The sequence below is a fragment of the Raphanus sativus genome, chromosome 6 (genome assembly GCF_000801105.2).
Source record: "Raphanus sativus cultivar WK10039 chromosome 6, ASM80110v3, whole genome shotgun sequence".
NCBI classification, from domain to species: Eukaryota; Viridiplantae; Streptophyta; class Magnoliopsida; order Brassicales; family Brassicaceae; genus Raphanus; species Raphanus sativus.
This window is the reverse complement of record NC_079516.1, coordinates 44,015,649-44,076,596: the sequence shown is the minus strand read 5'-3', so window position 1 is coordinate 44,076,596 and position 60,948 is coordinate 44,015,649. Positions and strand designations below refer to the sequence as shown.

At 36.7% G+C, this 60,948-nt stretch overlaps 10 protein-coding genes and 1 non-coding gene across 24 annotated transcripts in view; 9 read left to right on the top strand and 2 right to left on the bottom strand.

Moving 5' to 3' along the window:
* The first annotated feature begins 2,531 nt into the window (after positions 1 to 2,531).
* Positions 2,532 to 4,474, top strand: LOC108834423 (B-box zinc finger protein 18). 8 transcript variants are annotated; one of them, XM_056989363.1, is made up of 6 exons: positions 2,532 to 2,854; positions 3,224 to 3,320; positions 3,413 to 3,528; positions 3,614 to 3,790; positions 3,884 to 3,985; positions 4,200 to 4,474. In XM_056989363.1, the coding sequence occupies exons 1-5, from the start codon at positions 2,762 to 2,764 to the stop codon at positions 3,959 to 3,961; spliced, it is 561 nt and encodes a 186-aa protein (XP_056845343.1). In that variant the 5' UTR covers positions 2,532 to 2,761; the 3' UTR covers positions 3,962 to 3,985; positions 4,200 to 4,474. The 8 variants fall into 8 exon arrangements, with proteins under 8 accessions (XP_056845343.1, XP_056845342.1, XP_056845341.1 ...); XM_056989362.1 differs by having other exon boundaries at positions 4,173 to 4,474; XM_056989361.1 differs by having other exon boundaries at positions 2,533 to 2,854; positions 4,220 to 4,474.
* A 143-nt stretch (positions 4,475 to 4,617) lies between these two features.
* LOC108811784 (fructose-bisphosphate aldolase 1, chloroplastic) lies at positions 4,618 to 11,233 on the bottom strand. 2 transcript variants are annotated; one of them, XM_056989357.1, is made up of 7 exons: positions 6,699 to 7,344; positions 6,173 to 6,517; positions 5,741 to 5,850; positions 5,561 to 5,651; positions 5,328 to 5,466; positions 5,097 to 5,227; positions 4,618 to 4,998 (listed from the first exon to the last, which is right to left on the bottom strand). In XM_056989357.1, the coding sequence occupies exons 2-7, from the start codon at positions 6,404 to 6,406 to the stop codon at positions 4,720 to 4,722; spliced, it is 984 nt and encodes a 327-aa protein (XP_056845337.1). In that variant the 5' UTR covers positions 6,407 to 6,517; positions 6,699 to 7,344; the 3' UTR covers positions 4,618 to 4,719. The 2 variants fall into 2 exon arrangements, with proteins under 2 accessions (XP_056845337.1, XP_056845338.1); XM_056989358.1 differs by lacking the exons at positions 6,173 to 6,517; positions 6,699 to 7,344 and adding an exon at positions 11,002 to 11,233.
* A 1,068-nt stretch (positions 11,234 to 12,301) lies between these two features.
* On the top strand, positions 12,302 to 15,480 carry LOC108811782 (protein DETOXIFICATION 46, chloroplastic). Its single transcript, XM_018583872.2, has 14 exons — positions 12,302 to 12,902; positions 13,069 to 13,163; positions 13,269 to 13,377; positions 13,476 to 13,531; positions 13,613 to 13,668; positions 13,749 to 13,887; positions 13,952 to 14,089; positions 14,176 to 14,244; positions 14,316 to 14,426; positions 14,510 to 14,638; positions 14,740 to 14,817; positions 14,891 to 14,962; positions 15,065 to 15,127; positions 15,231 to 15,480. The coding sequence occupies exons 1-14, from the start codon at positions 12,455 to 12,457 to the stop codon at positions 15,327 to 15,329; spliced, it is 1,662 nt and encodes a 553-aa protein (XP_018439374.2). The 5' UTR covers positions 12,302 to 12,454; the 3' UTR covers positions 15,330 to 15,480.
* A 172-nt stretch (positions 15,481 to 15,652) lies between these two features.
* TRNAP-CGG (transfer RNA proline (anticodon CGG)) lies at positions 15,653 to 15,724 on the top strand. The gene has a single exon. It is a non-coding gene; the product is annotated as a tRNA-Pro (tRNA).
* A 224-nt stretch (positions 15,725 to 15,948) lies between these two features.
* LOC108811783 (D-ribulose kinase) lies at positions 15,949 to 18,483 on the bottom strand. 2 transcript variants are annotated; one of them, XM_056986944.1, is made up of 9 exons: positions 18,327 to 18,483; positions 18,056 to 18,261; positions 17,737 to 17,880; positions 17,390 to 17,638; positions 17,160 to 17,292; positions 17,008 to 17,096; positions 16,631 to 16,908; positions 16,435 to 16,504; positions 15,949 to 16,281 (listed from the first exon to the last, which is right to left on the bottom strand). In XM_056986944.1, exons 1-9 carry the CDS (start codon positions 18,388 to 18,390, stop codon positions 16,084 to 16,086), a joined length of 1,431 nt encoding a protein of 476 aa, XP_056842924.1. In that variant the 5' UTR covers positions 18,391 to 18,483; the 3' UTR covers positions 15,949 to 16,083. The 2 variants fall into 2 exon arrangements, with proteins under 2 accessions (XP_056842924.1, XP_056842925.1); XM_056986945.1 differs by lacking the exon at positions 18,327 to 18,483 and having other exon boundaries at positions 17,737 to 17,884; positions 18,056 to 18,197.
* A 2,207-nt stretch (positions 18,484 to 20,690) lies between these two features.
* On the top strand, positions 20,691 to 27,861 carry LOC108811781 (kinesin-like protein KIN-7M, chloroplastic). 2 transcript variants are annotated; one of them, XM_018583871.2, is made up of 25 exons: positions 20,691 to 21,328; positions 21,427 to 21,524; positions 21,650 to 21,739; positions 21,845 to 21,897; positions 22,091 to 22,156; positions 22,261 to 22,314; positions 22,542 to 22,601; positions 22,740 to 22,818; positions 22,912 to 22,979; positions 23,087 to 23,143; positions 23,223 to 23,327; positions 23,625 to 23,729; positions 23,951 to 24,058; positions 24,158 to 24,289; positions 24,380 to 24,562; positions 24,688 to 24,843; positions 25,063 to 25,200; positions 25,361 to 25,480; positions 25,580 to 25,630; positions 25,734 to 25,781; positions 25,896 to 26,036; positions 26,204 to 26,926; positions 27,131 to 27,272; positions 27,377 to 27,501; positions 27,590 to 27,861. In XM_018583871.2, exons 1-24 carry the CDS (start codon positions 20,979 to 20,981, stop codon positions 27,460 to 27,462), a joined length of 3,213 nt encoding a protein of 1,070 aa, XP_018439373.2. In that variant the 5' UTR covers positions 20,691 to 20,978; the 3' UTR covers positions 27,463 to 27,501; positions 27,590 to 27,861. The 2 variants fall into 2 exon arrangements, with proteins under 2 accessions (XP_018439373.2, XP_018439372.2); XM_018583870.2 differs by having other exon boundaries at positions 20,692 to 21,328; positions 24,685 to 24,843.
* Positions 27,862 to 29,349: 1,488 nt separating this feature from the next.
* LOC108806657 (uncharacterized) lies at positions 29,350 to 31,756 on the top strand. Its single transcript, XM_018578826.2, has 11 exons — positions 29,350 to 29,511; positions 29,590 to 29,681; positions 29,798 to 29,906; positions 29,985 to 30,083; positions 30,207 to 30,272; positions 30,348 to 30,464; positions 30,562 to 30,636; positions 30,785 to 30,887; positions 30,962 to 31,009; positions 31,087 to 31,208; positions 31,516 to 31,756. Exons 1-11 carry the CDS (start codon positions 29,437 to 29,439, stop codon positions 31,606 to 31,608), a joined length of 999 nt encoding a protein of 332 aa, XP_018434328.1. The 5' UTR covers positions 29,350 to 29,436; the 3' UTR covers positions 31,609 to 31,756.
* A 1,914-nt stretch (positions 31,757 to 33,670) lies between these two features.
* LOC108810764 (protein SHI RELATED SEQUENCE 3) lies at positions 33,671 to 35,164 on the top strand. The gene is made up of 2 exons (XM_018582852.2): positions 33,671 to 34,010; positions 34,614 to 35,164. The coding sequence occupies exons 1-2, from the start codon at positions 33,755 to 33,757 to the stop codon at positions 34,967 to 34,969; spliced, it is 612 nt and encodes a 203-aa protein (XP_018438354.1). The 5' UTR covers positions 33,671 to 33,754; the 3' UTR covers positions 34,970 to 35,164.
* A 3,222-nt stretch (positions 35,165 to 38,386) lies between these two features.
* LOC108841194 (uncharacterized) lies at positions 38,387 to 41,394 on the top strand. Of its 2 annotated transcripts, XM_056987886.1 has the most exons (11): positions 38,387 to 38,483; positions 38,709 to 38,790; positions 39,243 to 39,516; positions 39,599 to 39,689; positions 39,802 to 39,926; positions 40,007 to 40,088; positions 40,162 to 40,279; positions 40,373 to 40,530; positions 40,630 to 40,744; positions 40,825 to 41,010; positions 41,088 to 41,394. In XM_056987886.1, the coding sequence occupies exons 2-11, from the start codon at positions 38,758 to 38,760 to the stop codon at positions 41,265 to 41,267; spliced, it is 1,362 nt and encodes a 453-aa protein (XP_056843866.1). In that variant the 5' UTR covers positions 38,387 to 38,483; positions 38,709 to 38,757; the 3' UTR covers positions 41,268 to 41,394. The 2 variants fall into 2 exon arrangements, with proteins under 2 accessions (XP_056843866.1, XP_018469475.2); XM_018613973.2 differs by having other exon boundaries at positions 38,391 to 38,790.
* Positions 41,395 to 46,350: 4,956 nt separating this feature from the next.
* On the top strand, positions 46,351 to 52,326 carry LOC108839530 (uncharacterized). Its single transcript, XM_056987389.1, has 4 exons — positions 46,351 to 46,459; positions 47,091 to 47,120; positions 47,203 to 48,561; positions 49,361 to 52,326. Exons 1-4 carry the CDS (start codon positions 46,351 to 46,353, stop codon positions 52,324 to 52,326), a joined length of 4,464 nt encoding a protein of 1,487 aa, XP_056843369.1.
* Positions 52,327 to 54,878: 2,552 nt separating this feature from the next.
* LOC108834925 (V-type proton ATPase subunit a2) overlaps positions 54,879 to 60,948 on the top strand; it is an 8,057-nt gene continuing 1,987 nt past the window's right edge. Inside the window, exons 1-16 of one of the 3 annotated variants that reach the window (XR_008935397.1) lie at positions 54,879 to 55,367; positions 55,645 to 55,812; positions 56,528 to 56,801; positions 56,910 to 56,954; positions 57,055 to 57,177; positions 57,275 to 57,382; positions 57,641 to 57,748; positions 57,829 to 58,002; positions 58,274 to 58,411; positions 58,992 to 59,099; positions 59,209 to 59,316; positions 59,396 to 59,544; positions 59,852 to 60,005; positions 60,273 to 60,433; positions 60,513 to 60,719; positions 60,828 to 60,948. The exon at positions 60,828 to 60,948 is cut by the window's right edge and continues 63 nt beyond it. Coding sequence is in view for 2 of the 3 variants with exons in the window: in XM_056988249.1 (XP_056844229.1) it covers positions 56,643 to 56,801; positions 56,910 to 56,954; positions 57,055 to 57,177; positions 57,275 to 57,382; positions 57,641 to 57,748; positions 57,829 to 58,002; positions 58,274 to 58,411; positions 58,992 to 59,099; positions 59,209 to 59,316; positions 59,396 to 59,544; positions 59,852 to 60,005; positions 60,273 to 60,433; positions 60,513 to 60,719; positions 60,828 to 60,948 (1,863 nt within the window). In the remaining variant the exon portion in view is untranslated. Of the gene's footprint in view, positions 55,368 to 55,644; positions 55,967 to 56,527; positions 56,802 to 56,909; positions 56,955 to 57,054; positions 57,178 to 57,274; positions 57,383 to 57,640; positions 57,749 to 57,828; positions 58,003 to 58,273; positions 58,412 to 58,991; positions 59,100 to 59,208; positions 59,317 to 59,395; positions 59,545 to 59,851; positions 60,006 to 60,272; positions 60,434 to 60,512; positions 60,720 to 60,827 lie in introns of all 3 variants that reach the window. The other 2 variants (XM_056988249.1, XM_056988250.1) reach the window with 2 other exon arrangements.

The window sequence follows — 60,948 nt, the reverse complement described above, 5'->3', positions numbered from 1 at the left end:
GCAAACAGGAAAAATCTTTCCAGTAGATTGTTTTTTAGAATTTAGTCAAAATCGAATATATGGGATATAATAGGAAAACTGGAAAAAATCAAAAGCCTACTAACTTGGAAACGACAATTACTTCTTCACCACCAATGATTTCAATGGCTGTCGACAGTTTTGGCCCTACCTTACTTCTTCAGTTTCCAATATCTCGTGTGGTCCTTATTTTTCCTCCTACTAATATTTTTCACTGTAATTACCTAAAGCTAACCAATCGTACAACACTCTACTTCTGTTCATATAATTAAAAAAACAAATTGAAATTGACATAGAGACATTTCCATGGACGAGAAGAGACGAACTCGAACATTCTAATTCTACAAAACAAAGGAGACAGCACTTGCAAGTCTTTTGTCTACTGAAGTTTCTCATTTACCATTGGGTCCCTAGTCTCTGACCCTAAGCTTAGATTCATTTTTCTTTTTGTCCTTACGTCTGACCTTTCAATTATTTATCAAATTGTATTGTTATGCACTTGAATCAGATTTATATAGTATACCGTAAAACATAAGTTTTGGGTTAGACTAGCTTTGACTGTATAGAATTGTGCACAAGCTGTAATGGTTAAAAACATTCTACTCTTAGTTACTCTACAGATTTGTCAATCAGGGACAACTATATTTCTTCTCATTTATTTTCATTATATGTTGTGTAAATAGTGAAAAACATTCGCATTTTTTTAATTGATAATCTGAAGATTTATGTTTGACCGAGATCTAGCTGACTACTTATCTGAGGTCTATTTACCGGCGTCAAACATATCCGGTTGTTGAAAATAGAAAATAAATACACATATCGCATAACCATACAAACAGATAAATCTGAGTTTGGTAAATTACTAGATTTCGAAATCGGTCTAAAGAAAGCAATTCTATTTATTATTTGTACCTCTTTTTCACTTATTTTTTCATCTCATATAAGCTTTTTATTTTTATCCATTTTACTTCGCAAACTACCAATCGTAACAGTAACATATCCGACTATCGTTACTAATATAACTAGGTGTTTTGCCCGCAGTTGCGGGCTTAATAATTTTACAAATTACTAAATAAATATATTATTAATTCAAGAACCCTTAAAATAAATTATTTTCATGCCTTTGATATATTTAATAATTAGTTAAATATTAATTTTATATACAATAAAGTTTATTTTAATAAAAAATATTTATTATGTAAAAAAATTGAAAATATTCATGTATTCATAAAACTATATACATGGATTTATATTTATTTTAAAAATATTTTGATGTAAATATTATTGGATCACATAATATATAATTTTGTAGATAATGATGAGAATCAAATTAATGAAATTCGTTTTAAATTTGTGAGTAATTCTATATTAACAAATCTAATTTAATTATGTATTAAGGATAATGAAGATTTTAAACGCTATAACTTTTAACGTGAGAGAAAGAAAATCGCTTTGAATATAGTATTATAAACTAAATGTTCTCTTTTCAGTTATATAAATTGATAATTTTTCTTGATTAATCTTTAGTTATGTGTTTTCTGTTTTATTTTAGTTAATTTATTATTAAAATATAATTTCAGATAACAACACAATATATATGTGTTTATATCATTTTTAATATATATTAGGTTTCAGATAATTCTTCTTATTATTGTTATTATTATTTTTAATCATTTAAATTCGTTTTTATTTTGGAGTTCATTTATATATTTTATTCATTAAGGATATAAACGATATTAATCACTCTAACTTTTAACGTGAGAGCTCGAATCCAAAATTTTACTTCGCAAATAATAGTATAGATATAGCCTCTTTAAATTAATACTCGATAAATTAATATATATTAAAAATCTCTAGTAACTAATATAAATTTATAGTCCCAAACTGAATGGATCAATTAATATATCAATAAATTAATAATCTCTATAAATTAATAAAAATTATAATTTTGGTGTAATTTCAATATTATTAATTTATAGAGGTTTCAGCTTAGATTTTTTTACGTCTGTCTATATGGTCCATGGTTTCACTATGTTCAATGATGGGTGCTTTTGTTTTGAAAAATTAGAAAAACTTGTCATAATCTTATAATTACTACATGATATTTTTACGTGATGTAGTGACCGGCTTTTACTTATCATTCGAAAGAATTTCAATAATATAAAAAAAATTCAATAATATTGCAATTCAACATAATTCAAAAGCAATAGCAAATAAAAATACAAAATGTTTGGACGATTTGTGTTGACTATGTTATATGATTTGCTTTTTTTGAATAGTTGTCTATTTAGAAAATAATCAAATATTTAATTTTTTGTCAATCTAAAATAATTAATTATTGTCCGAAAAGATTACACAGTAATAAATAAATATATGATTTACTGTTAAAAAGGAAAAATATCAACCACAGAAAAAAATGACGACAAAAGAAAAAAAAAATCAACCACAGAAAAAATGAAGTAAACGGGGGAGAGAGCGAGTAATACACAAAATATCTACTTTCAGCGCGTCTGGAGATTACATCATAATTTAAAGACAGCTGCTCTCTGTCTCTCTTCAATATTTTAAAAGATGGAAAGAGATTGATTCATAAACTAAAATCTTCATTCATCCTCTAATCTTTATTTCTTCTTCCTCGGTCAACACTACGAATCTGGGTTTTGCTAAACGATGCAAACTTTCAAAGTGTTCTTCGCAGTTCAAAGTTAGCCAGAATCTTTAGTTCTAAAAAGAAAATCAAAACATGCGTATTTTGTGCGATGCCTGTGAGAGCGCCGCCGCAATAGTCTTCTGCGCCGCCGACGAAGCTGCCCTCTGTTGTTCCTGCGACGAAAAAGTAAACTCTTAGCTTTACATTTTATTTTTTTCTCGACTAATGCAATTTTTTTTTCTATTATAGGCATGTATTCTGTTTTAAGAATCTAGGAGGGATGAAAGTTGTTTTTAGTTGTCTTTTTACATTGTTATCGAGTAATTTTTCATCTTGTTATGTTACTATGTATGTCTTCAGAATTTGCATTTTTCTTTTGAGTTTTTTTTTTGGATATAATGTTAAAATTGATTCAAAAGAAAAATGTTAAATGTTAAATTTTCTTTGAGCATTATCTGTGGTGGAAACACTCTGTTGCAACAGTAAGAGCTTGACGGATCATATACATCTATAACTTATAAAAAAGAGAGAAAACATTATGTTACTTGTCTTCAGGTTCATATGTGCAACAAGCTAGCTAGTCGACATGTCCGTGTAGGTTTGGCTGATCCCAGCAACGCGCCAAGCTGTGACATATGTGAAAATGCACCTGGTATATGCTTCCCTTTCTTCTCTCACTTTAGTGTTTAGTAAAATAAAGTTTCTCTTTTTTTTTTTTGATGATATGTTTTATCTGGTGAACAGCCTTCTTTTACTGTGAGATAGACGGTACTTCTCTTTGTCTACAATGTGACATGGTTGTTCATGTTGGCGGCAAGAGAACTCACAGGCGCTTTCTGTTGCTTAGACAGAGAATTGAGGTTCGGATTCCGCTTCTTACACTCTTTGCTATGTGATTTTTTTTTGAAGTGTTTTTTTAACAATGTGTGTCATCATCTTTTGTAGTTTCCAGGTGATAAGCCTAACCACGCAGATGATCTAGGACTAAGGTGTCAGGAAGCAAACCGCCAAAAGGTCTCTTCATCAGGTCGAGGTCAAGAGTCAAATGGGAATGGTGATCATGATATGATCGATCTTAACTCAAACCCTCAAAGAGTACACGAGCCTGGATCAAATCACCAAGTACGTGTCTCTCTAATCTTTGGCTCAACTATTCTAGGGTGTCCTAGTCTAAACTGTTTTCCTTTTTTTTTTTCTTTTTACTTTAAGGAGCAGGGTATCGATGTAAATAGCACAAACAACCACGAGCCTGTAGGCGTTGTACCTGTGGGAGCGTTTAAAAGAGAGTCTTAGTGATCAGTGATACACAAAGATCAAGTAAGAACTATGTAGGCATGTAAGGACACTATCGTTATTGTGCATTATGTTTTTGTTTTTGAAGAAATTAGCTTAAATGGCTCAAAGGAAACGATAAAGATGTCTGAAACAAAATAACCTTTTTGTTTTTTTTAAATAGATTGCTTCTCTGTTTTCCTTTCTTTTGTGGATTGGATGTCACATTCAGACACCACTTTGATTGAGAAAGTACTAGAATCTTTGGTTGGCTCGTAGGTGTAGCACATGCGTTGGTGGCTCTGAGTTAAGAGATCATCGTGAGAGCCATTTATATCTGATCTCACTCTACAGGTATAGCCATTAAAAGCACATGGCTTTTGGCTGAAAAATATAGCGCCATTAAAGCACATGGCTTTTGGCTGCAATCTCCCATCCTTGTTTTTTTTAGCTTCACTTTCTTGTAATAGCTGTTGTGGTTCATGGGCTTGACACAGAGAATAAAAGATATAAAGCATAAGGTCGTTATCCTTATACTGTACAATAGTTTCATAAAGCCAGTGATTTTGAGTGTCTTTACAATTTGAGCAAACGTAACTCCCTTATTAGTAGTAGTAGTATTAACGAGTTTGTACAAAGAGTACAAAGCGATCATATTAACGACAAGACAAAACTAGTCTCATAAGAAGAGTATTATAATTATAGTAACTCAGACACCAGATTCAAGCTCAAGTTTTGAGTTTTTGATCTAGGGAACGAACCATTCATACAAAAACAGTTTAGTAGGTGTATCCTTTTACAAACATACCCTCCTTGGCATCCTCGGACTCACCTTCTCCTGTGTATTTCCCGAGCTGAGCCAGCGAATTGGCTTTGGCTCGGGTCAAGAGTGTCTCCTGAGCCGCCTTCACGTTCTCTTCTCTGCCTCCCCATGTCTTCAAGAAAGTGTTCTGCAATGCACGTGCGTAGGAGAAGGACACGTGCCATGGGTTCGGTCCTTGGTTCATTGCGTTTAGGTTCAAGGTCGCCTCCAACTCGGATTGTCCACCAGACAGGAACTATATACATAAATAAGATCATATAATATCAAATCGCTGGTTCAAGTCTTGTTTACTAAATAGTTTCTTGAGCTGCAAGAAAGGAAAAAAAAACATACCATGATTCCGGGAACAGCAGGAGGGATTCTGTTGCGAAGGAGCTCGAGAGTGTAGGAAGCAACTTGCTCGGGAGTGGCTCTGTGTTTGGACTCAGCACCAGGAGTAACCATGCTCGGCTTTAGGAGGATACCTGTCACCAAAAAACCTTGGATTGTTAGTTTATACATGAAAAACCACAACCTTGATCATCAATTTATAGTAGTAACAAACTTCAACTTTTAAGTGTTTACCTTCGAACATGACGTTGTTCTGAGCGAGGTAGAAGAAGACCTCAGCCCAAACCTTCTCTGCAACTTCGTATGTCCTGTCAATGTTATGTTCTCCGTCCAACAGAATCTCCGGCTCCACAATGGGTACCAGACCACTGTCCTGCAGAACGCAAAACGCAAAAAAAAAAAAACTTTATAAAATATATACAAAAACGTAGTTGATGATATACAGCTGTTTTAGAAATGTATTCTACTTGAGAGATAGCAGCGTAGCGGGCAAGTCCCCAAGCTGCTTCTTGAACAGCCAAGGCAGAGGGTCCATTTGGAATGCTCACAACAGTACGCCTAATAACAATAATTAATACATGAGTACTACTTCCAAATATGGCAAAAAATGTAACCAAGTCTATGTGTAATCAGAATATGAAGGGTACCATTTGGCGAAACGAGCACCTTGTTGGTAGTAAGCAGCGGTACGAGAGGCCAAACCGTCAAGTCCTTGGCACCATGACTCGTCGTTAGACCCAACAAGTGGCACCAAACCCTGTTTGTGTTACAAAACTCATTACCCACTTTTATTATCATCACACTTCCATTCAAACTTCAACATTTTTTCATTCTACTTAGCAGCCTTAAGGCTAATACATATCTCTCTGTAAATTAATCTGAACAAACAAACAAAAGCCAACCAAAACAAATTCATTTCAATACCAGATTATACGGACGAGACCAAACCTAAACCGAAATTTATTAGTAAATGTCATTCCAACTCGGTAAGGTTATACCGAACCAAAATTTTAAAATTATCCAAACGAGAGCAAACCTAAACCGAAATGCTTAAACCTAAGGTTCATCATAGAAAGTACCTTGTCGACTTTGATGCCAGGGACGATGTTCTGGTCGACGAGAACATCGACCATTTTCTTGCCGTCCACGGTGGACTGGTAGAGAGTTTCCTCGAAGAGGATAGCCCCAGAGATGTACTGTCCCAATCCTGGAGCTAACACAAGCAGCGTCCGGTAAGCCTGACGGTTAGCCTCCGTGTTCTCTAGCCCAATCGATGCCAAACGCTTCCCGCAAGTCGCGTTTGACTCGTCCATCGCCAATATTCCGCGTCCCGGAGACGCGATTGTTTTTTTTTAATAATCAGGAGGTGATCTGGCTGCCGTGACCAACTGACTAATCCCTCTGAACCCGGAACCAACCTGCGTCTGTACCTTCAAGGGGTATAAGTTGTAAAGTAGAATAGAATATGATATTATTGTGTTGTGATCAATATGAGAATACAAGATCCATATATATAGTGCTAACATTAACATAATGTTGATACTAGATAATGTTAACTTTCCTAAACACGTAATGGAAATATGCTAAGAATATATTGAGGTTGACCTGCTCTTCAAGTCTTTCCTTTTAGTCTTCACGGTCTTCATGGGTTTCACGGACTTCACAATCTTGGTCCGTAAGATACACATCTTCCGGCCCGACATATCTCTAATACTTCCCCGCACGACAAACGTGGGATGCAACACGCAAATCTGCAACCACAAAGTAGACCACGTATGTCGTGGACACTATATCGAGGAAAACAAATCAGTAGATTCCTTCGGGAATGAACTTCAACTTAGACAAGGAGGATGAAAACTTCAACTCTTTTTTTTTGGGTCTTGACAATGGGAATACATCCCGTGGGCGCAACTGCAGCTCCAAAAAAACAATCGTCCATGACTTGGACAGTCCATACACCGGACTAAAAAAAACTTGACCTAAGAATTTGAGCGTTCAACTAGAACTCCCCCGTAATGGTTAAACTATAACCAATAAATCCCAAACTACGGGAAAACAACTGACTCTGAGAAATTCTAAACTATAGAAAATCTCTAACAAAAATAATCCATGTGAAACCACAACCCTTTAATATTACTGAAAACCTCATATTCTCTTGCACTCACAAAAAACAAACCAATATAGGAAAAAAAAAACCCCAGAAAAAAAAATCTTTGACTTGAAGCCAATCTAACGTACTAGAGAAACCCTAATAATATTATTAACTAAAAAGAAAAACCAAACCTAGCGGCTCATGACCACGTCACAACGTCTTCATCGTCACTATTCTCACCATCTTCTTCAGCATCGCCAACACCAACGATGAGCACCATCAAAGCGCGGAAGTTTTAATTTCGATCCCAAAGAATCGTCTGCTCTGATACCATGTAAAGTAGAATAGAATATGATATTATTGTGTTGTGATCAATATGAGAATACAAGATCCATATATATAGTGCTAACATTAACATAATGTTGATACTAGATAATGTTAACTTTCCTAAACACGTAATGGAAATATGCTAAGAATATATTGAGGTTGACTTGCTCTTCAAGTCTTTCCTTTTAATCTTCAGGGTCTTCATGGGTTTCACGGACTTCACAATCTTGGTCCGTAAGATACACATCTTCCGGCCCGACATATTTCTAATATAAGTCATTCCGTGATCTGCGCAGTATCGAACCGGGTCCGTATTGGAGTCTTTGACTTCCTCAAGACCACTAGGCCAACTTGCGCTGGTTAGACGCGATTGTTTTCTGCCACCAAATATCATAACCGTTAATTTATTATTACTAGTTGCATAGCCCCCGCGCAGGCGCGGGGCCGGTGACGTTGTTGATGTATCGGGTGATTTTGTGTATGTGATTTTATCCATTAATTATACCCTTTAATATTTACTGAATGTTGTTTGATGATTATACCAAGAATAGTAAGAAATGAGACAATGAATTTTGAGTTTGAAACATGAAATTATTTTTTATTATTAGCTTGTTTTGGCTCATAAATTGCTTTCCCGACATTGGAAAACTTATATTTGTATGTAGCCAATGATTAATGTAAAGACAATGAAATTTATGGACGCAGTTGAATGTCGAAATATTGGTTACATTGGTGTAATTCTCAAAGCATATGATGCATAGATGGTTTTCCTCTTCGGTTGTCGGGTTACTTCTAGGTCCGTGATGATTAGATCAACGTCAAGTCTTGCGGTTGCATTTAGATTGTAGTCTCTAATGGCGAGAGTAACTTGAAGATGTTGGGATATAATATTATGGTTTTCCCTCATTAAATTTATCACATATTGGTTAGTCTCCTCAATAAGGAATGTAGAGTCGGGATGATGAATGTCATGATATGATAACATGAAATCTAATGATTCAGCGATTGAGTCATTGTAATTACCTTGATTGTCAAAAATTGATGGTACCTGGAAATCGATGACCGATTTATGTGTGTTTGGTCTTTGTATATAGACATGGAGTAATTGTATAGGATTTGCTCCTGTTGATGTTGTTTGGTGTGAGAGTCGATGGATAAGAAGTGAATTGTTATTCATGTTTGTTTTTGGTTGTGAAAGCTTATCACATTGTAGATATGTTTATAGGTTGTTAGAAATTGATGTTATTTTTGCCTATTTATTTTTACGTTTGTTTATATAGTGTATTTATTATGATGTTGAATATTGAAATTAATGTTGTAGTATTTAATTACGGTGATTTATTGAATTCTTCTTGTTATGAAGACTAATTTTCTCTTTGTTTATTATGATATTTAAAATGGCCAAATAAGAAGAATTGTAAATTCTTCTCATAACATTAATCTTCCATAAAAAATATTAATATTTTTATTTGCAAAAAATGTTGACCTTCACAATTGCTTAATGTATAGCTTTACTTTCAAATTTATCGAAGAAATATCTTGAATACAAAATGAGGATTCTATTCATATTGTTATATAAATGTTTATTTTAGTGGTTTATTTGAGCTGCGGAGTTTTTTTTTGTTGTCTTTCTAATTATTTGAATTGTTGATCATAAAATTGAAGCTGTTTTCCCTAATGTTTTATTGTAAAGTTTAGTAATCGTGGTTTAAAACGTTGGGCTCAAATACAATGAGCCTTTTCTGAACTATTGTATTGGAAAAAATAAAATATGGTCTTTGTTGTTTCTTCCGTCTTCGGGAGAGCTTCACATCTGCGATTTTTTTTCCTGATATGCATAAGTGTGTGAGTTTGGAGGGCGCAAGCGCGGGGTTATGAACAGAGTTTCATCTCAATATTTGCTAGAGTTATTGTAGTGTGAGTTTTGCGTTTTCGGTCGATCATTGTTTTTCAAGTTTTTTTTAATTGTTATAGGGTTAGAGTTATGATACAGATTGTTCTCCCTTTATGAAGGACTACTCTTTCTTAGTAATATGATATATATAGTTCGTAGTGTTGCTTGCTGTGTCACTGATAATTATTGTTTGTTTGTCTTTTCTATTTGGTCCTTGTACTGTTGAAAGTACATAAATTAAATTAAAGTTGTTGAGAGTACATTTGTTTCTGGATTTTTTTCTTCATATTAATTGTGTACGTTGTATGTATAAAATAATAATTTTTATTCTCTTTATTATGTTTGTTATATTTTTTTATTTTATTTTTAAATTTGTTGCTTTTACAGAACCTTTAAAACAAATACATGAAGACTTGTAGAAATAACTATAAATTGAGTGATAATTCTGAGTGTTTGGACCTTAATAGATTTGCAACAAATTTATGTATTTCTCATAAGAAGACAATAGCATTGGTATGTTGATATTGAACATGTAAGCTATTTTCACAAGACAAAGGAGTGAGCATGTGAAGATGTTGTTGTCGCATTTGTGTATGTCTGGATTTTCTCTTGTATCTCTTGGTGTGCATGTGTTTGTTTCTCTTTAATTTGATGGGTAATATGTAAACAAAAATCGTTGTTTGTTATATTTATTAGAGTTCATAATTTACTCAGCTTTTTTCGTTTATGTGATTTCACTGATCTTGGTTGTCTTCTTCGTCTTCTTCATAAGCATCTGCAAAATTATGTTTATAAATTGTTAAACAACTGGTTGTGTAGTTTGTATTTGTTTACCTGACTCGATTATATGTCGTTGAGTTTTAGTTAATGTGTTTGGTTTGGTATATTTGGTTTGAAGTTTATTTGTAAAATTAGACAAAAGAGGTGATCATTAATGATTCGTTTTTTTGGACTCTAGTTTTTGGATTCTAGTTTTTGTTGTTTTGATTATTTGGGTTGTTGTGGTTTCTTTTAAGCTGTAAATTAAAGGTTCGTGTGAAATTAGTTTGATAAATAAGGGAAATAAATAGACAACCACAGATCTTGGGTAGGAAATATTTTTGATCATTGACGTTAGTATAATATAGACAGTAATTGTGTGTTGATTTTTTCTGACTGGTCATAGAGGATACAGATAATGACTCGAGTTGTTTCGTATGTGAGGTCTGAGTCCTGGATAGAACAAATTTGCCCAACCACATGTGAGTTTAAATATCATTTATAATATCAAAATATAATATAAATCCATAATACATTTATAGGCCCGCCTTCAGAGAAAGCCCAAGAAGTAATGGTTTCCAACCTTCATAAATATATATTAGTTTCGGTCATCAATGTACAAATTATTCATTAGTTCAGTGGTATAAATGGTAGAAGTTATATCTTAGTAACCTGGGTTCAAACCATGGATTTAACACTTTTTAACATTTTTTTAAAGTGGACCCCACGAAAACGCTGACGTGTCACTTCAGGAATGATTCAAGTGCCTCATTATAGTATAGATTGAACGAAACGAATGTTACGAAATATTATTTTTGATATGCTTAATTATTTACAGCTGTTTTGACGAGCTCGTCGGCGTAAGCAGAGGCGGCGCGAACGGTGAGAGCAGAAGGCTGTGCATGGCTTCGGATAGCTGCGACGGAGTAAGAAGGTTGACGGAGGAGGAGACTCTGTCCCTTAACCCAATCGGATTTCACCGGTGAGGCTTTGAGAAGAGACGCTGAGCTTGTTGAAGCCATTTGTTTGCTATAATCTTATTTTGGTTAAGACTACTTGAGACTGACAAAACATTCGTTTCAGTTGTCTTAAATATATAGAGGACACAAAGATTGGGAAATTGAGGTTCTCGTGAGCCGGCTGACAAGGATTGCCACGTGGACGATAATATTTTGTTCAATGCTAATTACCCCCAAAGACTCTCTTAAAAGTTAAACATACAATAAAAACAAGAATTATAATCATACATTAACATTTTTTTCTATCTGATAAAACGTCTCAGAAAGTCAGAATTATTATTATCACAATTTTTTTTATGTTTTCCCTAATAAGAGGAAGGAATATATATTTATATATATATATATATATTTTTTTTTATGTTTTCTCTAAATTTTTATAAAACTAATTAAATTTGCAGTGAAAATAATCCCTCTAACATGAAAATTTTTCTTAGCTTAAATGAGACTGCGGTCCACATGTTTAGTGGAATGGAATCGAAAAATTTCCCACAAAAAAAGTTCAACCAAAAATAATGTTATTTACAAACTACAAATGGGTGTTATTAATTTTTAAAGGCTGAGGTTAAGTTTTGAGATTTTCATCAGATATCGTGAAGTCTACATCAACGATCCATAGGCTGCCATATCAACTCCCACGTGGCAAAGAGTGGGGAGCAGGTTCACTTGTGGACTGTTAACCCTCGGGCCTGGAAAAGGGTTTCCGAAAATATGCAGAAGTTAAGAAAATTTATTTATATGGGCTCTCAACTATAAAGGCCCATAAGTCTAAATCTCGTCGATCGATTCGTTAAGGAAGAATACGAACACGAAATAAACATTTGCCTGCAAATGGTGAGGAAAATACAAAAGGTAGTAGGGCCATTATTGACTGATTGCATAATAAGATCTTCTTGTCCTCTGTCTCCGACAAGAAACAACAACACTTGGACTGGTTTACAGTCACACATTGCCTTATCAAAATTCCCCTTTCTAAATCATTTTTGGTCCTCTTTGCTTTTGGGCCGTCAAATTTTGCTTCTTTTCTATTAAAAAATAAAAATAAAAAATCAGACAATTGGTTTAGATCTAATTCCGTTAACCGGTTCATAGTACAAACGTTAGACCAATGCTTACAAATCAAAAAGTGAAAGAGTTGGTGCGTTGTTGTTTTTAATCAGTTTAGTCGCCTGAGAAGCCTTTCAAGCCGCCAGTCCATTGTTCTTTTTTAATCTGCATACCTTCCTTCCTTCCTTCCTTCTGATTTTTTTTGATCAGCAGGAAGAAGAAAAGTATGCAGATTCAATGCAAAACCCTAACTTTCACAGTTTCCTCCATTTCTTCTAACCCCAAGAGACCACCATTCCGATCTCCAGTCGCTTTACCGCCATGGAAGCAGCCGACACTCCCGAGTTTCAGGAGCTCATCAAAGTCTCTGGATTTGAGGAGGTGTTTAAGAAACTGCTCGAGTCCGAATCAGGAGCTTGTTGTTGATGATGGAGTCAATGGAAACGGGTCATTTTCGGAGGAGGAGGAGGTGATTGAGCTTGGAGTAGAAGTAGAAGAAGGGAAGGTAGATGATGATGATGATGATATAGCGAATCAGAGTATATGGGGACAGATGAAAGAGATAGTCATGTTTACAGGACCTGCTGCTGGACTCTGGCTTTGTGGTCCCTTGATGAGTCTCATTGACACCGCCGTCATTGGTCAAGGAAGCTCTCTCGAACTCGCTGCTTTAGGTATTTTGCTTCTCTGCAAAAAAAAAAAACAGTGTCATTGCTCTCTACCAAATGTTTATCTTTTGTTATACCTTTAGAAAATCAAAGTGGACCCGTTTGTGTTTTATCTCTGTTCAATGCACTAACCTGTATTCCATTTCTCAATTCATTTATTGGATGGAAACAGGTCCTGCAACCGTCGTCTGTGATTATTTGTGTTATACTTTCATGTTCCTCTCCGTTGCCACTTCTAATCTTGTTGCCACCTCTCTCGCTCGTCAGGTCAGTTTTATCACAAATGATTCCTCACCACATAATGTTTATTCCACAACCATGGATTTTTCTTTGCTTGTCTCGGAGCAAATTCAAGAATGTTTCTTTATGCAGGATAAAGATGAAGTACAACATCAGATATCCATCTTGCTTTTCATTGGCTTGTCTTGTGGACTCATGATGATGGTCTTTACAAGATTGTTTGGTTCCTGGGCACTAACTGGTACCCATAAAAATATTACACCTCACCTGATCAAGTTAACAAGTTTGTGACTAGTAGTTTAACCAACACTACTGTTGACTCTTTTAGTCTTCTTTCAGCTTTTACAGGGGCAAAGAATGCTGAGATTGTCCCTGCTGCTAATACTTATGTTCAGGTTCATACTCTTTTATCTTGATCAACCCTTTTTCTGTCTTGTGTATAGATAAATCTGAAAATTGCACTTTTTCATCCTCAGATTCGTGGTTTAGCATGGCCAGCTGTTCTCATTGGATGGGTTGCTCAAAGTGCAAGGTCCCTTTATACCCCCAAGTACTGTATCTCACTGTTGTTATGGTCTAACATTCTTTTATTTTTATTTTTTTTTGTCTCAGTCTTGGTATGAAAGACTCATGGGGACCTTTAAAGGCATTAGCAGTTGCTAGTGCAATAAATGGCGTTGGTGATGTTGTCTTGTGCACCTTTCTTGGATACGGTATTGCTGGTGCAGCCTGGGCAACTATGGTCTCACAAGTAAGCTGAAAAGATTCGATACCATGTAAATTTAGCAGTATGATGTTAATTCCAGATATATTAGGTTGTTGCAGCTTATATGATGATGGACGCATTGAACAAGAAAGGATACAGCGCGTTCTCGATCTCTGTTCCTTCTCCAAGCGAACTCTTGATGATATTTGGTCTCGCTGCCCCAGTATTTATAACTATGATGTCAAAGGTTACTATACTTCAGATACTCAGTTGCAACAAGGATCATCTCTCATCATATCTGATATGTCTGTTTTTTCTTTTTCTTCCCGTTAGGTTTTGTTCTATACGCTCCTTGTGTACTTTGCTGCATCAATGGGCACAAGCGTCATAGCTGCTCATCAGGTGATATGTCCTTTTGTGTACATTTTCACCACTAACCCTGTCTCCTGATTTGAGTCTTTTTGATCTCATAGGTTATGCTTCAGACGTATACCATGTGTACGGTTTGGGGAGAGCCTCTCTCTCAAACTGCACAGTCCTTTATGCCTGAGTTGTTATTCGGAATCAATCGCAATTTGCCTAAAGTAAGCAAGCCCCGTTGTTCGATTTTCTCAGATGAAACCACTCTGTTTTGTACTGTTGCCTAAAGCAACTCTGTTGTCTGTAGGCCAGAATGCTTCTGAAATCACTGGTTATCATCGGCGCTACACTAGGAATAGTAGTGGGAACCATTGGCACAGCAATTCCATGGCTGTTCCCTAGCATCTTTACACATGACAAGCTTGTCACCTTCCAGGTATTACTTCTTTTTTTTTCCTTTCCCTTCTTTGTTACAGTTTGTCTCATATGTACCTGGCATCCTGAAACACTTTTTTTTTCGCTGACATATGGTGACAGATGCACACGGTCATAATACCATATTTTCTTGCTTTATTCGTCACTCCGAGTACTCACAGTCTTGAAGGCACCTTGTTGGTAAGTTTGGAGGCCTTTTGTGTCTCAGTCTAGTTCAAATATTCCTTCTAAAAACTTTTTTTGTAAAATGAAGGCTGGAAGAGACCTCAGATATATCAGCTTGTCAATGACTGGATGCTTTGCCGTTGCTGGGCTTGTAGTTATGGTACTCACTCACTCACTCTTTGCTTCACTCTCCTGAATTCCAAAATATATATGTGTAACTCTCTCTTGTCTTTGCATCGACTGTTTACAATTTGATTAAAAGCTTCTGAGCAATGGAGGATTTGGGTTGAGAGGCTGCTGGTACGCTCTCGTGGGCTTCCAATGGGTAAACTATGCTACACCTTTAATATAATAAGCCATATAACTCATACCACACACACACACACTCTTTTAGAGCTCTTCTTAAATCTTAAGATGATTTGTTGCAGGCTCGGTTTTCACTAGCCCTCATGCGTCTTTTATCGCGGGACGGTGTGCTTTACTCGGAAGATACAAGCAGATATGCAGAGAAAGTGAAAGCTGCTTAGCTTAGAAAGTCCACCATGTATCTCTCAAGAAAAAAGTATAAGGGAATAGAAAACAGCTTCCATTAATTCTGTTGTAGATCAATAAAACTCTATTTGATATTTGTATTCTTGAAGAAAAGAAAAAGAAAAGGAAAAATCTGTCATACAAAAATGGTCATGCATTCAATCTTTAGAATCGGATCCCCCTGTATGTAAAAGATGATACAATCAAATCTGTTACTACTCAACTGCTTCCTCTTTGCTATCAATTATGATTTTGCTGCTGGCTGCAGCCATGCCTGGTTTGCTTTCTAATATTATATTTGGATGAAAATAATCGATCAGGGTGTTTGGTCTAGTGGTATGATTCTCGCTTCGGGTGCGAGAGGTCCCGAGTTCGATTCTCGGAACACCCCTTAATTTTTTTAGTTTAGTCTGCACGCAAAAGGTACACTCATTGTTGTAAAATCCCCGTTAGTTACCTTTTAAATGGCGTGCATTCTGACCAAAAATACAGTAAAAGTTTGTTTGCATAACAATGTACACTGTATTGAACGCAAGAGTGGTTATGCACTAAGTCCTTTTTTTGTGGTAATTTTCTTTAAAGAATTAGGGTCTTGATTTGTTAAAACAGTATAGATTAGGGGCCTATTTTCCAATTTATATTCTCTTGAAAATGTGTTTTATTCACAAGCAAGCAATCTGTTCTCACAAGAGCAGAAGAAACATATCCTTTAGTCTTGAAGATGAGTTCTGTGTCACAAAAACCCCCCATCTACTTCTGTTTTGCACCCTTCAACGCAAGAAGAGAAGCTCCATAGGAAGCTTCCGTGTGGACGGCTTTGCTCACAGGCAAACCAAGAACTCGCTCCCTTATCTTTATCCACTTGTCGTTCTTGGCTCCACCCCCTGCTGTCAACACTTCTTCCGCCTCCGTTGCTCCCATCTCTTTCAACAACTTGTACCCTTTCCCCTGTGTAATGCATAAAAGCCAAGCTACTTGAATAAAACTGACAACTTGTGGTGCTGGAAGACTAAAATGAATATGCACAGTAACCATTTTGTTCGGAGTGATATAAGTTTGAAGAAAACTAGAATGGTTAGTCATGTGGGAAATGATTTGTACCTCAATACGTGCAATTGATTCCAAGATACCATGCAAGTATTCAACATCGCTATTTGGGCGTGGAAGTAATCTGCAACATATTTAACCATGCACTTTAAGGTAATCTACGCAGATAAAGAACAATGTTTTTACTTGGTTTGAGGGGAGTTTAATTTTTAAAGATTATAATATGAGAAGTTGAGAAAGGCAGACAAACCTGGGAGCCAAGTTAGGGTCAGCTATGGGAAATCTTTCGCCGCTGCCTTTCAGAGGATAGTAATCTAGAGGAGATGCAACCGTAGGATTGATTTCTTGGCTCAGTCTCTCTAACTGTTCGTCACTGAAGAGCTGTCTGAGAATAGCTCCACCAGTGTTGGACGCTCCTCCTACTAACCATTTGTCATCCAGGCGATGGCTGTAGACTCCATACCTCGCATCATCCACCCTTTTGGTGCTAAGAAGTTTGATGGCTAAGGTCGAGCCCAATGAAGTTACCTTTGGGAAGCAATTATAAAAAGACAAACATCAAAATGTGGCACGGAGTTATTTAGCTGAGCAATAAATAACATTCAGAAAGCATTGCAGAGTTCTTACTGCTTTCCCAGGTTCAGTTGCGCGTGCTGCAAGAAATGCAGCTATGCTATCAGTAGTACCGGTGCAGACAATGCAATCGTCAGGAAATCCTGCAAGAAATGCAGCTATTACTTTGATTGTTTCTTAGATGCAATAACTTCTTTTTATTTTACCGAATTGCCTTCTAATGCTATCTTTCAGATTGCCTATTGACGTTCCAGGAGCTTGCACCACAGGTAACAACTGAGAATAAGGCTGACTTATCAACCATGATGGGTATGATTCACTCTCAGGATCATAGCCCACCTATCCTCAAATTCAAAACAGAAAAAACACTTATGAGTTACACTCACTTGTGTGAACTAATCGACACTTTCTGTACGATGCAGAGAAGGCTTACTACCTTCAAGGCATTATTGTAATCTGACACTCCAAGTCTGCCATGAAGTAGCCACAGCAACCAATCAGCCTGATGCAGCAATACCGCTGATTCTCTGTTGGGAACCTTAAGATTCCACCAAGAGACGAGCTTGCACAAGGTGGAGGAACCAGAGCAGACAGTGTGGTTCGCTGGCGCTATAGACTTAACCTCAGGGAGAGCATCAGGGCAGCTCTGGTTGTAGAGAAAAGGCTGACACAGAACTTCCCCACTCTCACTGTTTGGGCATAATTAGCGAAGGAAACTTAAAAAAAAAACATTTCAATGACTTCATAAATTGCTATGGTGGTAATGATGAACATAACAAGGACATGCCTGTTTAAGATGAGAGTAGTTGCAGAAGTTCCATCAAGGGAAATGGAAGAGACGAGGGGGCGAAGAGTAATGGGAATGTCCTCAAGCAAAGAAAAAAGAGTTGCTTTCCATGAGCTAACCCAATCCATGCTTTCTTCCCTCTATCTAGATGACAGACAAAACATCTAAGCCCATAAATATCCGAGGACAATATAGCTATTTTCTCAATGCTTGTTCCTAAAGTAGCTCAGATTTCTATAAATGCTAATGATGTGTAGCTCTTATGTTATATATAAAGATCTCAAAGAAGCATATAGTTTGTTTTGTTTTGATTACCATGAAAGGAGGATACTCTCTTTTGCCTTCAGCTCTGATCATTCCTTGATCATCAATGACAGTAAACCGAGCACCCGATGTTCCAAAATCCATACCCAGATACAGTTTTTCTAATCCATTCCCACTCCTATCACTATCACCCATTGCTCGGTTCCTGTATAACCTAGTTCTGGGACGTAGAGGGACACTCTTTGAACTACAACACCCTGAGATTTTTTTATCATTTCTTAGTAAAGTCAAAAGTAATCAATTAAACATATTCTTTGGATACCTGATTGTTTTGGAGACTGGAAGAGCTCAAACGAAGAGATCTGAACTTGATGAAGCATCAGCATCTCTCTCTCACTCTCTCGCTCTCTCTATGTGGCTCTCGTTTCCTCCTTTTGTGTGTGTGTATCTGAGACTGAGCGGCTGATTGCTTTCTTCTCAAAACTCCCCATAGATAAGGAGTTCGTGACCGTTGGATTGCTCTTTCCTTAATTTCAGACCATGATTTTTTTTCTCTGGTAAGTAATTTTACTATAATAGCCTTCAATTAGTATAATTTCAAACCAAAAGCAGTTAGGTTAGGCTGCATGTTGTCTCCGGCCCTAGCAGTCATTAGTTTTCTTCACATATCATCAAACGGGTTCTATTAATGCGTGTGGTTTTGGTTTCCCATTTTCAGAAAATGGGTCCACGCTAGGCCCACTTCAGTTCCGGCCCAGAAGTCATAATGATGACAACCCCCCTCTCTGTGAAACCATCTTTTCGTAGATCATAATATTGAAATTTACATGCAAACAAGAGTTGCTCTCTTTTAGTTCAGTTTTTAAGTAAATTTTTCTTCTTTTGTTATTCTTTTCTTTTGGGTTAAATTGTTTTTCTTTGATTTAGAAATAAATTCCTAGCATTGAGTAATGGTGTGTAATAATGTTCCTACATAAATATGCAATCTAAAATCTTCTACTCTATTAAAATAGAGTCCTAAATTTTATCTACCATAAAAGTTCTCATTTAAGTTTTGGCCTGTTTGAAGTTTGTTAGTGTGTTACATAATTTATGGATCATATCAAGTTAATTAAAACTAATCATAAATGGTACAGTTAAAGATTTTTTTGATTTTTTGAGATAACGTTAAAGGTCATTTACCTTCCTTCCCACACGTTCAAAAAAAAACTTGTGGGCTTAATGTACATTTTGATCAAACCAAAACGTTTAGAACTAATGGGCCAATTCTTTACCAACAATTATAATTTTCTGAAAACTATATGGTTAGTAACAATTATGTTTCAGTTGTGTGCTAAATTTAAGTATTTATCACACAATTGTCTAATTATTTCATATATATGTCAAAAATATAAAAGAAATGTATATTATATTCACATCTTAAATTATAAAGAGGATATATATACGAAAAAATAATACCCATAAAAATATACTAAAATTATATAATTTAATTTCGGTTTATTTAAATTGACCATATATTTAAAAACATATTAAACTATATCTTAATTTTTTCCCCAACTTATTATCTTAAGAGTATATCCATAAAATATTTGAGCGGAATATGTTGATAATATATATTTAATAACATATAAATATATTTATAAGAAAATAAATTAACAATCACACATTTTTATTATCAAATATTATAAAAGAAACATCTAACATTATACGGAAAAAGATCACTATGTACAACATTGAAAATCTTTGAACACCAAAAGAACACCATGCAAACAATATTATGTAATAACATCACAATTCAATATATCTTTAAAACTTACCCATCTATAATCATAAAAATAATACAAATATATCATGTACCACTAATAATTATTTTAAAATAAACAAAACAATATCCGCGCTGTCCAGCGCGGGTTAAAATCTAGTCTATAATTATAAAATAACAACACCACATGACACGTGAGGGAAGAAAAGCATGCGCGTGTGAGCCAAATGTGCGGTGAAGCTTAAAAAGTGGGAGTTAATTAACTTCGCGAAGCAAACACTCTCTCTATTTTTATATTAAGCTCTAATAAGGAGTAAGGATCCACCTACTCATTTTAATGTGTAACATAAGCATATACAGAAGACATACGATATACGTGCTTGTAATAACTCCATACTGTTGGATTTTTTAAATGTATTTATTTAATTTAAGTACATAATACACTATTTGTCTTTTGTGGGACGATTTAATAGGCAATCTATTTGAGGAAAATGCTTCGTTTCATTTAGTCAACATTAAATTTCAGTACTGAATCTATTTGACATGTTAGATGTATTTATGTTTTAATAGAATGCCAATATAGAGTGTTCGTGTCACAATATTTATTTATTAGATTTTTACCGTCGATTTCGATTGTGATCGGTTAGGTTGAACCGGAACAAAATATTCTAATGAATCAAAGGGTAAGAAAGACGAAAACATTATTTTTACTGATGACCCATCTCTTTCTTCCCGCTCGTTTGGCTCCTTCAGTCTTTATTTCGAAAACCTTTTGTACCCCCGGTTCGCGGTTATTTTAAATCACTAGACCACGTTCAATTTTCAAAACCTCCAAAATGGTCTCTGAGCGATAGCCACGTCAGCACGCAGTTAATAATACTTTTATTAACCAGAAATTCAAAATCTGTGAAAAAAAATATCTCTCTACCTCTCTCTTCACCACCATCGCGTGAAGAAGACGAAACAATCGCTCTCTCCTCTCTCTCTTGTGGTCTCACTATCTCTTTCTCACAATCACATAGCTCAACAATGGAAAAGTAGATAGAGAGAGAGAGAAGAGGAAACGAGCATAATGCTTTTTTCTGACCCCAGCCATGTGAGCTTCCACTGACACATTCCCCGCATCTTCACATTTTGGAAGTTTTTGATTGATTCTTTCTTCTTCCACAATTCTCGCCCGATTTCGGAATCCGAGTTAATTAATCAGTGTGTATGGCTTCATCGTCATCTAGAACAAGGAGCCGTTCAAGACCTCCGAGTCCTTACTCTTCGGCTTCATCGACTTGTTCATCTCACATGAACAACAACCGTCTCTTACCTCGCTCTTCCTCCACCACATCTGCCTCTACAATCTACAATTCCGCCGGCTTAAGCGGATCCCGATCTATGGCGACTAGTCGCAGCGCCGTCTCCGATCCCGGTCTCATCGGCGGCGGCTCCGGAAACTATAAACCTCCATCGCCCGTCACTTACTCATCGGACGGGTTGGTTAGCGAGCCTACGTCGACTACTACCTCTGATCGCCATAGCATCTCCGTCACCGTTCGGTTTCGTCCGATGAGGTACGCCAGATCTGGTCCCCTCCCCAATTGCAGATCTATTTTGACTCAATTTTACGAAATGAAACTCGGTCAATTTTTTTTTGTTTGATTGATTGCAGTGAGAGGGAGTATCAAAGAGGAGATGAGATAGCTTGGTATCCTGACGCCGATAAGATGGTCAGGAATGAGTATAACCCCCTCACAGCTTACGCATTCGGTACTCTTATTTATTTTATTGTGCGAGATTATTCAATTTTGTCATTTAATGTTCATTGATTAGGGTTTCTAGTAGTCTTGGTTGGTTTAGTAAACTTTTTTTTTTTTCAAATATGTTGATGGCAGATAAAGTTTTTGGACCACAAGCAACGACTATAGAGGTCTATGACGTAGCTGCAAAACCTGTTGTCAAGGCAGCTATGGAAGGTGTTAATGGTAAGGAGTATGGCTGCGTTATCAATTAAAGTGGACTTTTTTTTGCTAGTTCTAACATTGCTTGCAGGAAAGTTTCTGAGACTGTATGTGTTGGCAACTTGGCAGGTACCGTTTTCGCTTATGGTGTTACAAGCAGTGGAAAGACGCATACAATGCATGTAAGTTGCTAAAAATGTTTGATACATAGGAAGTATGAGAGATATTTTCATTTAAGAGTTGACCAAAATTATCTTCTGTTAAGTTCTGATCATGAGCATCTTGGATTTCCGTTAAACAACCAGAGGTTCGTATATGCATGTTGAAAATGTTTCATACATGGTGACAATTCGGTTTCATTTGCAATATGCTCAGGGTGATCAAGACTTTCCTGGAATCATTCCATTAGCAATAAAAGACGTGTTCAGTATCATCCAGGAAGTAAGTGATCGTGTTCTACTTATAACCTATATGGTCCTCTACTGATTTACAGTTCTTCATGCACCTTTTCGTGCAATGACATATGTGCTAGTTTTTTATTTCAGACTACCGGAAGAGAGTTCTTGCTCCGTGTTTCATATCTTGAAATATACAACGAGGTATGTGAAAATATCCATCCATCATATAATATCATTTACTTACACGGTAAATAGACCCTCTTGTTCAGACTTTTAGCTTCAGATATAGTTTCATATTTTCCTCACTTAGAAGAATGTCTCCCCTTGTTTAAGTAACTTGTCCGATAGCTCTTCACGTCTTTGGTTTTTGCCGAACGTTCTTATATGTCCCATATATCGGAAAATTGTTATTTTGGTCCTTTTATCAGGTGATAAATGATTTACTGGATCCAACAGGGCAAAATTTACGCATAAGAGAGGATTCCCAGGTTTTAACCTTGCCCTCTCTCTCATACACACACAGGCAATACAACTGTATATCTAACAAGAGCAGTTGTTCATTTTGCATCCATCCTGTTTCTTTGCTGTATTACCTTGGTTTGATCTAGAGTGGATATTGTTTCTAGGGCACTTACGTTGAGGGTATCAAGGAAGAAGTTGTTTTATCTCCAGGTCATGCGCTATCTTTCATTGCAGCTGGGGAAGGTAATTGGAAGAGTTACTTCCAAATCATGTTTTCGCTCTAGTAGATACTCTTTTTCTGCCTTTCCTTACTAGTGTTTTGATCTTCAACGGCAGAACATCGTCATGTTGGCTCAAATAATTTCAATTTGCTGAGCAGCAGAAGTCACACAATATTTACACTGGTACATCTTCGATCTAGCGAGCATCCCATGTTTTATTCCTAATTCTAATGATATTTTACAGTTGTCGTTGCTATGCATTTTAAGGTTCCACTATTGTTTGTTTGCAGATGATTGAAAGTAGTGCTCATGGAGATCAATATGATGGAGTTATCTTTTCTCAGCTAGTAAGGGTTTTTCTTCTGCCATTGCATAAAATCACGCGTCTTTTAGACAGTTCTCTCACAGTGTTTCTTTCTTGCTTAGAATTTGATTGACTTAGCTGGGTCTGAGAGTTCCAAAACTGAGACAACTGGACTAAGGAGGAAAGAGGGTTCATTCATCAACAAGAGTCTTCTGACTCTTGGAACTGTAGGTTTCTCTCTTTCTGCTTGAGCTTTTTTAATTTATTATTTCTTTCCAGTAATTGTTTGCTACCACATCCGATTTGGTGCACTAGAGGCTTAGCAAGAGACTTCCAGTCATATGGAACAGAATTCTTGTTAAATGTATTCTTCAGTGCATGTTCTAGTAATGCTAGTGTATCCTGATGATCAATGCCTCTATCTGTGTGTATATATGTCAAAGATAGCATCTTTAGTTACCTACCATTAAGATGAATTTTAAGGATGTTATGATTATAGCTATCTCGTATGTTTCAACATGTAGGTAATTGGAAAACTAACTGAAGGCAAAACAACTCATGTCCCATTTCGGGACTCTAAGCTAACTCGACTCCTACAATCTTCATTGAGCGGGCATGGGCATGTATCGGTACGACTCTTCTGTATCTGGTGAATATTTCCCATTTCACCACGGTCCGTGGTTGATTTTTCGTATTGTTTAATTTGTGATGTCTCCAAAAACATAGTTAAGGCAATGTTAGTTTGTTTATATTGGCTAAGCTCCTATTAGCTTGTGCATGCACGCTGATGATAATTCAAAATAACAGTGAGCAGGAGCTAATTCAGTTTTATTTCCTTAAATTTTTATAGCTCATATGTACAGTTACTCCTGCGTCAAGCAGTTCTGAGGAAACTCATAATACGTTGAAGTTTGCCAGCAGGGCAAAGAGAATAGAAATTAATGCCTCACGCAATAAGGTGATTTCTTATTCGTTTGGTTATGTACTTGGCTTCTCTCTAGTGTATCAGCTAAACCCCGACTTAATTATTCTTGCTTTTTTTTTCCTCTTAAAACAGATTATAGATGAGAAGTCATTGATTAAAAAATATCAGAAAGAAATCTCGACCCTTAAAGTGGAACTTGAACAGTTAAGAAGGGGTGTGCTTGTTGGTGTCAGTCACGAGGAGTTATTAAGCCTAAGGCAGCAGGTTCTGACCTCCCCCAGATCTTGATATTACATGACTATTTAACTTCATTCATATTTGGTAAATGAATAGAACTACCTATTCATTAAACAGCTACAAGAAGGTCAGGTGAAAATGCAATCCAGATTGGAGGAAGAAGAAGAAGCTAAAGCAGCTCTAATGAGTAGAATCCAAAAGCTTACGAAGCTCATACTCGTCTCTACCAAGAGTTCCATTCCCGGATATATAGGTGATGCACCTAGTCACCAGCGCAGCATTTCTGCTGGTAAAGATGATGTAAGCTGTCCATTCAAATCAGACTATCACTATGTTCCGTTACCTACTAGTTGCATGTCGTTACCTCAATGCACAAGATGTTTTATACCAGAAGACTCGTTTTCGTTCTTTTTGCTCTTCAGAAGTTGGACTCTCTGCTCTTGGATGGTGATAATCTGGCGTCTCCATCTTCGACTATGTCTCTTGTATCAGATGCTTCTTCAGGCCTTAAACACCGGCGGTCTTCGAGCAAGTTGAAGGATGAAAATTCTCCGGTTGGTTTTGGTGCGGAATTATCTCAAGTGAGTTTGGGATTATTATCGTATATATTTTTACATTGGTTTTCGTTTACTAGGAGTTTTATGTGTTCTTCTTCTCAAAACTAATAAGTTGTAGATTATGGGCAAGGGTGTTTCATGATTCAGGGTTGCATGCAACCACTTAAATTTTTTATTTGTGAGTGTGATATTCTCTAGGTGCACTTGCCAGGAAATGACAGCTAATAATTGTGGCTATTGTAGGGTTGCATTACTCCGGATGAAATGGACCTTCTTGCCGAACAGGTTAAGATGCTTGCTGGTGAGATAGCTTTCAGCAAAAGCACCCTAAAGCGTTTAGTGGATCAGTCCGTAAATGATCCAGAAAACTCAAAACCCCAAGTAACGATTCTTCTTTATATTTTCTAGAATTCAATATAGCAGTAGGATTATGCTTTTCCTAATTCTGACCCCACTAGAAAAAAGGCATGTGCCCTTTCGGAAACTTTAATAGCGGTTCCGCAATGTGTAAGTATAGAACTTAACAAAGATCTGCATGCAGATTCAGAGTCTAGAAAGAGAAATTCAAGAAAAACAAACACAAATGAGGTCTTTGGAACAACGAATAACTGAGAGTGGTGAAGGTTCAATTGCTAATGCATCATTTGTTGAGATGCAACAGGTAATCTAATCTCAACATCCGTCCATCACTATCATTTATCCTGTTAAAGTGTGGGCACAATGTGAATCAGCTAAAGGTATCCTGATCTGTTGTTTCCAGAAAGTTACGAGATTGATGACACAATGCAATGAGAAGAACTTTGAGCTAGAGGTACAATATGTGTCTTCTCTGGAATGAAACGTCTTGTTTTGTAGCGAAAATGAAGATTTCTTTAAGTCAACGTATATTTAACTGTGTTCTACTTATGGATCAGATCATATCAGCAGATAATCGTATTCTCCAAGAACAACTAGAGAAAAAGGTACTCCTAAGTCACTGCCGCATCCTTATCTTTTTTTTTACATGCTTCATAGCATTTTTTCTGGCTATAGTCTCAGTCATCATTGTTTATTCACTCCTGCTCGAACAACTGTAGTGTACTGAGAACAATGAATTACACGAGAAAGTACGCCTTCTAGAGCAAAGGCAATCGAGTCAGAAGCCCTCACCCTCTTGTTCAGGTAATGCTGTCAGTGAAGAGTATGTAGACGAGCTGAAAAAGAAAGTACAATCTCAGGTGATTTATCTAAATCCTAGACCCTCTTGTCAAATTTACTATTGCAGATGCTCACAAATATGCCTGATAAATGTCTGCACCGGTAGCTAGGAAATGGTGAAAAATCACAAAAAGATAATATGTTTTCTGGACCTCTGGTTATATTGGTTGATGTTTTTATACTACAGGAGATCGAGAATGAAAAGTTGAAGTTAGAGCATGTGCAGAGTGTGGAGGAGATGAGTGGATTAAGAGTGCAAAATCAGAAACTAGCTGAAGAAGCTTCGTACGCTAAGGAATTGGCCTCTGCAGCTGCTATTGAGCTGAAAAATCTAGCTGATGAAGTAACAAAGCTATCCCTTCAAAACGCAAAGCTGGAAAAAGAACTAGTAGCTGCAAGAGACTTAGCGGCAGCAACTCAGACTCGTAACAATAACTCCATGAACAGTGTGGCAAATCGCAATGGGACAAGGCCAGGGAGAAAAGCAAGGATAACAGACTCGTGGAATCTCAACCAAGAAGATCTAAAAATGGAGTTGCAGGCGAGGAAACAGCGAGAAGCAGTTCTCGAGGCCACGTTAGCTGAGAAACAATGCATGGAAGAAGAGTATAGGAAAAAGACGGAAGAAGCAAAGAGAAGAGAAGAGGCTTTGGAAAACGATTTAGCCAACATGTGGGTACTTGTTGCCAAGTTGAAGAAAGCAAGTAGTGGGGTTTTGTCAGGGCCAATGAGTAACGAACCTCACATCACTGAGTTTGCAATGGGAGACGAAGCTACAGATTTAGAGAACGAGAGTCAAAACAATGGCATCTTGAAAGAGAGACAAGTGTTGATTGCTGCACCTGAAGAAGTAATAGTTGCCAAGCCTGAAGAGACGCCAAAGGAGGAACCCCTTGTTGCTCGTCTTAAGGTACCTTTGTGAATTTGCCTTATATTTTCTTTCAGTGTTATTTGTTGTGTATAAACCTACTACACAGTCTGCGGTAGGCACATATATACCCCTTACCCGCTAGCTTTGGATCGGGTTAGAAAATATCTTCAAAGTACCCAAATATTTCTGCTTGCGAATGTTTTTTTTGGTACTGTATTTGATGCTTATTTTTTTACATAACAGGCAAGAATGCAAGAAATGAAGGAGAAAGAGATGAAATCACAGGCGGCTGCAGCTGCCAACGCAGACGCAAACTCACATGTCTGTAAAGTTTGTTTCGAGTCGCCAACAGCCACGATTCTCCTCCCTTGCCGTCATTTCTGCCGTAAGTCTCATTCCCCCCTCCCCTAGGCTAGGGATCATATCTTCATCAACAGTTATTATTAGTACACTAAAGAATCACAATATGTGCCTTATTTTTTGACACAGTTTGTAAATGTTGTTCACTTGCCTGCTCCGAGTGCCCAATCTGCCGCACCAATATCTCCGATCGCCTGTTCGCCTTTCCCTCTTGACTCCTAACAAGTCTATCCTCTCACTCTCTTGAGCACAAGGTAATTTAGTCATGTTCCACCGTTACAAATCAATAACATCCAACAAGATTAACACGCTTTTGACATGCGATTCTATGTGATTTTGCAGGTAATGAAGAGAGCTAATAAGGGTCGAAGCCTGTTTGTTTGCTAATATTTTCCAGGCTTGTATGCCTTTCGGTTTTATTTTGTGTCTTTCAGTCTTTGGTATATGTCGTTCTATAGAAAATGGGACGCAAAAGAGGAAACATAACATATTACACGTCTGCTCACGCTAAGACAAAAGGGTAAGTATATGTATAGATTTTGTTTTATAACAGAAAAGTCTTCTTGCAAGGACAAGGTCTTAAAAATTGAATTAATTTGTACATTTCCTCTCTACTGTGTGATGCCTCAATCAAAAGAAAATTCATACGTGTGAAAAAGGTAAAAGTAAGATTGTTACCAAAAAAAGTTAAAGTAAAATATGTGAATTCGTTGACAAAAAAAGTGAGATGTGTGAATAACGCTTTTTGTCAAATTTATACATTATCAAACATGGATCTAGAACTTCTTGGACAACAAAAAAATCCAGAAGAAAAAAATATATATCAATAGCATAAAAAAAAGATAAATTAGATGTCATACTACTTATTGGTGCTATTAATTTTCCGTCAAGAGTATATGTTTGAAGAAGCTATAACTAGAACTTCAATTGCAAATCCATTTGTTTAATTTATTAATAATTCACTTATTCTGATTCTGAAATCTATTGATTCTAAAATGTATTTGTTTGATTTTAAAATCAATAGATTTGTCAAAAATTTCTTCTTTTTTTCGCAAATTGAAATTTATATATATAAAATGGGCCAAACCCAGTTACATGTTCAAAACTAATACCACCAAGTCCAATCAATATGAAACCCAAAAACAAGCCAATATCGAACTGACATTGGTTTATACAAACCAGAAAAAAACCGGTCTATTTCATCGAGTCGACGCGTCGAAGAGACCGGACACGTGTAATGATCAGCACTGTCCGTACGCCACGCGTCGCTTCCATCTCAACCCGACCGATACCGTCTGAAACCGTCACCGGCGCTTCCTTCTCACACCTCTCGTTCCATCGGAGCTCAGGAAACCGACAAGCCTCCGACGGGATTAACCTTTTTCTTCTTCGCTTCATCTTCGTTCCGGAGAGCCTCATCGATCCAATCGAGAGCTCATCCGCCTAAACAAATCGACACACCTCGAACGCAAGAAGTCGAGAACCGAGGCACCACCTACGAGCCACTAAAAGTATCCGAAAAGATCCAAAGAACCGGATCCGCTAAAGCCGGCAGCGCAAGACTGAAGAAACCTTTGCCCTCCGGTGACCAGACCGACGACGGTGGAGCTGACGAAGCCTCCACCTCCCGGGAACAAAAACCGACGTCGACAAAGCTGTACGAACTTCCGCCTTTCAGAGCAAAACACTAACTAAATAAAAAAACCAAGAAGCTTTCCCTCGTCGGTCCTCAACACAACTGCGCCATTATTCCAAAGTCAGAACCGCTTCCGGTTGCTCCAGAGCTCAGGCAAGGCAGAGGGGAGAGGAGACGTGGTGAAAGCTGTGACCAAAGCTATTGCGGTTGTTCAAGGGGTTCCAACGGCGGCACGCACGCTCACGCGCCGGACCAAACTGAGATCTGTTTTTCTCTCTCTTACTTCTCTCTCTTAACGATGATTAGAAACAAGCTTATTTGTCAAAGATTTCTAAATCGAGAAGAATTTCTAAATCCATTAAATTATTAGAATCAATAAAAAAAATATAGCTTTAATGGACTTGAAGAGTAAATATTTGGGCCCGGTAATGGATAAGAGATCACGTGAGCCCAAAACAATGCAAAACACGTGTTATGTCCTCTGCCCGACTAGGAGGATGTAGTAACCGAGAGTTTGAACGGTCGTGAGAGAGAGAGCTTTCACTTCACTTCAATGGCGGCAATATCCTCTGTTCAATGCTTATCCTCTTACGATTCTCATCATCATTATCATCATCAACGCTCTCAGGTGATCTCTCTGTTATCATTTCAGCGAATTATTAGAGAAATTTCGACTTGATTCCTCCGTTTTCTTTTTTTCAAGCAGAGTGGTTCGCGTTGGAGATTGGGTTCTAGGGTTTTAGTATCTTCGAGTCTGTGTAAGATTTCTCTGCTTTCTGGAGTTTATTTGAAGCGAAGGTGATTATAATTTTTTTTTTCTTTTTTAAAGATTTTCGATTTGTTTATTTTTAAGCTGTGTGAATAATGCAGTTTTAGATATTTGAGGTAATGATTGTATCTTTTAAAAAAAACAGGAGACATTTGATGTGTGCAGTCAAGGGAGGAGCTGCAGAAGGAGCGTTTAAGAAGACTGTCGAACTCGATATGATGATAGATGCTCTTAAAGATGCTAACCCTAGAGAAGTTAGTACTCAATTGAAATGTTTGTGTGTGTTATCTTTTCTTGAAAGTGATTTATGAGTTTTTAAATCTTCTTCACAGCTTGAGAAGCTTGTTGTTGAAAACATCCTTGCCTTTGATGAAGTTTTTTGGCTTAGACTAGCTGCCAGGTCGGATACTTGCACATCAGATGATGACAAGGCAAGCTATATCTATTCTTCTTTATTATTATTATTATTATTATTATTATTATTATTATGTCAATTGATCAAGTAGATTTTTTTCAAAGCTCTCTTTTTTTGGGGGGGCTAATGTCTCTTGCAGAAGGACTATGAGGAGTTAGCTGCAACTGTGATGACCATAGTTGACTGCGTTGTTAATATGACTCAGGTTTTTTTTCTTTTTTCCTCTCTTTCTTTTATTTTTTCCATTGCCTTACATATCCAGTTTATTGTATCCATGTAGGAGAAGATAGAGTCGTCTACTGATGTTCTGAAAGCGATATTAAGACCCGTTGTGGAAGGAGTTGAAGAAATCTCATGGCCTCCCAGAGATCCTCATGCCATCAATCAAATGGAAAAGGTGTTCGCTTTCCTTTGACCAAAGACATGTTTCAAAAATCTACCATTTATGTTTATTGTATACAAGGGTACTGATGATGATATCAATGTACTAACAGGAAATGATACAACGGGAAAAACAAGGGCAACTAGACGAAGGGTTTCTTTCACAAGTTAGTGCTCAGCTACGGCAGGTAAAATTGCTCTGATTCTTGTTTTTATACGTGTAAAGATAGCGACTTCTATTTTTAAAATAGAGTTCAGGTTCTAAATAAAGAGAAATGGTCTTTTCCTTTATAGTGTTTAGATGTACTTTTGAGAGGCTGAAGGTTGTTTTTTCAGGCAAAAGAAGATAAAGACAAACCAGGGCTTGCGGCCATGCTCCAGAAAGTTTTACAACTCTATGCTGCTACGGTCCTCTCCAAGCGTAGCTACGCTAAGAAAGGTAACATACAATTGCTCAATTTTTTGAAAAGTCACTCGCTCACTTCCATTATTCACGTTTGCATCCGATCACAGGGAACGAAATTGTAAAGGCGGAGCAGTTTCTGGAAACTCTGATCAAAGGTATCTTCTTGCAACCCTATTTTCCATTGTAGTCAGCAGACGCAAAGAAGTTTCACATTTGGTTTATGTCTTTTCAGCTCCTGAGGAACAATGGAACAAGCTTTTCTTAGAAGGGTTAACACTCGGGAAAGGTGAAGTAACACCTGATGAGCTATCTTCTGTTATAAAGAAACGAGTTGAGCGCACGCTGATTCGAACTGTAAGTAACATTAAACTTTGTTCTATGTAATGTCTCTCTGAAAAAACACAACAATGTGAAGGAAGTCCTAACACGCTAACCGGTTTAATTTGGGTTTAACCAGATGATTGATCCGGTTTTGCAAAATTTCTAATACTTAACCATTGTAATGTTTAAGTATGTAATGTCTCTGAAAAAAACGCAACAGTGTGAATGAAGTCCTAACACGCTAACCTAACCGGATTTAATTTGGGTTTAAACCAGATGATAACCGCCTTGTTTGATCCGGTTTTACACTTAACCATTGTAATGTTGATGGCCCTTCCAGGAAGGAGGTTCATACGAGCAGCGAATCTTGATCGAGTATCTCAAAGGGATGGAGTCCAGAGCAAATGATGTTATGAAATTACTTCAGGGTTAAATATCAGTTCCAAATTTATATTTTATCCTTCCAAGTTTATATAAAAATCAATTCATAACTCATAATGAACTTTTTGTTGTGTTGGCTCTGCCTTTGACGATTCAAACTAGACACATTACGTAAATAGAAGTCCATAGTTTTATTTTCATAGAGATGATCATCATAAGACTTTGTCGACCACCTGGTAAAACCATCCTAATATCTATGATTTAGTTTGATTACAAGATACTCCTATTTCTTGTAAGTTGACCTGAAATAGTTTAAATATTTATTAAGAATTTGATTTTTGGTCACAACAGTTTCTTTTCTTGTCAGAAAAGTCTCATTCATTTTGATGTGAAAAAAATTAAAAAGAAATTGCTTCATTTGAACAATAATAAGATTTTAGTAATTATTCATAATATGATGTGAAGAAACTAAAATATATAAACAAAAATAATAAGATTTTTCTTAATATGAAGATTTTGTCTTGTCATTCGACCAATAAAAGGATTGTAAGAAATTGACAGCAAATGAGGAAAATAATCTACAGTCATATTACTTAGATATGAACGAAAATAAATAAATCAAAATGGTGTGATTGACAGCTAATGTAAAATTGTATAAGACATACAGTCATAATCTACAGTCATATTCATTTGATTACCTAATATTACAAGTAAAATTGTATAAGATATAGTTTTTGAAAAAAATACTCAACCTAAAATCAAGTTAAGTTAAGTTGTTCTTCTGTTCCAACCTAAGATCAAGTTAAGGATAAGTTAAGTTGTTTTTCTGTTTTATCGATACCATTAAAAGAGAAGAACAATTTAATTCAACTTGATCTTAGGTTGAGTAATTTTTTTCAAAAACTATATGTTATACAATTTTACCTAACTTGTAATATTACTATTTATATATCTTTAAATATAATTTCATAAAAATTAAATCTAAACAAATATATTGGTCAATTATGTATTAATTGAGATCTTTCACATTATATTCCATTTAATGCAACATAATAAATTATATTTTGAAAGAAAATCAATATTGTCATATGAAAAAAATTGATTTTAATATCATTTCTTCATTTTTCGAATACTATTTTTTTTTATGAAAATACAAAAAAATTACAAATCTAATAGCTTTTTTATTTACAATTTAAAAGTATATAAAATTTTAATTTTAAAAATATTATCAGTTTTTACATGGTTTTGAATAGGCCAACCATAATTAGATCACGGATTAATGATTATTGTTGTAGATTTTATCGAATTTCATCATGAGCAAAAATGATGTTATCATAAAAGAAACAGAATGCAAGCTATATAAACATAGGTTACAGTCCGTCCCCATTAACCGCTCGGGCATCGACCCAGGAAGAATCTATTCGAACTTTATGGATAATCCATGATCAACTTCCTTTCGTAGTACCCTACCCCCAGGGGAAGTCGAATCCCCGCTGCGTTCATCTGCATTTATTTGTGACATCCTATATGACCTACGATTTGTAACCAGACGTATGTTGTAGTTTATTTTTTTGTTTTATAGTCACACAAATAGTCGAAAGTCCTAATTTCTTATCACTAAAAATTCAAACAACTTAAATTTTTTTTAAATTACGACTTACAACTAGTTGAAAAATTTGACAACATGCAAATATATAACATTTGGCCGCAGATCATAATCATATGTCGCAGCAAAATTTGACAACACACAAAACAAACACACCAAATTAGAGATATTTACATCATCTTTACTCGATAGAGAGAAAAAATAACTTCATAAACAATACAAACACATCAATAAAATAAAGGAGAATGTTGTTGGGTATAATATTCTGCATTGAAATATAAGTACTACATTAATAAAATTTCACATAGATCTGTGTTCTTCAAATTATTTTATCATGCAACAACACAAATTTTAATTCACAAATGAACATGCATATTAATTTATTCCGTGCCCGCAGCACGGACATCCCCTAGTAAATCCGAACGGCTATGACTTCATTATTTCAATAAAAAATCTAAAAACAATTTCTTTCTCTTTTTTTACATAAAGAGGAAGATAACAAAGAGAACAAAATGGTAGGCATCTTATAATAATTAATTGTAGATATTTATATATATACAGGAGTATGATGAGGAGGCAGATGTAATATACAATGATGATGATAATGGGGAGAAGGTGTGAAGACTGTGGTAATCAAGCGAAGAAAGAGTGTGTGTATATGAGATGCAGAACTTGTTGCAAAACCAAAGCCTTTCATTGCCAAACTCACATCAAGAGCACTTGGGTTCCTGCCTATAGAAGATCTCAAAAACAACTATTGCAAACGCAACCGCAAGAGGAACGGCTCTCTACTATTAGCCCTAAACGTCTCAGAGAACATCAGCCATCTTCTTCCCCTTCATCATCAGGTTCGTTTCCTTGTTTCTTTTCTTATGACTCATATGTATAAGTCCATTTGTTAATAAATCTGATGAGGTCCCTCTAGGAGCTAATTGTGTAGACATAATTAATGACTGAACATTTGGATAAATGGATCTTATAAACTAAGTCCAGACTGCTAAGTGGAAATTAAGTAGTATTGCTACGTATTGGTTCTACATCTATATCAATGTGATGATGCTAAGTGATGATGAATTAGCTTCGTTCTTCTCAGTTCTCAATGTTTCTAGTTGATTTGAAATGATATCAAGTAGTTTGCTTAATTATGGTTCTTGTTTTTTTCTCTCACTTTTTGGGTATATTTTTGATGGTTTAATATTCTTTATGTAGTTCTGATCTTTATAAGATTATAGTAGACTGTTTTGTAATTAGTGCATGTAAATACAAAACTACCTCAATATATAGTCCCTTATGATAATCTTTGACAAGATCTAGAAATGTAATCTTGTGCTTGTTAATGATTCTTTTGATGGCCAAGTTAAAGTATATATACGCAAATAATTGATGTAAGTAAACTTACTAAATAATATCATAGAACTTATTATATTGAAAATATTCTTTCTGGTTACTAGGTGTAAGAATCCACACAACTACGGGTCATTTTCCAGTGGAGTTGAGTTCTTTAGCTGATTTCCGATGCGTAAAGGTGAGTTCAATTGACGACGGAAAAGAACAATACGCTTATCAGACGACGGTGAACATTGGAGGACACGTTTTCAGAGGCATTCTTCACGATCAAGGCCTCGAAAAAGTGGTGGTTGATCATCAATCTACTCATCATTATGATCCTCATCATCATCAGCTTCATAATAAGCATCATGATCAAGAGTTACTTCCTCCTTCAAGTTCTTCATGTCCCTTGATGATAACCAGTCCTTTTACTGATTTCATGTCCGGTACCCGATTTTCTTCTCATCAAAGGTCTTAATTAAGAATTATATGTAAATGTATATTTCCTTGTTAGCTAGTTAATCTTTTCGATGGATACAAAAACAGAGGAAGAGAAGAAGACGAGCATAAATTGTGATATGTTTTGCTGCTCCGATATTTTACTTTATTCAAAAGTACAACCATATTTATATATATATACTTCATATTTTCTTTTTGATTACCTCAGTTATTCATTCAGAAATGTGTTTTTAATGTTACATATGTATGTTCAAACAACGATGTAAGTATAAAATATAAAATATAAAATATAAAATATAACTGAGTTTATTGAGCGTGACAATATACCGAACTTTAAAATAGCTAGAATGTGGGATATCTTCAGTTCATATATATATATATATTATAAAATGTAGGATCTAGCACCAATATACCGAACTTTAAAATATAAACACCAAACTTATTACGGTAGGATCTAGTACATATATCATATATGCCATATGGTGACGATGATAAATTTAGTGCATCTTCCAGAGTCTGAATTATAAAGTATTTGTCCATGATATTATATAAGTACAAAAGCAAGTTAACAGGTGGCCGTTGAAGGGATTAACGTTTGTCCTGTTACCTACTAACCTACCTCATTTACTAGTTACATTTTTATCCTAATGATTGAGCATAAATAATTGAGTATATATGATTAATGTTTAAAGGGATTAACTAATCTACCTGTCCTTTATGTAAGTATCAACAAAAACGAAACTATCCACAAAACAAAACAAGACATCTTTATAATATAGAAACCAACTGGTCTGACGACATTTATAAGACATCGATGGTGCTCGAGCCTCGAGCAACAGTTTTATTCATGAGAAAAAACATCTAGAAGTTAATTGTAAACAAAAAGTTAACCTAGAAGTGGATCAACACTTGCATACCCTTCATTAATCTTGCAACTAAATTTATGAAAACAAGTTAGTATTGATCTAGTAAACAAATTATCAGTTTTAAACCCAAATTTCTATGGTTATGATTAAAGCACATCTCTCGTTTTATGCTATAGAAGATAAAATAAAATTTGAATATCCTAATCATATCAAACCTATAATGTATAAAATTCCATATGCTTAAATACTAATTTGATAAATATTTACATACAAAAAATAATTCGTGTTACTATGATATTTACAATCATAAGTTGTCATAAACAAAGTGGAGAGAAGATTTCATAATCAAGTGATTCAGAATACTCAATTTTGCACAAAAGTCTCTGCGTGTGTCAGTGTTTGAGTGTGTAAACAAAGTTAGGTGTGTGCCTTTGACTTACATGTTCTTGCTTACTTTTTATTCTGATTTTTTACATATTTGATTATCTCTGCGTTATACAGACTTATAATTTTACATGAGTGAACCATTAAAAAAAAGAAGAAAAAAAACATTATTGAGTCATTCGTTATCATGCCCTCTATGAAGTTCCCTAAACAGGTGTCGAGATCGTACATTTTATGGTGCGATTTCCTTTTAGCATTAGCTTTTTGGAATCGTTCCCTCCCCTAAAAGGTGTATAAATTGTTCTAACAAATTTAAGGTTCTAAATTAAATTAATTATTAGGAGTTAATGGGAATCACACCCTATGATGTGATTAAATAAATATTGTTTGGCTCGTTATATAGTAACAATTTATTGATTTGGATAATTTGAACATAAGAAAAAATGATTAAATCTATTCTACTAAAACATAAACATTCTCTTAGACCCAATCCTTTTTGTAAATTTTTAATTAAATATACCCTTTATAGTTTTAATTTTGGTAACAAATTTTGGTAACAACTAAGATGATTCCTGTTATGTTCGACAAGCTTCTTTTTTGTAGCTTGTACAACCAAATTAATTTTTTGAATCTCTTTGGATTTTAAGTTTCACCACTTGTAATCTCTTTCACTACTAGTTAATGATAAACATTTTTAGAAAAAAGATGACTCCTTATATTTTTTGAATATAATTATTAATTTATATAGCACCTAACAAATTCTATTTGTAACTCCATTTGATATTTTTTTCATAATTATTTTTTTAATTTGTATGACAGTTTGGTATTTTTTGGTCCATTCTTAATCAAACTATATTAAAGATATACATATTGAGCTACAACAATTCTTTCATAATCAATGTTTTGTGGTTGAATTAATATATCATCATTTTGAAGCTATATTGTATATACTATATAGTATTATATTCTGTGGACTTTCTTTCAAATTAAATGTTGAATGTTTTAAAGTTTAAACATGCCAAATCTCTAATCAACTGAATGACATCTATTAGACTTATTTTAAATACTAATTTTCATTTTAAAGATTAATGTGAGGGTCTATTAATTAGACTTATTAAATACTAATTTTCCTTTTTGAAGATTAATGTGCGGACTCTGCAGTTATTTATTGTTATTATCGTTTAAACATGAAATTTGCTTTGCAAAGGGACATTGATAAAACAAAAGGATGGATTATTGGATCATTTCTTCTCCAACACAAACGTTGGAATATATATAGTGATGGCCTAACTCAAGAATTTACACATTAATCATGGTATCCTTTTTCCATAATTGGTTTACCTTTTTGAAATAATAGTCTAGTGATTACATATCTCGAATGTCAAATTAAGCTTTTTCCTAGAAAACTATGATGAAATACTACCAATTATTCCCACTTTGGGGTGGGTTCCTTTCATTTAGTATTGAGCCTTTGATGTTTATACTAATTATTTATTTGTTTGCATGTATGAATAGTAATATAGTATAAATACTATATTTCTATATGTATGTATGTATGTTCTTATGAAATGAAAAAAGAACACCTTTCACATTAATTCTTGAAAATTTTAAAACTGACAAAGAAACTTTCTATTATCAAAACCAATATTATTTTGTAACAGCAATAATATGAGTTTGTTTTTAACATAGAAGGCAGATAGCAAATCTGAAAGCCGTATAAACATTATTCATGGAAGAGGCTGATGATCTATCCATTAGTTGCAATTAAAAATGTTTTTCTGGGATATATTCCACTCCTCATCTCATCAACCATATGTTGCTCAAGCTCTCTCTAAGCAAGAATCTGCTAGGTATCAGTTTCCTTGTTTCTGTTTTTCCTCTACATGAAGAATCTGAGTAGTAATAATCCAATTCTTAGCATATGATCAGGAGGGTCTTTGTTGTTGAAGTTTATTTGGGTCTATTTGCTCAAAGTAAAGTGGTCTTGAACTGCTTCTACACCACGGTCTTGGCAATAAGATCCAGAAAATGACATAATCTTTATATATAAAGAAGAGTTCTAATCTCTCTCATGATGCCACCTAGGATGCCACCTAGGAAATTCATCTCATTCTGTGTTGACACGTCATATTCATCGTTGTGGGCTTTGTTTGTGGGCTTTATTGTAGTGAGGAAATTATTATCACGTCCAAACCCAAACCTAATCAGTCAAGTCGTTTCACATCTCTTCCTCTTCGATTCAACTGAGCGCTGATGCGGTGGAGGCGATTAAGATCTGTAACGGTGAGGTTACCTCTTTAATGTCTTTAATTCACTTCAATTCGGTGATATTCGTCTGTGTATTCCTATATATATACGCATATACTTCTCACAGTCGGTTTCGCTTTACAATCTCAGCTTTCACGTCTCTCTCATCTTCTGTTTGTGTTTATCTCTATCTATGGCTAATTCAATCGTTTTTTTCTCTGATCTGAAATCCGGCCGTTGCACGTCTGTTGTGGAGGCCAGATTGCTCCGTTTCTGGGAGGCTCGGAACGTCAAGCGTGGTGGTGAGCTCATGTGGATGGACTTACTCATGGTTGATGTCAATGTGAGTGTTCTCCATTCGAACCCTCGATTCCGGTCTGCTGTATACATATTACTCTTGCAACCGTTGTTTGGTTTTCCACATAGCTTTGGTTATAGTTGTTTTGATTGTTTTTTTTATATTTGGTAATGCGATCTGTTAATCGTCTTGGGTATTATTCCGGTTAGATGTATACAGGTTTTTTTTTTTTTTTTTTTTTTTGCAACCGTGATTTGTTTTCCCACCCTAGATTTTTCTTAATCTTTGGTTATAGGTGTTTCGATTGGTTTGATTTTTTTTCTTTATTTATTTTTTTTTTTTTTTGGCAATGCGATATGTTAGTCGCCTTGATGCTATTCCGGTTAGCTGTATACAGATTATTTTGCAACCGTTATTAGCTTTCCCCCATCGAGGAATGTTGGATGTATGTGTTATGTTAATGTTATGTTAATGATAATTTCGTAAACATGTGACAGGGGACCATGATGCAAGCTACCATCAGTGCTGGACGTCTGCCAGAGTACCGGGGAAGACTCATTGCCGGATCAATGTTCACACTTTCCGGATTTGATGTCTCCAGAGCAGCACAAAACTTCAGGCTCACAGATTCGTCGTTGATGATCCGTTTCAGCGATATGACCTCCTTTAAGGAGCTACCTGCGCCGGTCTCACCTTTGCCAGAGGAAGCGTTCAGGTTTCGTAACCAGTCGGAGCTGGTTGGGCTAGCTAATACGAGCACCCAGTTACCAGGTATAACTGTAACAATGAGTCATGTTTATTATATTGTTATAGTATGTGTACTGAATTCTGATGAGCTTGCTTTTTTGTAAAGACGTTGTAGGTGAGATACTTTGTGTGAAAAGCACAGTTAGTGATCCTCCAGAGGAGAAGAACAGAGTCATGGTGACTATGAAGCTGGATAGGTAGATGTCGTGTCTGGTTGATCTGTAGTTTGTTCGTCATATGCTCTGACCGTGTTGCGTGAATCTGATATAATTCCTTTTCTCCTTTTTTCTCCTTTTTGGATGTGTGCAGTGACGAGACCATCACTTTGAGCTTATTTGATTCGCAAGCTGTTGCTTTCCACAAGCAACTTGAGGCCATGCAGGTTGATCCGAAGGTCATGGTTGCTACTAGCATCAACCCGAAGATGGTTGGAGGTCTGTTATATCTTTCACTGTTGCACCATCGCGTACTGTCATAGCAACTCGATCCTTATTATTTGTATTGCTCAATGTAGGGCGGCTGTTTCTCAATGCAACGTCGGGCACCCATGTGTATTTTGATAAGGCGACAAGAGCAGGAGAAGTCCTGTTCTACCAGTATGTCTGACGTCACTGAGCACGATTGTGTAATATTTTATATTTGTCTGGCTAATCGGTAAATCATGTGTAGGTTGGTCACTCGAGATACTGGACTGCCGTCAGTCGCTCCGCTATTAAGATCGTATGCGAAGGTGGAGACGATGTCCATTGCCGAGCTTACCAGTTTCATCGTTTCAGCTGCAACCCAGGTCATATTTATGGTTACTTTGTTACTATTTATTTCTTCGTTGTCGACTTAGGTTTGATATCTCTGGATTTCATACGAGCGTTGTTGGATGCAGGAGATTGATTTTTTGTGCACTGGAAGGGTTGTTCACGTAGACGCAGGGCGGGGGTGGTGCTATGTTGCCTGCTCGAAATGCAGTAAGAAACTGGAACGGTCTGCTTCTGCGTTTACATGTGTTAGATGCAACAATTCACATGCTGTTGGGGCCCTTCGGTAGGTTGCACTTTTAGGATGTTGTTTGTCCGACTTCGTGTTTTGCTATATGAAGATCGTAGACCGTTGTTTGGCTGACTTAATGTTTACTAATTATAGTTACCGCGTGGAGATGGCAATATGTGATGATACTGGAGAAGCAACCTTTGTTTGGTTCGATGGTGTGATGGCGAAATTGCATAGTCTCAGGGCAAGTGAAGCTGCGCAGATGCTGGTATGATAAATATTTGACTACATGTGTGATATCACCCGTTGAGCGGCGTCTGCTTACTCACCTCATCTTTTGTCAAATAGGCTGAGGACGGGGTGAACCCTGAAGACACTGGCCTTCCTCCCTTCATTGCAGAGATGGAGGGTAAAACGTACACTTTCCAAGTGAGAGTCACTGCGTTTAATTTCACCGAGCATCACAGGACCTTCACCATAACACGAGTTGCTGAGGAGCATGGTCGTCTGCCAGTCGATGCCGTGATCAATAATGTAAGTATAATGTGAAAAATGGTATCTATCTGTCCGCGTGCAAATCTCTGTACTTATAACGCAAGTTCAATGTATAGGGAGGTAATGATGACGAGGACGATGATGATCCGTCTGACGAGACTGGGGGTAAAGCTCCTGATGGTGATGAGGATGCTGGCGATTCAGCGTCTGCTGGTGGTACGGGTTCGTCCGGCAAGGCGCGTAGGAACACTGGTGCAGGACCCTCCGAGGGTGTGAAGAAGTCACGTGTTGTCTGAGATGTATGAGCTCCTAATAAGGCTCATATTATTATTATTATTATTATGGATGTTTGTTTGAAATTCCCGCGGATTCGGATATTTTATTGGGTCATCCCCGTTAATGCATTTCAGTTTGAACTTTAATTCCGATTTTCTATCATTCTGGTTTAGTCATTTTGCTTTGGTTTAGTGAATCCCTATTACATACGGTTATTTAGAATAGATCCGGAATATTCATTTTGCTTTGTTTATTCATTTTGGTTCGAGTCCTTATAGTGTTTAGCTTGCTAATAAAGCTTTAGAAATAATCTATTAATTTCCTGTTTAGAATAGGCTAGAAATTGTTTATACATCTAGAACCAATTTTGCAAGAAATTGTTTATACATCTAGAACCAATTTATAAACAGATTCCATTAATTTTGATTGTTATACTGTCTTATTTTTTTATATATATACAAATGATGATGAAAATGGTGTGTTTGTTTTAAAAAAAAAAAATAAAAAAAAAAATAAAATAGTTTTGCTTCATTTTATATAAAGATATATATGTCTTTATGTATAAAAACTTTTTTTTGTTATTTTGTATAGATTATTCTTTTGTTATTTTTTTATTTTACATCTCGCAATCTCTGTTTCGCCTACAACCTTTCACGAATAAATACTCTTCCCATATAAAACATTCAATTAGCGTATAACATGATGGATTTGGTATTATTCATTCAATACATAAAATTACTATTCAAGAATATGAAATCAAATGTGGTGATACACAATCCATGATTACGGACATTACGACGTTACATAAGTACACAAGTATATCTCATAAATGCATATCGAACCGTATATTCAAATGTTAAAGATCCTTGCTGTATAAATTTGACCCAATTGATGCTGCATACGAATACCACACTACCAAACACTGATTCAAAAATAAAATAAGCACATCAACATGAATAGCCCCCAGGGTCTCCCGGCCGTCTCATCTCAGCAGGATTCAAATGACGTCACGGATGCTATTGGCCCTGACCCGGCGGTTAACAGCAGCATGAACACCTCCGACGACGAAGAAACTCCTGACATATCACCGGCGTCATATTTCAAAACCCTGACCCTGGAGTACTTTGCATCCGAACCACTACGGATGGTGTATGGCTACCGAGACTTAATCCAGTCATGTCTGGAGAGCAATAACCCCGAATCGCAGTTTATTGAAGGTATAAACCAGTATTTTTTCCATAAGAGCACGAGCACCGCATTAGAACATCTAAGACTTTCAGCTGTTGGGAAATATGATAAGGGTACTTACCTTTATGGGATACTGCTGCTGTGCAACGGAAAGATGAAAAGGGGAAGAAAGGTTCTAGACACCCTAAAATGGAAACATACACTGATCACCACAAACAGATGCTGGCGAGAGATTAAGAAGGTACTAAGCGTTTACGGTATTATGCTAGAGGACACGTATCTGACCAACCTGGCCAAGCTCAAGCCCCCCCCAACCTGCGATCTCCATAAGAAAACGCATTTGTGCAAAAAATGTTACTACTTTATAAGGGTCCAAATGTTTGTGGACTATATTGCTTATCGAAAGTGATTTCCGTTTTGTTTTCGTGGCGTCGCCTGAGATGGTGAAGAAAGGGCGTGTTGGGTGAGATTATGATAAACCGTCTGATTCTAATAATCGCTCAGAATCTATATGTTGAGACCGGTCTACTGAGTGCCTTTGCTTTCTGTTTCTGTTTTCGATTTCCTCTTTGTTTTTTTTGGTTTTGTTTCTGCTTCTATTATTTCTGTTGAGACCGGTTTCATGAGTTTTTGAATATTACGTTGAATTTTACTCTCAGAGCTTGCTGTTTATGTTTCTATAGAAAACATATGTAATTGGTCGGTTAACTCATACTAAGATAATTAGTTAAAATGAATATACGGTCCATCCATACTCTGAATATGGTAAATCACGTATAAATTACAATCATTGACGATATATGACGTATATTGTTACTCGGTTGTTTTGGTAGAAAAAATAAAAATAGTAAACCGGTTTCAGAAAATTGTAAGTTTGGTTCGATAATATTGCCGGTATAAAATTATTTGCGTTGCGTCGGACACACGCAAATACATAACGGCGTTATGACTTGGTAAAAGTGACATGCAATGCAATTGAAACAATAATAAATATATTACAAAAAAAACAAAACATGCATATACATTTTCCGGATCCGTAACGTCTGTCCAACTTCAACCCTTTTTTTTGTCTAAATAGGTTGGTGAGGGATATATACTTAGTCTCCAAATAAATATACATTTTTACCATATACTTTTACACCTTTTTCCTGGTAATAATTATTTATTTATACATATATAGATAGATCTTGGACACATAGATGTAAACAAACTTGAATTATATTCATGTAGATGACGGCCAAAAAAAAAGATTAAATGATATCAAGTATACGTCAGAAAATATTAACAAGTTAAAAAACTGTAAATGCTATCAAGTATACGTTTAAAAAAAAAACAGTAAATGCTATCAAGTATACGTTTAAAAAAAAAATTATAACTGAATATAATTTCAATTACCTGATTAAGATTACCAAAACCATTATTACATCTAATAATAAGACTACCCATGCAATTTAAAAATGGAATATCGGACTGATTTGTTCCTATCAACCCATTTGTTCAAATAACAGTTTTAAATATAGCTGAGAACCTTTTGAATTGGCTCGGTTTGGTTGTTGGTTTACCTCGGTTTTCATGGATCTAAAAAGTCCCATGTTATGTTGCACGTAAAAGCGTAGTTCTTGCAATTATCACAATTGACATTAATGCAGCATCATTATTACTACGTTATTACTCTAAGCGTCGTGAGGTGTGGAGTGGGAAGTTAAGTCGTTCTCTTTCATAGGAGCTGCCCAGTATATATACATATAGAATACATCATCAACTAGGCTGCAAGCTTACAGAAACAAGAAAAAGCAAAAGAAAAAAAAAACAGAAAGCAAAAAAAAACAAAACACGTTCTACTCTTCTCCTCTCATGGATCCAGTTGAGCCAAAGATGTCGAGCTTGGTGGATCTGCCTGATGACATGCTAATGTGTATTGTTGCCAAGGTTGGGGCAAGCTCTCCAATTGACTATTTCAACACAGTTGTCTCCTGCAAGAGCCTCGGCTTTGGTTGCGATACTTACCTCATTGCGAGGGAGCTCAACCTAGCACCGTTTGTTAAGGAGCCTCTCCGGTCTCGCAGATACCAGAAAGTGATGGACAGCTGCCTACGTGCCAATAACCCAATGGCAAACTATGTCAAGGGCGTTCTCGAGTTTTTCCACCACCGGAACCAGTTCCTAGGTATGCACCACTTCCGCCTTGCTCACAAAAGTGGTCATAAGGAGGGGACATACATCTATGGTGTCCTCTCGATGGCAATGGGGAACTTCGTGAAAGGGAAGAAGGTGCTCAACAAACTGGCCGATGATAAGGGGGTTGAAGTTGTTGAAGATTGCTGGAACAACGTCCAGATCTCGCTTAGGCGTTTCACACCCAACATGAGAGACGTGTTCATTCAGTCATATGTGCAGATGCAGCCTCCTCATGGATGTCATCCTCCTGAGCCAGGCACGGCTTGCTACCAGTGCTTCCACTTCTACCTGATGTCTGAGTTCTTTGAGATGATGATGGGTATCAACCAGCCGATTGAGTCACAGCAGTGGGTTTAGACTCCTAATTGTGTTCTTTGTTTCATCTTGATGTTTCTCTTTAAATTTCCCTAAATGCGTTGTTGATGGGTTCATCCCCATAAACAATGTTCCATGTTTTTCTCTTTTAAAAAAATTAAAAAAAAAAACAAAAAGAGGCAATTTTAATTGCCCAACCAAAAAAAAACCCAAGTTTGCCTTTGTCTTTAAATACTTATCTCTCACCATGGCCGTCAACTGTGTTTGGATAAAACTATAAGTCGTCTTCATGCATATTTAAACAAAGAATAAAAAAAAAAAAATGGAAGTCGTATGAAGTATGTTCTAGCGATGTTTGTATGGAATTCCAAAATTGGATTATAATATGATCGGTATTTTCTACTAATGTATAAATCGTTATGCCTACGTACTAAAACCCATGTTAGCCTTTGACTTCGAATAAATTGTACAAGTCGTTCTCATGCATTTTAAAGAGGAATGAAAGCAAAATAAAACGAACCCACTTCAAGACGCTAAAAATATTAAAATGGAGTAAGGTTGAATATTTATAGTTTTTTTTCCCTTTTTGAACTTGGCTTCCATATTAAAATTGCAAAAGAGAAACAAAAAGAGTACAGGCCCATAAGCCCTGAATTGTTTAGAGCAGAGCCCAATTACTTTTAACACACGGTAAGGATCAAACTGTATATATCATGCAACTATTTCATAATTAGCTCTATATATTTATAGTTTCGCATTCCTTTGAACGTAAACTAGCTCTAAATATAAGCTAGGAATTCCAGAATGGCATTATAATATGATCCGAGTTTTCGTGTTAATGTATGAATCTTTACGACAACCTACAAACTGTATATATCATGCTACTATATCATAATTTTATGAACAAGCATCCTACGATGATAGTAATATTTTTAGTTTCCGAGTAATAAATTTGGATAAATTTATTCCTACAACGCGTATAGTAATAATGTCCTAATCTTGGATGCTGTATTTATTTTTTCATTCCCCCCCCCCCCCCGTCCCCCCCCAAATAAAACATGTTTGTATTTATATGTTTATATTTATATATTTATCAGATTTGTTACCATCATATAAAATACAATAAAATATTTACATAAATCTTACTGTGATAAACAACGAATGTCCATATATCTTAATCCAAGTAAACAATTCTAATATTTTAGCAAATATTGTCTCAGGAAATAGTCTTTTCATACGTACATATATGGAAAACCATTACACAGGCATTTACGGCAAATAAATGACTTCCAGAAACAAACCAATATTATTTGTAACTGTCAATTACATCATACCCAAACAGTCAGTGGTATTCTAAGAATCAGACTCATAACCCCCAAAACTTTACTTCCAGCTACGCTCTCTGCGAGATAGTCGATAGCAATGGTGAATAAAACACATAGAAGAGTTACAACTGCTGATCCAGAGGCAGGTGTGGACACTGACAGCAGCAGTGGAAGCGTCAGGGGGAACGAGGAATCCTTCAGTTCTGGTACGCCCATCTCTCTTTCCGTTTAGTATCAACGGTCAGCGAAACAGAGTATTGTAGTCTATAACATCTTCCACCGTCTTATCCACAGCTGGTGATCAAAACAGAGCTGTATCGCGATTGGCACGGCAATCCCGAATGCTGATTCGGTCCACAAAAACAGACAGAACGTCAGCAGTAGGTAAGTCACCACTATATTGTGATTAGCATCGATTTACCCAAACAGAATCACTGATACGAATTCGACATGACAATTCCGTAGCTAGCAAGAAACCAATGAAGAGACGCGGGGTCGGCAGGCCGATCATTCCGACAGGTATACTTATAAGTAGAACGTCATATTGCCTATTTTCACCATATATGTATCTCTGCGTATGTATTGACACTCCTCACAACCAAAACAGCGTCTCCTGCGACAACACCGATCACAATCAACGCCCAAATGCATATGACTCCCTCCGCGTCTGCCTCTCGCAATGCCAGACAATTACGGATATCAATTCGTAATCAAAGAAAAGCAAGCCGGTCAACTAACCCTGCGACCACAGCTGGTAGTTAGTTAATCATGCCTTACATTTAACAGATCACGAGCCATTATATATTTCTGATTTGGTTATATTATGTGGTATAACAGCGTCCTCTTCCAAACGCACAAGGGCTACACGTACGTCAACAACACTCCGGAATCGTTTTCATTGTATATTATCAATACATGATTCTAATCCGGTATTGCTCTCTTTATGTAGGTGGTAAGAACGTCAAACCATATAACAAATGGGAGTTAGGCTCATGTCCATCGTGTAAAGCAATATTGTGGAATGCTGAAGCAATTGCGGGTCAGACCACCAGAGAGAACAAACAGTACAGTCTATGCTGCCAGCGAGGTCGAGTGAGGCTTCCACGTGTTAGGGAACCACCACCTCCATTGCTAGCGCTTCTAGAGTCACCCAAATTCAGAACTCACATCAGAGTTGCTAACAGTCTGCTTGCCTTCACGTCCATGGGTGCTCAGATAGATCATACTGTGACTGGAACCCCCGGCCCTTTTACCTACCGTGTCCATGGCCAAATTATTCATAGAATAGGATCCATGCTTCCTGAGGATGGTAACGACCCGGGGTATCTGCAGCTTTATATTTTCGACACTGAAAATGAGCTCTCTAACAGAAAACGAGCAATCACAAAAGGTTCTTCCTCCATAGAACTCGAAGATACTATCATAGTCCAGTTGATTGAGATGCTCGATACTCACAACCATCTAGCAAAAACCTTTAGATTTGCACGCGACCGCTTCCAGGCTACAGGGAAAATCGAGTTCAGCATCAAATTAGTCAGTCAACCAAACAGAGGTCGTCAGTACGATCTTCCTACTGCAGATGAGGTTGGAGGCCTAATAGTTGGAGACTTATCTGCGACCTCAGTAGGAAGGGATATTGTGGTCGAACACAAATCTTCAGCGCTGCAGAGGATAGGTGATCTCCACCCATTACTGATGAGTCTCCAGTATCCTCTGTTGTTTCCGTACGGTGAAACCGGTTACAGCGAGAGAATCCCGTACAGAGGGCCTGAAGCATCCACGGTGAAGCGAGAATTCATGACTATGAGGGAGTATTATGCTTACCAACTCCAAACCCGACCTACTGAAGGGATGACAATTATTAAGGGAGGGAAATTGTTGCACCAGTATATCGTCGACGCGTACGTAGCTACTGAGACTGAGCGACTGCGATTCATAAGTCTGAACCAAAAGAAACTGCGAGCGGATCTATATAACAACGTATGTGACGCTGTTGAGGCCGGTGACGCAGATCCAGCACAAATCGGTAAAAAGGTCATCCTACCTGCAACCTTCACTGCTGGACCACGGTATATGGCTGAAAAATATCAGGACGCAATGGCTATTTGCCGTTGGTATGGGAATCCTCATCTATTCATCACCGTCACCGCCAACCCAAACTGGGTGGAACTCCGAGATCATCTTAGTGCATATGGAGGTGATTCTCCCAATAGTCGACCTGATCTAGAATGCCGAATTTTCAAACTAAAGCTGGATGAAATGATAGCAGACTTTAAAAAGGGAGTATACTTCCCCAAGCCAGATGCAGGTACACTCTTCTCTTCAACAAAAACTATTAACTACGTATAAATGAACAAAGAAAAATCAATACAATTATCCAGTAACCATGACAATCCATTGTAACATAACCACCGAAAACAGAAAAAACAAACAACAATTATTATTATTAGCAATCACAAACATTGTCCACTACAATTATAATAAATTGCTCTACTTTAAAATATCTATCTTTAATAATTTACAAGCCCTCACAAAATAATATAATATTATTTGAGATTTAAATCGCATCTGATTGATTATATTGTTTTATGGTATCGCACTACTTATACACTACAAATTCTGTCAAATCCGAATTAAGCTATAAACTCCACTAAATATATTCAGTTAATTAATATAATTGGAATTTCGCATAAACAACAAACTGACTAAACTCACAACATAGAGTGAGAAATTTTACACAAAATTATAACTGCGATAATACTTGGTTCAATCAGATTGCGAATTCATTCTTTTTGTTTGGGTCAAAAATTGCAAATTCATTCTAAAACGAGATTATTTAGCATTTCTATTTCGATGACTGACCGTTTACTTAAACAATATTTTCACACCTTTTGTTTAACGAGTTGCCTTGCTTCTGTACTTTTTGTAGTCACCCGTAATTCTTTCAGACCCTTATTCTGTAGTTGTATGAGTTAGCTCAGACTAATAATTTTATTACAGCCTTTAGTAAAAAAAGTTAAATCCTTTACCAATAAATATGTAAAAAATTACAATATTCTAATCTACTATTTTTGTTCTGTTTTGCCTCTATCCGTCAAATGTTGCAGTTGTCTACACCATAGAGTTTCAGAAAAGAGGGTTGCCTCATGCCCACATTCTATTATGGTTGAAAGGCATACAAAAAGAAGTTACTGCTGCGATCATCGATGAGTACATCTCGGCAGAGTTACCAGACAGAGAGACTGACAGAGAAGGATTCGAACTGGTTGAACGTCATATGATTCATGGTCCGTGCGGTAAGTTCCGCAAGAGCTCACCGTGTATGGACAAAGGGGTGTGCACAAAGAACTTCCCTAAACCTTTCTCAGAACATACAAGGATTGACAAATCTGGATTCGTGGTTTATAGAAGGAGAGCTGATCCCGGATCTTTCGTGGTCAAGGGTGACATCAGGTTGGATAATCAGTTTGTCGTGTCCCACAATCTTGCACTCCTAAAGAAATACCAAGCCCACATCAACGTGGAATGGTGCTGTAGAACCAGCGCAATCAAGTACCTGTTTAAATACATTACCAAAGGCGTTGATCGTGCAACTGCCGTACTACAGAAGAATGACCCGAATATGCTTAACGAGGTTGACAGATATTTGGAGTGTCGATACATATCAGCTTGCGAGGGAGCATGGAGGTTGTTCGCTTTCCCGATCCACCATAACCAGCCCAACGTCGTCAAACTCCCGGTTCACCTGCCAGGGCAGCATCTAATGGTTTTTGATCAATCTGATGACTTATCTCGAGTGATTTCGCGAGAAAATATTGAGAAGACAATGTTGACAGCTTTTTTTGAAGCTTGTGACACATATGAGGAGGCGAGGGAGATGACATACGTCGAATTTCCCTCCAGGTTTGTTTACCATTCAAACGAACGGTTATGGGCACCTAGGCAGCAAGGAGAAGCTATTGGTCGGGTCGTGTACGTAAGTCCAGTATCTGGTGATAGATATTACCTAAGGATTTTGCTTAATGTTGTGAGAGGTCCTAGGAATTATGACGCGTTGTACACTGTCGGTGATGTGGTTTACAAGAAGTTCAAGGAAGCGTGTTATGCACGAGGCCTGCTTGATGATGACAAAGAGTGGCATGAGGCCATAGAAGAGCCATCGTATTGGGCTACCGGACGGCAGTTGAGAAAATTGTTTGTCCTCATCCTGGTTTACTGCCATGTTGTAAGCCCGCTCAAGCTCTGGGAGCATGCCTGGAAGTTTCTAGCTGAAGACATTCTCTACATGAAAAGAAAGGAATTTCGCTTTCCAGGGCTTGACCTGCAGGACGAGCAGTTAAAACAGTATACTCTGTTAGAGGTTGAGAAACACCTGAAAGAGCACAACCAGACGCTTTCGGACTACGATGATATGCCACAGCCAGATAAATCAATTTTATCAGATTTGAGAAATCCTCATCTACGTGAAGAAATGGTCTACGACGTTCAAAAGGAGGCCGAGACACATAGCATGTTGTTTGATGCAATGAATGAGGATCAGCGGAAAGTATATCATGCCGTTATGCAGTCTGTCGAGAAACGGTCAGGGCAGTTGTTATTTGTTAACGGTGCAGGAGGTACAGGAAAGACATATCTATACCGGACTATCATCGCAAGGATGAGGTCAGTTGGCAAAGTAGTTATTCCAGTCGCCTCCGCTGGAATCGCCGCATTGCTTCTCCCAGGTGGGCGGACAGCACACTCGCGGTTTAAATTGCCATTGAATCTGGATGATCGTTCGATGTGTGAAATACACAAAGGCTCCAGCTTGGCGGCGTTGATATCTAAAGCGGAACTAATCATATGGGACGAAGCTCCGATGGCACACAGACATGCGTTCGAGACTCTAGACCGTTCCCTCAGGGATTTGTTATCAGATGCAGACCCAGAAGCTGCCAACAAGCCTTTTGGTGGCAAGACAGTGCTCCTCGGAGGTGATTTTAGGCAGATACTGCCGGTGATCCGACATGGAAAACGGACAGACACAGTTCTCGCATCTATTAGCAAGTCTTATCTGTGGAAGATGGCTCGAGTATTCTCTCTTAGCATCAACATGCGACTTCGGCAGGAAGACAAGGATTTTGCTAAGTGGATATTACAAGTAGGAGACGGGGAAGCTCAGACACTGACTTCGTATAAGCCAAGTCATGACGAAGGTAATCGTATTTTGGTTGACAAACGCTTTTTACTCCCTACCTCTGAAACTCCACATGAAGCTTTGGCAGATGCTGCATACCCAAACTTCCTCCATAATTACCGAAACAAAGAGTATATAACAGAGAGAGCGGTCTTGACGCCTACAAATAATACAGTGCATGAAATCAACGCTTACCTCCTCTCTAAGATCCCATCGCAAGCTAGGGAGTATCTGAGTTCTGATTCCATTGAGTTAGAAGCTACACCAGATGATGATTGGACCAGCCATTACCCTCCAGAGTACTTGAACTCCCTAGAATTCCCAGGCCTCCCCAATCATAGGCTCTGCTTGAAGGTGGGAGCACCAGTGATGATGCTGCGCAACCTAAACCAAAATCAAGGATTGTGCAATGGTACAAGGATGATGGTCAGTAGACTAGGCAACCGCATCATTCAAGCGGATATCATGACGGGGACAGATGTTGGGGAGCAAGTTCTCATACCTAGGATACAGCTAAGTCCCACTGACACCATTCATCCCTTCACTTTTAATCGAAGACAGTTCCCGATAAGATTGTGCTACGCCATGACAATAAACAAGAGCCAAGGCCAGAGTCTGAACCATGTTGCCCTGTACCTTCCTCGGTCCGTCTTCACTCACGGACAACTGTATGTGGCCATGTCTAGAGTCACTTCGCCAAATGGGCTAAAGATACTGGACGAGACGTCTGATGAGGAGGGCGAAGATGGAGTGACCAATATCGTCTACAGGGAGGTCTTCGAAGACATCAAAGTGACACAGGTTAGAGCCTCAAATATGTTCCTTACGTTTCTCTATAGCTCAATAATTTTCCCTAAACTAACAATCATATCATGTTGTGCGAAACTGGACATCTAATTATTCACAGTGACCTTCACACTGAGATACAAAAGGGTCCCGACGACAACAATCAGGCTTCCAACCAGATACAAGCTTCTAAGATGACAACCTCTTTCATAAAAAAAAAAAAAAAAAAAAAAAAACCAACACAGAAACTAAGGATCACCAAATTTCTTTGAGAATGTTACGTTATACGTCTTTGGATACATGATCTCCCTGCTTATTCTGATTGTTCATGCCTTAGCTTTAGCTTTGTTTAGATGTTACAGAGAGCCTGGATTCCTTTTGGAAAGTTCAAAGCTTTGTTATAAATAGAAAATTTGGTGACAATGAACGTTCCTGTATTCCTCATGTGTCTTCTTCTAAGATGAGTCCTTTAACAGCTTCCTAAATCCAGTTTGGATTATTTCCTTAAATTCAGAATTTGTGTTTAGCTGGTAATCACTAAATAAGTAATCTTCTCTGATCCGGCTCATACTTATCTGTTTCATATTAATATGGCATTACAAAAAAATTAATCTTCTCTGATCCGGCTCATACTTATCAGTTTCTATTTATAACGTCTATCGCACAACAGCAACCTATAGTCAGCCATACTACCTTAGTAAGACAAAATTATAATTGGTATTACATAGTGAAACATATCCCGCCCGAAGGGCGGGCCAATTCTAGTATATCTCTAAAAAGTTCGTTTTCACAATCGTCAAAACTCTTAATAAAGTTCACTTTTTTCTTTTGTGAATTAATAAGAAATGATTGATCCATCTAATGGCTTGTGTTTTAACAAATCAAAAAATTGGTACATAGTAAAACAATAGATGGGCTGTACGAGTTTGATAAAAAGCCCGATTTGAATATGGGCCCGTCACGATGAGACCCATTCTTAAATGACGAAACGAGGACAAGTCTGTAATTTCAGATAACTAGCAATCAATCATATCTGTGAATAAGAAAAATTTACACCCAAGAACACATTTTCACTTTCCATTTAGAACCAAAACACATTCCACTTGTCAGACACTTTTTTGCTGTTCATTGTCTCTTATCTCTATTATTAAAAGAGAAGTACACTTAGGAAATGCCCCTGAGTTTTCAATGTTAATTACACTTACATGCCACTGACCCTATTAATAACATTCCTAAAAAAATACTTGTCTTAACCGGTTTATTAAATGTGTCTTTATCACTCTCTTTATTTATAGATAGTCTCTATTTTAATGTTTGTTTTTTTTCAGTTTAGTTAATGTGTTGTCCTAAAACAAAATTTAACTTCTCTTGTATTAAATAAATTCCGAAATTATTTATTTGTTATCAAAAAAAAATCTAGGATGTTAATTTCGAAATTATTTATTGTCGTAAAATAAAATTTAACTTCCATTCTCTATTAAAATAATTTCAAGATAAAATTGAATTTCCCTTTTCATCTAAACCAATGTTTATTCATCTCACATAGAGTAGGTCTCAATAAATCTAAAAAATTATCGTATGAATAAATTATCTATGTTTTCTTCCCACTAAAATCTATTTAACTGAACTTGCAGAGTACTCAATATTAAATATAAGATTAAGTATTGCCTATATTCTTGCTAACTACATTATTTTTAGGAAACAATTGATTTGCTTTATAAATGTTATGGACATTTATTAATTAACTAGGTGTAATTAGACATGCTAACAATATACTTTGAAACAGAATGAAAAATAAACCAATTATTTCAAAAGAGATTTAATTACTACATACCTTGATTCGTAAAGAAAAAACATCAGATTCACAAATATGAAACATTAGACCCTCGATTAATGAGTTTTGAAATCGTCATCGCCATGAGAGAACACCGAAAGTCGAGATATTTCTTTTTTCCATTCTTCACAATTTTTTTCTAAACACCGAACGGTTACAAAACAAAATTGTCGGTTAGAATAAGAGAGGGAAGTCATGAGCCACTAGACCAACTTAATTTGATCTAAAACACTATGGTCCTAACCAAAAATGTAATAACAATGAGCCGATTAAATTGATTTATATATGACTCAAAGTCAATTATTTCAATATATTTTAAATTAACTAAATTGATTTATATATTTCATATATAATCTATCATTGTTCACTTTAAGCTTTCTTTATAATAAAAAATATTTTTCACAGATTTAATTGTTTTTTTAAAATTCAAAAAGAACTCAATGTATCCAATGGCGGACCCATCAATTTTTTTTACATGTGTCATGATATACAAAATTTTAAAAATATGATAACAAAAATATAATTTAGAGATGTGAACCCAGATTTAGGTGTGTCAATACATACACTAATACCATTTTAGCTGCTGATTTTTTTGGCTTTCTATGTAAAACCAATTATTTCATAATTAAACATATGTCAACTGAACCTCCTAATCCTATAGTAGGTCCGCCTCTGAATGTATCACAAGTAACTATTAACAAATACATTATTTAGTGTAAATCAAAAATTAAATAAACACCCGCCCGGTCGGTCGGGTCATGCTCTAGTACCCTTTAAACAGTATAGTCTCTCTTTCCTTACTTTCTCATCTCCTCATCCTAACCGATAAGATTTTTCTTCTCTTTCTTAAAGCAGAGAATCCACGATCCCTAATTTTCAATTTTACTTTAATTTATTGTGTTCAGGCCACCACTTCACGAATCCACCGGCGTTATACAGAGATCTCTTCATTTCTTTTGATTGCAAGTCAAAATAGAAGACCATGATTTCTGATAGAGACGAACCCATAACGGTGACGACTTTCTCTCCCTCAATAACAGAGACAAAGAAAACAAAGGAAGAGGATGAAGGAGAGAAGATACTCTAGATGGAGTGATGAAAGAGGACGATGGCGGTGGCTAATCCCAAGTTTCTTTCCGTAAGTCAAGCTCCGACACCACAATTGCGTCTACGGTCACCCTCTCCAACGGTGCCGCTGCGTTTTGCCTCTGTTCGCCTCCTCTCAAGATCGGGGGCGATGGTTGGAACCACAAGCCCTGTCGCAGTGCCGGTGATGATGTGGCGACTAAGGTCTGATGATTTTGAAAAACTCTAAAAGGTTCGTACTTGATCCAGTGGCTAACAATTTAGATTAAAGGATCAATTTGATAATTTTAAGAAAGTAGTTTTCTGCTGGAACCGTACTACCGTAGTGTGGTGTAGTCAAGGTGTGTGTACATGGATGTCATATTGTCAAAATCTGCATGAAGTCTTCTTTGTCCACAAATCTGCCTGAAAGCTTCGAACTTTCCCATGTTTCTAGATTGTTAACTATGAAACATACAATTTCTTGGGTTTTCTTTTCACTGATTTAGTAGTTGGTGACTTGTGTGCAGGATAAATTGATTTAGACTCGATTGAAAAGCAGAGAAACCAGAAGGAAGAAGACGAAGTACAAGCTAATAATATGAAGTGTTGTGTGCGGATTCATCAACTGAGTAGCAACAAGTAGTATTTGTGTTCTCCTTAAAGCTTGTGGCTTCGATTTACTTCTATCAAAATTGGTACTTTTTCTCTTCTCTCTGTTACTCTTTCAATGGTTGATGTTTTTGTTTATGTGGAGCACTTGCATATCCTGATCCTTATATAAACACTGGTGCTGGAACTATGTCTCTGTTTGAGCATTGTGAAGTCGTCGTCTTGGACGATACTTGTGAGGTATATAAAAATTAGTTCAATGAGGTTTATAAAAATGAGTTCAATCATCTTGTGTTTAGGTCTTAATGTTATACTCTGTATCTCACGTTTATTGATTCAGTTAAGAAATGATGTAAAATATGTTTCTTTTTTTTTTGTTGTGCTTCTTGTTTTGTTGGTTTTTGTAAAAATATAATGAATGATCGTCTCAAATTGTTGCTTTATTAATTTATTTTGTTTTTAAACCAATCTATTGATAGTGTATCTATACAATATGTAGATGTGTACAAGAGATATGTACTTTGAATTGTTGTCCACAATTTGTTATGTCCACAAACATTTAAATATCCATGTCCACAAACAATTTATGTATACACGTCCACAAATATTTCTTCTTCTTATTAAGGGTAAATTTGTCAAAAAAACGTGTAGGTCCTACAAGAAAGTGTCTCAAATGTGGAAAGTGTCTTTTATCGTAAAAGAAAGACAAAAAGTGTCTTAGAATGTAATCAACTCTGTGAATAAACATCATGAATCACATGGTCAAATCTCAACATGTATTTTCATTTGTATAATATATAGTACGTGGCAGTAACTAACTACACAAGACAAGAAGAGACAAACCTCTAGTCTTTAAGCTCATCGATCCACATCACACTGCGAGAGAGAGAGGAGGAACTGCGAATCCGATCTCGTCATGGCGGAGACTCGCGGTGGTGGTGGTGGTGGTTGCTGTCCGCCGATGGATCTAATGCGCTCGGAGCCGATGCAGCTCGTTCAGGTCATAGTGCCAATGGAATCTGCTCATCTTACCGTCTCTTATCTTGGCGATCTCGGCCTCGTCCAGTTCAAAGACGTACATATACTCTCTCTCTCTCTCTCTCTCTCTCTCTCTCTCTCTCTTTGATCTGACTGTGGATGCCATCTTCTTAATTATATGACTGTTTTTTGATGTTGATCACAGCTGAATTCTGAGAAGAGCCCATTTCAACGCACTTATGCTGCTCAGGTAACTTCATATCTCTCTTTTTTTCTTTTAAAGTGTAATGTGTATGTTGGAAGCTAGAGTGTGTATTACTTCTCTTTTGCTCTCAATTGTTGATATGAAGATCAAAAGATGTGGAGAGATGGCACGAAAGATACGTTTCTTCAAAGACCAAATGTCAAAGGCTGGAGTTTCTCCCAAACTTATCCTAGACAAAGATGTTGATATTGATCTGGATGATGTTGAGGTGAACCCACCCATATCTGCTCTTTCTGGGACAGCCCTTTGCTTTCTATTTGCCCTCATTCTTATACCTTTTCCTTCTTTCTTTTCTCCTTTTTCAGTCCAAGCTTGGAGAGCTGGAAGCTGAACTTGTCGAAATCAATGCTAATAATGACAAGCTGCAGCGCTCTTACAATGAACTTGTTGAGTACAAGCTCGTTCTTGAAAAGGTAAAATATGTTTTTTGTTTTCATTTTACTGAAATCGCGTGGGGTGTTTGTAAATGATTACATTGAGTCCGGATTTGGTTTGTAACTAATTACACCAGCTTTTTGGTTCGGTGTATATATTTACCTGAGAAGAAAAGTAGATACTACGGCTGGCTACCGCACTATAGATGATCCATAGTGGGAAATGTATATTTACAGTGTTGTGGTTAAGGCGTTGGAAGTGCATCTCGTGCTATATTCATGTGAATATTTTTGTAGGCTGGTGAATTTTTTGCGTCAGCCCATAGAAGTGCTACTGCTCAACAGAGTGAGATAGAATCTCAGCAAGTGGGTGAAGACGTCCTGGAGACTCCTTTGTTGCAGGAAGTACGAAAGCTATGACTGTTCTACTTCTTTAACTTGTGCTCTATGCATAAATCGCCTTACAACCTTTCCTTTTCTAACAGGAGAAGTCTGTTGATTCAACAAAGCAAGTGAAGCTTGGATTCCTCACTGGACTAGTGCCTCGCGAAAAGTCTATGGTGTTCGAGAGGATCCTATTTCGTGCAACTAGGGGCAACATCTTCATTCGACAGTCTGTCATTGAGGAGTCCGTTGTTGATCCCAACTCTGGGGAGAAGGTTAGCTGCTTATGCTCTGCTCCCAGCTTCTCATAGACATTGAAAGTGCTGCCTTTCTCTGATGGAGGAGTTTGGCTCCTTTCTTACTGTATATATATATATTTTTTTTCTCATAGGCTCATGCAATTTTGAGTTTGTTACTATATGTAGTTTCTAAGTTCTTATACCCACATTATATTGGTTCTACATGGAATGCTGGCTTTTGCAGAAACAATTTACTTCTTTTGTTTGCCTCTACTAGACATTGACTTTTGATCTAAAAAATTTACAGGCTGAGAAAAATGTATTTGTTGTCTTCTATTCTGGGGAAAGAGCAAAAAGCAAAATTCTGAAGATATGTGAAGCTTTTGGGGCCAATCGCTATCCTTTCAGTGAAGAACTTGGCAGACAAGCTCAAATGATGACTACGGTATGTATTATTTTTGGATGTGTCAGTTTGTTTGGTGTATTATCTTGTGTCATAGTCATGGGTTTTATATGTATTATTTTTATCTGTACAACTATTAACTTTATTTCTAGGCATGAACTACAGCTGATATATATTTGAATAATGGATATGTAGTCGGTTCTTTAAAATAATAACCAACACTAACGATTGATTTATGGATATCCTCTCTGCATAATACTTATTTTGGGGTTGCATTTACTGACTTTAGCTTCTAGTCATTAGAATATTTATCCTAACAGTAATCAACCTATGATGCAAAGGTAAGCTTTTTGACGCTGAAAGGTTATACCTTAAGGGTAGGGGTCAATACGTCTCAGAGAGTTTACTTGTCAAGGAGGAGAAAATCATGTTAGGGAAATTCCTGGTACCTTTTTGTCTTCCCTGTTAGTTTCAAGTGATCGTTGGGTGGGTTATGTTTGTGCATACACGGTTAGCATCCATGGGAGAGTGTTGTAGGTCAGCGATTTATCTGTTTTTTGCAATTATGGTGGTATATTCTCAGAGACTATTAACTTTATCTAGTCTTCTCATAATGTTTCAGGTTTCGGGTCGGTTAGCAGAGCTTAAAACTACCATAAGTGCTGGGTTGGATCACCGCAAAATTCTTCTGGAGACCATTGGAGATAAGTTTGAGCAATGGAACCTCAAGGTCTTATATTATTTAGAACTTTCTTTTCACTAGGAGAGTGCTCATTGATGTCAATTTCAGATATTTTGTAGCTGAGATCAATAATCATCATTAACCTTTACCCATGTAGGTTCGCAAAGAAAAAGCCATTTATCACACTTTGAACATGCTTAGTCTTGATGTGACTAAGAAGTGCCTTGTGGGTGAGGGCTGGAGTCCTCTGTTTGCAGCGCCGGAAGTGAGTAACTCTAGTTTCCATATAGTTTAAATGATTGCATATATACTGGTGCTATAATGATAAAGTTCTGCATGTGCAGATTCAAGAGGCATTGCAACGAGCTGCGGTTGACTCCAATTCTCAAGTTGGATCAATTTTCCAGGTTCTGAGGACCAAAGAGATGCCTCCGACATTTTTCCGCACAAACAAATTTACCACTGCGTTTCAGGAAATTGTTGATGCATACGGGTAAGCACCTCTTTCAGGAGGAATTTGAAAATAACTATCAAGTAACATTTATAAAAGTAGTTTTAAGCTTCTGCCTTTTGCATACTCGTTAGAATATAAAATTTCGTTTTGGTTTGGAGTTGAACTGCTTGTAACTTTACATTAGCTTCGTTTTCTTGCTCAATTGGAATACGCCTGAATTTTCTTCTATAATCAACTCAGCTGCTAGAATCAACTCAACTTGCTTACTTTATTTTTTTCCGCATGCACTGTCCATTTAGTGTTTGTCTCTTGAATGTCACTGACCTTCTTTGATCATTACTTGCAGTGTAGCCAAATACCAGGAAGCCAATCCTACTGTATTCACAATTGTTACCTTCCCCTTCCTGTTTGCTGTTATGTTTGGTGACTGGGGTCATGGAATCTGTCTGCTTCTTGCAACTATGTATCTAATATTGAGAGAAAAGACACTTTCAAGTCAGGTAATATCCTTAACTTAAGTGGCAACTTTTATGTTCCTACTGAGCTCAGTACCAGATTGGCAAAACTCGCAGATTGTTTTGTTGTATGTTGTTGTTTTAGAGTTGTGTGCATATGTCATATTAAACAATTTCCACTTGAACGTTCCAAAGAGAGTAATGTACTTATAATATGTCATTTCCTTGGTTGTTACTTTGGTTAGTCGTAAATTTTATTCTTTCTTTCAATTCCAGATGCTAACCAATCAATCCGTTGCTTCCTGAATACAGAAACTTGGGGATATTATGGAAATGGCTTTTGGTGGCCGTTACGTTATATTGATGATGTCACTCTTCTCAATATACACTGGTTTAATCTACAACGAATTTTTCTCTATACCATACCCGTTGTTTGCTCCCTCAGCATATGAGTGCCGTGATGCCTCTTGCAGGTATGTCGATTAGTTCTCGAAATTCGTCATAGAAAGTCTTTGACTAATCTGAGTTTTTGTCTTCTGCTCTCTTGTTCAGTGAGGCTACTACAATTGGTCTGATCAAGACCCGAGACACTTATCCATTTGGTGTGGATCCTGTGTGGCATGGTACCCGCAGTGAGCTACCGTTCCTGAACTCGCTTAAGATGAAAATGTCAATCCTTCTGGGAGTTGCCCAAATGAACCTTGGAATCATAATGAGCTTCTTGAATGCAAAATTCTTCAAAAGTGCCGTAAACGTATGGTGAGTTTATTCAGTCTACCTTCCCTGGCCAATATATGTGCACCTTCTAGTTCGTAATACATCCTAACAAATAATACCGGTATTAATCATAGTTTAAGTGTATGATAGGTTCCAGTTCGTTCCCCAGATGATATTCTTGAACTGCTTGTTTGGCTATCTCTCGGTGCTCATCATCATAAAGTGGTGCACTGGTTCCCAAGCGGATTTATATCACGTTATGATTTACATG

Excerpts from the sequence above, each read along its gene's own strand:
- LOC108811782 (XM_018583872.2), top strand. The coding sequence starts at position 12,455 with ATGCAGATTCAATGCAAAACCCTAACTTTCACAGTTTCCTCCATTTCT. Across the intron at positions 14,245-14,315 it reads GCGTCATAGCTGCTCATCAG|GTTATGCTTCAGACGTATAC; the intron begins GTGATATGTCCT and ends TTGATCTCATAG. Across the intron at positions 14,639-14,739 it reads ACAAGCTTGTCACCTTCCAG|ATGCACACGGTCATAATACC; the intron begins GTATTACTTCTT and ends ATATGGTGACAG.
- LOC108810764 (XM_018582852.2), top strand. The coding sequence starts at position 33,755 with ATGATGATGATAATGGGGAGAAGGTGTGAAGACTGTGGTAATCAAGCG. Across the intron at positions 34,011-34,613 it reads TTCTTCCCCTTCATCATCAG|GTGTAAGAATCCACACAACT; the intron begins GTTCGTTTCCTT and ends TCTGGTTACTAG.
- LOC108811784 (XM_056989357.1), bottom strand. The coding sequence starts at position 6,406 with ATGGACGAGTCAAACGCGACTTGCGGGAAGCGTTTGGCATCGATTGGG. Across the intron at positions 5,851-6,172 it reads CTGGCATCAAAGTCGACAAG|GGTTTGGTGCCACTTGTTGG; the intron begins GTACTTTCTATG and ends TAACACAAACAG. Across the intron at positions 5,652-5,740 it reads GGTGCTCGTTTCGCCAAATG|GCGTACTGTTGTGAGCATTC; the intron begins GTACCCTTCATA and ends TATTGTTATTAG.
- LOC108839530 (XM_056987389.1), top strand. The coding sequence starts at position 46,351 with ATGGTGAATAAAACACATAGAAGAGTTACAACTGCTGATCCAGAGGCA. Across the intron at positions 46,460-47,090 it reads CGAGGAATCCTTCAGTTCTG|CGTCCTCTTCCAAACGCACA; the intron begins GTACGCCCATCT and ends GTGGTATAACAG. Across the intron at positions 47,121-47,202 it reads CAAACGCACAAGGGCTACAC|GTGGTAAGAACGTCAAACCA; the intron begins GTACGTCAACAA and ends CTCTTTATGTAG.
- LOC108811781 (XM_018583870.2), top strand. The coding sequence starts at position 20,979 with ATGGCTTCATCGTCATCTAGAACAAGGAGCCGTTCAAGACCTCCGAGT. Across the intron at positions 22,315-22,541 it reads ATCTTGAAATATACAACGAG|GTGATAAATGATTTACTGGA; the intron begins GTATGTGAAAAT and ends TCCTTTTATCAG. Across the intron at positions 25,481-25,579 it reads CATTTGTTGAGATGCAACAG|AAAGTTACGAGATTGATGAC; the intron begins GTAATCTAATCT and ends TGTTGTTTCCAG.
- LOC108806657 (XM_018578826.2), top strand. The coding sequence starts at position 29,437 with ATGGCGGCAATATCCTCTGTTCAATGCTTATCCTCTTACGATTCTCAT. Across the intron at positions 30,637-30,784 it reads TTAGTGCTCAGCTACGGCAG|GCAAAAGAAGATAAAGACAA; the intron begins GTAAAATTGCTC and ends TTGTTTTTTCAG. Across the intron at positions 31,209-31,515 it reads AGCGCACGCTGATTCGAACT|GAAGGAGGTTCATACGAGCA; the intron begins GTAAGTAACATT and ends TGGCCCTTCCAG.
- LOC108811783 (XM_056986944.1), bottom strand. The coding sequence starts at position 18,390 with ATGCTGATGCTTCATCAAGTTCAGATCTCTTCGTTTGAGCTCTTCCAG. Across the intron at positions 17,293-17,389 it reads ATTACAATAATGCCTTGAAG|GTGGGCTATGATCCTGAGAG; the intron begins GTAGTAAGCCTT and ends ATTTGAGGATAG. Across the intron at positions 16,282-16,434 it reads AATCAATTGCACGTATTGAG|GGGAAAGGGTACAAGTTGTT; the intron begins GTACAAATCATT and ends TGCATTACACAG.
- LOC108834423 (XM_018607757.2), top strand. The coding sequence starts at position 2,762 with ATGCGTATTTTGTGCGATGCCTGTGAGAGCGCCGCCGCAATAGTCTTC. Across the intron at positions 3,529-3,613 it reads TGCTTAGACAGAGAATTGAG|TTTCCAGGTGATAAGCCTAA; the intron begins GTTCGGATTCCG and ends CATCTTTTGTAG. Across the intron at positions 3,791-3,877 it reads AGCCTGGATCAAATCACCAA|GAGCAGGGTATCGATGTAAA; the intron begins GTACGTGTCTCT and ends TTTTACTTTAAG.
- LOC108841194 (XM_018613973.2), top strand. The coding sequence starts at position 38,641 with ATGGCTAATTCAATCGTTTTTTTCTCTGATCTGAAATCCGGCCGTTGC. Across the intron at positions 40,280-40,372 it reads TCGTTTCAGCTGCAACCCAG|GAGATTGATTTTTTGTGCAC; the intron begins GTCATATTTATG and ends TGTTGGATGCAG. Across the intron at positions 41,011-41,087 it reads TCGATGCCGTGATCAATAAT|GGAGGTAATGATGACGAGGA; the intron begins GTAAGTATAATG and ends TTCAATGTATAG.